Source organism: Delphinus delphis, chromosome 13 (assembly GCF_949987515.2).
Source record: "Delphinus delphis chromosome 13, mDelDel1.2, whole genome shotgun sequence".
NCBI lineage: Eukaryota > Metazoa > Chordata > Mammalia > Artiodactyla > Delphinidae > Delphinus > Delphinus delphis.
Genome location: NC_082695.1, coordinates 88,023,042 through 88,093,979, shown reverse-complemented (window position 1 = coordinate 88,093,979; position 70,938 = coordinate 88,023,042). Strand labels below are relative to the sequence as shown.

Below are 70,938 nucleotides of genomic sequence, written 5' to 3'. Positions count from 1 at the left end.
ACATGTCTGGACTTTCTGTTCTGCTGTCTGAGACCACACCGTGTGGTCAGCCAAGCTTTGTAACATGTCTTGAAATCCAGTAACAAGTCTCCAAACTTTGTTCTTCTTCAAGGTCATCTTGGCTGTTCTTGGCCCTTTACTCTTGCGTCTCAATTTTATTTTTTTATTTTTTTAAACTGATTGATTGATTGATTGATTTTTGGCTGCTTTGGGTCTTCGTTGCTGCGCGTGGGCTTTCTCTAGTTGCAGTGAGCAGGGGCTACTCTTTGTTGTGGTGCGCAGGCTTCTCATTGCGGTGGCTTCTCTTGTTGCAGAGCACGGGCTCTAGGCACATGGTCTTCAGTAGTTGTGGCACGCGGGCTTCAGTAGTTGTGACGCACGGGTTTAGTTGCTCCGCGGCATGTGGGATCTTCCGGGACCAGGGCTCGAACCCAGGTCCCCTGCATTGGCAGGCATATTCTTAAATATTGCGCCACCAGGGAAGTCCCTCTCTCGTCTCCATTTTAGAATCTGTTCACCAACTTCTATAAAATAGTGCTGGATTTTGATTGGGTTTGTCCTGAATCTACAGATCGATTTTGAGAGAAATGGGCATCTTTGCCGTCCACTAACATGGAACATCCCTCCATTTACTGAGATCTTTCACTTTGGAATTCAAGATTTTTTGGATTTGAGAAAAGTAACACATGCACTACCTACACCTCCAGTGGCATCTAGGGAGGTAAGAGTCCTACAGCCAGTCAGTCATACACGTCTGCAGTGAGACATGAACATGCACAACCAGAGAATATGCAGAGCCACATACACATGTGTACAACACACACACACACACACACACACACACACACACACACCCCTCCTGTAAATGACTTCACTTTAGTTCGGGTCAGGGTCACCATCCATTAAATAATAGAACCACTCCTGGTTTTCAGAGCATTTCAGATTTCCCGACCTGCATTGGGAGGGGCCTGCACTTTGCACCTACGGGGACATGTCTCCGTAACTGTCACTCCGTCACAGCAGACCCCCTTCCTCTGGCGGTCTGTGAGCGTGTCAGTGTGATTCACTTGTCCACACCCTTCCAGGCAGGCTGGGACACAGACCCAGGTTTCACGGCATTTCCCACTGAACGATGATCATTTTACACAAAAAAAGAAAGCAGCATAATTTGCAGATAACCCCCAATGGGAAACTCGGCGACTTAATTAAAAGCAACTCTTGAGACCTTAAGTATTTTATTTTTCATAGAGACAACTCTGGAACCCAACAGCCCGTACCAAGGGAGAGGCAGGCAGCCGGTTAATCCTTAGCAGGACTTTTCTGGGAACACACGAAAGTTGGGCCGGATAATTTGGCTTCCACCAATAACCCCAGGAGCTGTTAAGGGAGAAATCCGTAGAAACACTGACCCTATAGACTGAGCTTCCTGTCCAGATCCCCCCTCACTGACGTCTCATTGTGCTTCCCTGGCTTCATCCCGGTACCTGTGCTTCCCACATCGTTTGTTTGTTTCTGTCCTTGGCCACAGAGAGAATATTCCTAAGCTAATGGTTCTTTATATCTTTTGTAATTTTAAGCTTGTTCAAGCTTCTTGTTAGTAAACTACTGAATGATATTTAGGTTTAGATTAAGTCCAAACTCATATTCAAGGACCACATCCTAAAGATAATTTTTGGAGACATCAGGACATGAGATTTTTCTAGATTCTCCGAGTGTTTTGGCGTCCGTATCTACTTCCCGGCTTAATGGTGTGTCTTAGCCTGGAATCCCCGTCAGAGCCTGGGCCAGCAGCTTCCTTATGCAGAGCGTCTTGACGATTTAGATCCAAACTGTTACTACCCGCTGTTCTCGACTCCAGAATCCATCTTTAGGTGGCTCTGGGTCTCAGGTTTTCAAAGAACGGTCCACCTTTGCCAGATTGCCTGGAACCATACTTAAGATGAGGGTTCCACACACAGACCCCCCAGGTACCAACTGGGGACCTTTGGGGGGACAGGTCAGAACAACTGAGTGTAGCTGGATTGTCCTCGCAGGCGGGCAGTTCTAGAATCTCTTTACAGGAGGACAGTTATGTAGCTGGAGGAGAAGGCAGGGGCCTGTCAACGGCGCTCTTGGCAAGCGCTCCTGTTACTCAGATCCTGTAGATCTGGGGTGGCCCAAGCCCCGGCGCACTCCTGCTGCAAGCTCTGGCTCAAGAGATGACAAAGGTAGCCCTCCAGGCCTCCTTAGGGAGCCTTGGTGAGGGGAGGGCCCCAGACCCAGGACTCTGACGCCTTTTCCCAGGGCTGTGTCTGAGCCTGATGTGAATCAGGGCTGCCGGTGCCAGACAGGGGCGGGATGGCATGCTAAGCTTGAGTCCAGTTGTGAAGGTGGAGCCCAAGCTGGTGAGGGGACAGCAGACCTCCTACCGTGAGGAACCGCCATGCTCATCCCTGGTGGGGGGGGAGCCCATGTGTGTTACTCTGACTGCACAGTGACACCATCTGGGGACACTCCACGGGTTGGTGACTTCTCTCTGTGAAGTTATTTTCCTCCCTCCGTTTACAAAGATCTTCATATGCTGCAGGGAGTTTGTGGAAAATGGAAATGCCATCCAGGGCGTCAGGTACGTCTGTGTTTAAGAACTTTCCGGTGGGCGCAGCAGGAAGTGGCATCGTGCTCCTGGGAAGTGACCACACCTCGCGCTGCTGGGGTGAGTGGACCACTGGTGCCTTGGTTTCCTGTAACGTCTCTCGACGACCCTTTCATTCAGAGTCAGACAAGGTGGCAGCACTCATGTCGACCTTTGGTTTTGAATATAGAGCGGCTTTCTTTGGACGACGTGGGTAAATCAGTCTTTTGATGGTCAACAGGTACTTAAAGATCCCAAGGTTGTGGTGTTTGCCGTTATAACAACGTCTTTGTCACAATCAGGGAAGTGTCTGTTTATAGAGCGGGTTAAATTGTGAGAAGAGATAATGGCTGCCGCGCAGACACAGGGCACAGCTCTGCCCCAGGGCGCTTCCTTTGCAAGTGGTTCACGGTCTGTGTCTGGAACTAGTGCGATTTTATGTCATGCGCTCTGCTTACGGAGTTTTGCGAAGTGGTATCTTCTACTCTTATGAATAATGTATGTATCAATGTGTATATTTAAAACGTCACGATGCACACATACAGGTGGTTTAAAATAGTCCTGTAGAGTCACGTGATTATGGGTGTCTGTTGTAATTTCCATCTGTAGTTTTATTAGAGACGCTTGCAGGTCATAAGAAGCGAGTGGACTAATATATCATGTCCATGTTTTCTAAAAACAGGAATGAGTTTACGTAAGAAGAAAGATTTTTTGATGTAAATATATATTTAAAGCACCATTAAGAACAGCAGCCGGAGGATAATAGGCCTTTTAGACAATCAATCCCATTCAGCTGGTTCCGGAAGACTCTGAAAACATTCCCAGGAGACGGGATCAGAGGCCGCTCTTTTTGAAATTTTAATGTACTTGTCATCCAGTAGAGACGTTGCAGGTAGCGTCCTCCAACGCAAGGTCAGTTGTAGAAATTAACCACAGGTGACCTGGAAGCAGCTGATGGTTTTTAACCAGAGGTTTCGAGCAACCGGCTTGGATGGTTTTCTAGCTGAACGGGCTGGTTCCTGGGCCCCGTGTGGACACACATGTGGGTGCTATCCCCTATGACAGAATTCTGTGAAAGCCACTCGGGCTCTGGAAACGGGATGCAGAGCACGTCCCAGCTCTGCTTATATCTCGCTGCTGTCTGGCGTCCCGAGGCCCACCTACTGCCTCCTGTTTCCTGTTCATGCAGGAAAGGGTTTGTGACCTGAGGTTATGCAACGCCTCCGCCAACAAATAGCCATAGTCTTCCGCGTGTGCATCTCTTCCGCGTGTGCATCGTGCCCTTATTTCTGATCCATAGTCCTCCGCGTGTGCATCGTGTCCGTATTTCTGAGAGAGATTCAACACCTTTTGTCACGACCCATAACGTCGGACATGACTCAGTTCAGTCCATTCTTTTAATTGGTTTATTTTTAGTTTTATTTATTTATTTTTTGTTTTGCGGTACGCGGGCCTCTCACTGTTGTGGCCTCTCCCGTGGCGGAGCACAGGCTCCAGACGCGCAGGCTCAGCGGCCATGGCTCACGGGCCCAGCCGCTCCGTGGTATGTGGGATCTTCCCGGACCGGGGCATGAACCCGTGTCCCCTCCATCGGCAGGCGGACTCTCAACCACTGCGCCACCAGGGAAGCCCCTTAATTGGTTTATTTTTAGATAAAGGTTTATTTTAGAACAGTTTTAGATTTATAGAAAAATTGCAAAGATAGTACAAGCAATCCCCATACATCCCACATCCAGTTTCCTTTATTAGTAACACTCTGTATTGGTTTGACACACGTGTTGCAATTAATGAGCCAATACTGATACCATTGATATGAACTGAAGTGCATGCTTTATATTTTAGTTTTCCTCTGAGGTCCTTTTCCTGCTCGGGACCCCACATTACACTTAGTCATCAGGCAGGTTAGAGCCTTTTCCTTTGTTCCAGGATTCAGAGTACCAGCATCTTAAGATCATGTCTATGTCTCAAGCATCTACTGACGGGGGCTCGATTAGAGAAGGCAGACTAGACCACGAGGCAGCAAAAGAGGCAAATGCCAGGATTCACAGTGCGTTACTGTTTGTGTTTATTTCATCATCCCTCAGACGGTGAGCTCAGGGAGTCAGAGACTTCTCAGGGTCCCCAGGATGCCCAGCAAGGGACCGTCTGGCTTCATTCTTTCATTATGCTCATTAGAGACAGGTGTCTCCCACTCAGTTTCTTTATAACAGAGAATCCTCCTCTGTTCCCGTCTTACAAAAGGATGATGTGCAAATCTGTGTACTGGGGCCCAAGTTCAAATCCTGCTTCTCCCTGGCCTCCCCATGCCCGGCCTCCTTGCTGAGGATGCAGGTGTGACTGGTGTGGGCACGCTAGGGAGCTCTGAGGGCTGGGGCTGCACTGCCTTTCCCGTGCGCCCAGCATGCTGGGGTTCACAGAGCCTCGTTCAGAAGTTGGCTTAAAATCAGAAAGTTTAATCATAGAAACTTGTGTTTAACAGCAAAACCATATAATTATTATTACAATTATTAGTTATTTAATAATTAATAACCACTTAGTTACCTATATACAATGGAATATTACTCAGCCATAGAAAGGAACGGAATTGGGTCATCTGTAGAGACGTGGATGGATCTAGAGACTGTCTTACAGAGTGAAGTAAGTCAGAAAGAGAAAAACAAATACCGTATGTTAACGCATACATGTGGAACCTAGAAAAATGGTACGGATGAACCGGTTTGCAGGGCAGAAATAGAGACACAGATGCAGAGAACAAACGTACAGACACCAAGGGGGGAAAGTGGTGGTGGGGGTGATGGTGGGATGAATTGGGAGATTGGGATTGACATGTAGACACTGATGTGTATAAAGCTGATGACTAATAAGGACCTGCTGTATAAAAATAAAATAAAATAAAATTCAAAAAAATAATTAATGACCACTCAGTGATTTCATTTGGTGGGACTGTGCTAGGTAGGTGATTAGGGGTAACCACAGGTTGAAGGCACCCTTGAAGCAAGCGTGGCACCTTTGCCTTTGCCTTCAGGGCAGCTCCTGAGGCTGGGCTGAGGCTCCCTCTGGGCAGCGGGAGGCGGGGCTGGAGCAGCCGGACCGGACGCCTCCCTGGGCCCAAGCCCTGGCAGCGCTGAGGGGCCGCAAGCCTGTGGGCACTCTGGATGCGGCAGCAAGTCCAGCTGGTCTCTCCTATGATTTGTTCAGGCAGCATAACTCCCGAAGAAATGCATCTTGGGCAGAAATGTTTCTTAATAATAGGAATGAGCGCAACAGGGAGAAACATTTTCTACACAGTCACACTGTTGGAAATGCTTCCCTGCTTCATCCAGCTATCGAATTTCATTTCTGTTTCTTACAACCAAGTGGATTCAGCATAAAAAGTCATCCATTTGAAAGGAATTTTCCCTCAATGTCATTCTGGGCAGGTGAATCAGGCAATGACAATTGTGAGAAATACTCTTAATGTCGTCATTGTATCAGTTTTAGCCAATCTCGCCACAAGATTGAGGTGACTGCATTGCTTTTGTTTTGCTTTATTTTCTACGTTATGTTTCATGACAGAAAATCAAAAGGAGAAAATGGGTCTGAAGACCGTATTTGGTTCACCTACTAGGGAAGAGGCGTCATACATCTGGGCGTTTCTTCAGATTTTTAGGCATAAGGCCAACACCTCTCTCTCTAATAAGAGTCAGAATCTGGATACCTATAAACCATCTGACAGTGTTGGAAATGCTGTGCAAACACCCATTTTTAGCAGGGGCTCGCGTCTCTCCCTGAGATGAAGCCATCCACGGACCAGGCTGAGTTAGTGCTGGGAGACAGTTCTCAGTGGATTTCTCCTGTTTCCACCCATCCTGTGGGTGGAGTGCTGGGTGCCCTGTGCTCTAGACCAGCTTTTCAAGAATGTCTGCAGCCTGGGCGTGAAGGGCGTCCACCCCGGGGAAGGGGCAGGCCGGCTCCCTGCCCGTCCTAAGAGACTCGGGTGCCCTAGCTCAGGGTACCTCTCCTGTGTGTGCAGGTGTCGCCTGTGGGGATGGGGCTTGGAGACCTGGGGCCAAAGGCTGGGCCTCTGGCCATTGGTGCAAATGATGAGCTGTTCTCCATCTCTGACCGGGGAGCACGTGTCTCCTACCGGCGCCCTGAACCCTGGAGCCTGTCCCGGGCAGCGTGCGAGCTTGTGGGCGTGTGGACGCCTCGATGCGTCAGAGCTCGTGACAGGACCTACCAAGTTCTAGGCACAAACGTCATGCATTTAAACTACAAAACACCCCGATGCTGTTTACAATGTGTACAACCTCAGTGGTCTTCCCCCTTCGTCCAGATGGGAAACCTGGTTCAGCAAGGTCGGCGACGGCCCAAAGGCCACAGCAGGTGGCCTCCCTCACCCTCTCTGTCCTGTGACGAGCTCCCAGGAGACGCAGAGGGAATGTGAAATGAAGGGGGGACACGAAGGACACAGCTCAGGGTGGACGGAGGTGAGGGCGTCCAGCTCAGGCTGAGGAGACATTACTGAGTGGCCACAGGACAGTGGGGATGAGAAGGGGTTGTGTGCGGGCCGGGTGGGTCCCCGGGCAGTTCCCTCTGGCCTGGATCTGCCTGGGAACTCACACAACACGCGTCCCTGTGCCCTCCTGACCAGGGCAGGTGGTTCTGCTGTTTCCAGCGGCCCTTGTCACCAGACAGACCCTGCTGACTCAGGGGCCCCGCGCTCTGGTTTCTGGGGAGTCGCATGCTCTGGGGATGCCCCGGTGCTGAGGGTCGCCCGCCTTCCAGCCTGGAAGCCCAGCCCTTCCAAGCCCACTTGGGTTGGGCAGATTTCTCTGCTGTTGGTGACCACAAGATAAGCATGGAAATCAAAGCAGAGAACCAAGGTCGAGGTGAATGCTTTGATGTTAACATGGCTGCTGCCAGGACAGATGTTGGGATGAGCGGTGCCAGGACACACACCCCTCCCCCATGCGGGTGACCCTCAGACGTGGCCTCAGACCACAGGTCACACCGTGAGGCCCGGGCAGCTCCCAGACTCTGGCCCAGAGAGCTGGGAGCTCGGTCGCGGGGCTTCCGTGGATGTGAGACTCGTGCAGTGGGAAGTGGAGCCACCCGAGCCACGGACACACCAGTGACTGGGCCATGGTGCCCTGCAACAGGGTGCCCTTGACACACACGTCTACACAGCAGGCAGGGACAGGAACAGGCCAGCCACCAGAGCCTGGCGGAGACAAAGGATCCCCCTGGGAGCCTGGCCCTGCAACGCCTTACTGCTGTGTGAGAGAATGAGTTTCTGTCATTTTTAGCCAGTTTTGGGTCCTTTGTTTTCCGGCCCTAGGATCCCATCCGGGGTGGTGGGACTGCGGCCTGGCCTACAGACCGGGGCTTGCGAACGAAGCACAAATGAGGTGATGAGAGGAGAAGAGGAACTGGAAGCCCTGGGGCAGATCTGACCCATTGCAAGTGTCTGGAGTATTTTGGCTGGTGAGTTTGGGGGATGGGCGTCCACATTAGGACATGGCGGTTGTCGCCAGAGCCGTGGTGTGGAGTTCAGGGTTTCCTAAACTCGGTTCTGTGGTCCACATCGGCGAATCACACAGACTACACTCCTCTCCAGGAGAGGCACGAGGCTCCTTAGCTCATTCAAGGCTCTGACAAGTCCTGCAGCGCAGAAACGCAGCTGAACTTCCCCAAGTGTTCCCCTAAATAATTCCCAGGCCCACGCCCTTGCCTGTGCTTCCTTCTCTACTTGATCAACACATTCTTTCTAGATGTGAATTACCCGGGGGAGCAATCAGAGCAAGAACTTAAGCTGGAGGGTGTTTCACCTGGAGATTATGACTATGGGTCAAAACAAACTAAAAATTAAATGGTCCAACACTGAAATTCAAAGTTGGCCAAGGATTGCTTTGGGAAATACCACTCTGTTGATTTTGCCCTCGAATTTAAGGAATATCTAATACAAAGTCATCTAGGCTCTGACCGTGGACCGCAGCAACCCAGCTACGGTTTAGACTGAAATCCGGGTGTAAGGAGGAGTCGGTACCAAGACAAAGCTCTTTTCAAAGCAGCCTTGGCACTGAAAGTGGTACCAGCAACCACTCGGAAGGCACAGATCTTTCACCCTGAAACCAAAAGATGAGGAGATGTAGTTGTTTCTTGAATGCAAAGATCTGATGGTTCGGAACAATTTGAAAAGTAGAAACTGGGGAACTATGATGTACCCTCTGACACAGCATGCTTGGTTCGGAGGGGGATCCAAACCACATCAGCGACAATCCCTTTCTAAAGAGACCTCTGAGCAAAAGACCCCTGAAATGGTACCTGTCACTCACATCCACCCCAGGAGGGAGCTCTCTGGATAACGCAGGGTTTGGCAAACGCTGTCCTGGTGCTTCTTTGAATCTTTACTTCCAGTATAAAGACCCTTCTGTGTGGCTACCTAGGAAATGCACTCCTTTTCGTCTAAACTCTTTTTCCTCGGTGCAGTTTCATATTCCTGCAGCGGGTCCCACAGGCTGGGAAGATTCATCTTTGCTGTTGGGACCACATCAGTTTACTTCAGAATTTAAAACAAACTTTACCTGTGTGAAGAGGATTTTGCTTCTGTTATTTCTGTAGTCCAGAACATGTCTAAATGCTTCAATGATGCAAACATAATATATTTTTCTCAACAAAACTCACAATATGTTTTTCTCCACAACTTGTAGGGCGCGGTCAGCTAACTGCTACGCGGCAGGAAGCTGAAATAAGCTGAGTCATCCTTCCTGTGGCCACTGCGCTTGCGCTAAGTATACTAATGAGGTTTTAAAGTAGCGACCTATCCGATGCTGGCTCACAAATCGCACCATCGGCGAAAGCCAATCACAGAGCGACACATGTTCTTAATCCCTATATAAGCAGACTGCTATAGGATTGCGGGGTCTTCCTTCCATCTTTCTTCAACCAAGCTGTGCTCCAATAAAGTGTGATACGAGAAGAATCTTGCGTGTGGCGGCTCGTTATTCTGCCGGTCAGAAACGGCTCGCCGCAAGTGGTGCCGAAACCCGGGAACTTCGCGCCCTGCATGGAGGACCGATTCAGAACTCGACACACGGAGTGAACCGTCGGATCAAGATCCGATCTGGGTGCCATCAAGACTGACGAGAATTGTTGAAGAAAACTTCAGAGAAGATGCTGAGCTGGATGTTCCTGATGATTCTTAATCGAAGTCTTTGTATTAGTTGGAATTCCACAAAGGATTATTCAGATTGTGCAACTGAGTGCTGCCGGGCTGGAGCCCGTTGCCTTTGGAGATTTTGCCTCTTGGCTCTCTTCTGCCTTTTCCTTCTTTGGGGAGTGGGCGGGGGTAGGAATCTTTGGAGTCTGCTGTGTATTTGGGATTATGCTGTGTCTCTGGTTGGTCTGTCGTGTGCGCATTAGGGCACATCGAGATAGGGTCCTGCTCACTCAGGCACTTCTGGCTATTAATGAAGGAGATTCTCCCGCAGCCTGGCTCTCCGCCCTGAATAATTCGAAATGATTGCCCTTGCACAGAGAGGCCTTGTTGCCATTGCACCTCTATAGGGAGTCATTCATTGTCCTGATTGCCCTTGCACAGAGAGGCCTTGTTGCCATTGCACCTCTGTAGGGAGTCATCCATTGTCCTGATTGCCCTTGCACAGAGAGGCCTTGTCGCCATCGCACCTCTATAGGGAATCAGCCATTATTCTGAGGCAGCCCTTGCACCCTGCGGCCCTTGTTGGCATTGCACGCAGGAGGGTGCCTCAGACATGCCAACAGAAAACTGCCCTCGAACAGTGAGCACATCATGAGGTGAACACTTGTACGGGCTACATTCTGCTTGGTGTTCTAATAAATAAAAAAGGGGGAGATGTAGGGCGCGGTCAGCTAACTGCTACGCGGCAGGAAGCTGAAATAAGCTGAGTCATCCTTCCTGTGGCCACTGCGCTTGCGCTAAGTATACTAATGAGGTTTTAAAGTAGCGACCTATCCGATGCTGGCTCACAAATCGCACCATCGGCGAAAGCCAATCACAGAGCGACACATGTTCTTAATCCCTATATAAGCAGACTGCTATAGGATTGCGGGGTCTTCCTTCCATCTTTCTTCAACCAAGCTGTGCTCCAATAAAGTGTGATACGAGAAGAATCTTGCGTGTGGCGGCTCGTTATTCTGCCGGTCAGAAACGGCTCGCCGCAACAACTGATTGTGCCCATTTTGCTGAAGATATTGGATTGCTTTTTAGGCTACTTTTCCACCGTTGGGTTAGATTTACGGCACCAAAGGAAAGAGAGCTTTGGGTGGAAAATTCCACTTGTATAGCAGTGAGCACACACATTCTTTCTAATTCACAAAAAGTTAATGTTTCTCTTAGATTGTCAGGAAAATAGAAAGTATGTATTTTCCAAGACAATTGTTTGGTTCGGGGCCAAGCTTTGTATAGTTAAGGTCATTAATCAATTTTATATCTCCTTCTGAGTTTTATTTTCATAATTCTTTGGTCACCAGATTATGCTACCTTCCTTCTTTCATGTCTAGAAAAGCGTAATTTCAGAAGTCAGAGGAGTCATTTATCAGGATGGAATCCTTGCCTATTAGTACCAAATACAGTCTTCCCAGGATCTGCTTTGGGTAAAGCTATAAAGTTAAGATTCTGATGGTTTTTATTTACTGAAAGTTTAAACATTTTTGCAGGACAGAACTACTATAAGTAAAAATCCTCTCTTTTATTTTAACTTTCTTAAAATCTGTGATTTATTTCTGAATCTTGTACCAGCTCTGGTTGGACAGTTATATCTTGTCTTTCCATTTCTTTGGTATAGCTAGACCCACTCTTCTTAATTTCCTGTATGAATTACAAATAATCTTCCAAAAACTTCAAGAAAAGATCCTAGTTTTCATTCTTAAGTGTATCTTGCCTTAAAAATTGTTGCATTTCATCATTTTGTTACCAGGTAGCTAATGACCTTTCCCATGTATATTCATAATCCAAAACCAATGTCATTAAAATCCTTCACCATTATGCCAGTAACGCATGCCTTCAGTGACTGCTTCCCATAACTGAAAACCTCATTACATTTATTTCAATATATTTAAATTCAGATAGGAATTACTCATTTTAATATCTAATAAAGTTCCTGTCTCAGGAAATGCAAAAGATTTAAGTAATATAAAAAAAATTCTAGTATAAAGGGATACGTATCACCATCTAGAAATGTTGAAATAATAATATACAAGGATGTAGCATGTGGAAAACTAGTAACAATGAAAAAAGCTACTTTGTGAATATTAGAGCAAAAGACTGCACTCAAGAGTTGGCAATAGCTCTAGCTAATGCTTATGTGGTACTCACCATATGCCAAGCACTGGTCTAAGCTCTTTACAAAGACGTGTATGAACTCGCATAACTTTATAATGAGCCTATGAAACAGGTGCTATTTTTATGCCCATTTTACAGTTGAGGAAACAGGCATAAAGGTATGTAACTTGCCTGCAATTACATAGAGAGTAAATGATGGAGCCTGAATGTGAAACTTGACAGACTTCAGGTTTTATAGCCTTACACTTTAATCCTTATTAAGTGAACAATGATGAAAGAAAGAAAGGAAGGAAGGGAGGGAGGGAGGGAGGGAGGGAGGGAGGAAAGGAACAGAGAAAAAGGAAAAGATGTATCCATACGGCAATGATTTTTGAATGTTTTGATCGTGACCACTTCCCGTGGCGAGCCTGTCTACACACATATATGGGTATAAATTGGGACTCGCCATTTCAACTTGCTGTGCCACGCAGTCTAACGCTTTCTATTATTTTCTTTCATTAAAAAAAAATGCTGGTTTAGAGCCACTAAATTGATTTCATGACCCACAAATGGGTGAAGACTCACACTTGGAAGACTACAGCACTCAGGCCGAAGCTCTTAAACCGCTTTTAACACAATGGTAACGGAATGCACACGCAGTTTCAGTTTGCAAAGGAGGGACGTCTGTATAAAGCGCTTCTCCTGAAGATGACAGGTAAAAATGTCAGAATCCACTATTCTAGCATTCGAGTCAGTATGAAATGACAGAATGCATTAAACTTAAATTCTGAAAGATTCATGAGAACAAAATGCCTATGTTATATTTTTTACCTGGGCAACAAATAAACAAACAAACCCGCACAACTTAGAATTTATAATTATCTCTCAAATTATGGTCACTACAATAACTGTGAGCAACTTAGTTTTTGATGTATCTGTATTACATCTGAGACACTTCTGGGCAACAGAGATAAAATATTTCACAGATAACTTTTTCTTTTTTCAAAAGACAAAATAATCTCAGATGATCTGCTTAGGAAGAAAATGATGTTTAAGGACGTTTAGCATTTTCCTCACATTCAACTACATGTTACATAATAGAAGCACATAAATGCAAAGTAAAATACAATCTCTCAACCGATGAATGGGGGTAATTTCCCAGGGCATCAAATTAACAACATTGAGGCAAACTGTATTTAAGCCAATTGACAGCGGTATCAGATGAAACAGTTGATAACTGTAATAAAAATAAAGGTTACTTGTGCAGTTCAAAGTGTATGAGAGGCTCACCCCTTACAGCAAGACTTTTGGATTCAAATATATAAATGTGACTCTTTTTAGGTCCATAACCGTTTTCAGGGATGAATGTAATTCAAATTTGACACTAAGACTTAAGCCCAAGAATCAAATTCAAGGTTTTAACCACTGGGTTATAAACATTTTTAACCAACAATTTCAGAATTATGGTGCATTTACCTCAAAATTTAATTTTAGGCTTATGTGAAAATGTCCCAGGACCCCACAGTATATTTTTAAAAATTCAGTGGGAAGGTGCCTAGAATTCACTTCTTTTTGACAGCTGAGCCAGTGATGGTTACAAAGTACTTGCATTTGGACTCAATAAAGCAAGTGCTCTGAACACATCAACTGCAATAAAAATAATACATAGGTTATAATGGAAGCGAGAGACAATGTAACCTTAATAAATGGAAACACACCATCTACTTTGGCTGTTTATTTATTCCAGGACTAAAACAGCTACAAAATTTCTGAGTTTCTAATTTAGAAAATCTAAATAGGGAGAGAACAGTTTGGACAAGCTTGGCTAACAGTTTTCAAAAACTCATTAGTCCTGTAAAATTTCCATTTATCCTCTCACATTTGCAAGATTTCCAGCACATTTACCAATAATACCCTTTTCTTTTCAAGTTATCCTCACCTCCATCCGCAGTTCCCATATCATTAAGCTGAACACAGAGACATGACCGCAGAAAAGCCATTCAGCATTGCCTGTCAATAATCACTGCTGAGACACAGGGAAGGGGAGATGCAGAAAATATTAAAGTTCTTTGGCAGATTTGCTTTCCTCCTGGTTCACCCAAACTTCGTCAAAGTTCTGAGGATTTTCTGCACGTATAACGCTGACTTCAGTGCACCAACACGTATTTATTGGGCTAGGACTACGTGCAGGACTTTGAGCTCGGCCATGAAGGTGACAGCCAGAATCGGGAATGTGCCTCTCGTGAATGTGAGATTACGTCTGCGGTTACCATCACCCACAGAACCACCCGCTACACACAGGGCGAGTGCCTTCATGTCTGCTCACAGTGTGGCTCTGGCACTCAGCAGGTGCCAGGGTGGGTGACTGGCTGCGGGCCATGAGAAGGCCTCTGACGTGGACGCCACACGTGCCGACACAGATGAGCGTGCGAGCGTGAATGCGATACCTGGAGCAGCAGCAGCCATCTTGTGGTCATGAGGGAGCAGCACGAGGACAAACCAACGCATTAGTGCCTCTGGGAGCACCAATGGGCGAGCGAATCATCCCCTGCAACTGCCCAGTTCTGGCCTTTGGGTTCTATGAGAAGAGTAAACCTCTACTGAAGCTGTTAGATGGGGTGTCTGTTATTTGTGGCCAAATGCAAACTTAACTGATAGAAAGTTCTCAGGAAAAAGAAGAGCACATGGACTCTGGGTGCCCAGGTGGTGCTGAACTTCCGCCTTTAAGCAGCATTCAAAACTTCTTTTTCCTCTGTCGTTGCTGAGCGTGGTCTCAGGACCAGCAGCAGCCGCCTCCCCTGGGATGCTGGCAGAAATGCAGCATCCCAGGCCCCACCCCAGACACATCAAGTCAGGATCTGCATTTTAACAAGATTCCCCAGGTGGGCTGGGTGTTATCCTTTTGCAAAGCCTGGGGCCGTTTTGAATCCTGGGCTTTACCCTCGCTGGTTCCGATTCACTCGGTCAGGAGAGAGGCTGGCTGGGTTTGGAAATCTCCACGGTGACTCTGATGAGCGGCTAGGGCTGAGAGCCCTGCTCTGGTGACTACATCAGCGGTTTCACGAGGTGTGGTCCCTGGACCTGCAGCACCCACATCACCTGGGAACCCATTAGAAACGCAACATCTCCACGCTCATACCAGACCTGGTGAATCAGAGCCTCCGGGGTGGGCGCAGGGATCTGCGGAGTAACCAGCTCCCAGGTGATTCCGACGCGCACCCCAGCTCCAGGGCCACTGCTGAGCTTGACAGAACACTCACTGAAAAGAGGGGGAGGTGTGAAAGGTTGAGGGTGAAATAACACGGCGCGGGGGGCGGGCATCAGCGTGGTCTGAGCAGGGGGTGTCTCTTGCCTAAATGCCGCTTCTGGAGGGCAGGAAGTGAATTTCATTCATCTTCTACTCCTTCCAACAGTACAGGAAACAGCCATCGTCCATCTGTCCATCAACTGTCCCTCCGTCCAGCATCCATCTGCCATCATCTATCCATCTACCATCCATCCATCCATCCACCTACCTACCTATTACCTACTTCTCATCTCCTGAATGCAGTCAGGACTGTTACAGGCTTGAACAGATGTTGGTTGTATTTACCACCCTTATGTGTCCCAGGCACAGACTTTTCTTGCTCGAGTCCCGCCCTCTACGCTGTGCGTACGTGTATTATAATTTGCCCTTATTTTGTAGGTTAATCCTGTTCAGTGACCAGAGCTAACTAGTGTGGCTCATTAGTGAGCAGACGCCAGATCAGGAAGAGGGAAGAGGAAGCACTGCCGGTTCCCACTTCGTAAAGGACACCCCGGGGAAGCCCCCTGCCCTGTGGGCTGGGGGTGGGCAGAGCAGACCGTGGACCTTCGGGAATCTCAGCGTGCAGGCGGCAGAGCCGCCCCGCCGAGGTCTCACCGTGTCCACGGCGCATTCCACGATCTCAGCCTGGACACGGCCAGGCCTGCGGGGCCCCCGGGACCCCCCAGCCCGCAGAGGCCTCACCGAGCCCACGCCGTCCCCGCACGCTCACCGGTGGGCTTTGTGGCAGGATCTCCGTAGGCCAGGAGACGGGAAACTGCCCAAGAGATGGGCTGAGGTCACCCCTGCGGAGACAGAGGCCCCTGCCCGAGACGGCGGGGCTCCCAGGCGGCCAGGGAGCACCCTCCTACCCGCGGGACGCCACTGGGCAGCAGCCCTGGGAGGCGGCGGCGCCGGCCCGGCACCTGCGGGAGGACACCCTGCGGGCGACGTGGAGCCTGCGGCTCCTGGGCCGCCGCTGGGGCCGCCCGACCTTGGGCCCCGAGTCGCTTCCGGGCAGCTGGTGAGTGTGCGGCTTCCTGCGCGTTCAGGGCCGCCCTGCCCACCACCCTCGGCTGTCCCGAGTTCTAACGCGCCGTGCGCACCCGGGGACGGGCGCTGAGGGCGCCCCGAATGCCCACACAAGGCAAGTCTGTGCGACCCCGCAGCTGGGGACGCTCGGGCTGCCTGGGCTCTTCCCGCAGGGGCGGGCCCGGCCCGTCCACAGGGGCCGACGCCCGACGACGACACAGCGCTTTGGGGGCAGAACCCGGGGCGCGGGGGATTCTTGGAGGAGCCGTGAGGATGGTCTCCCCCGGCCAGGACCGTGGCACGGGAGTGCGGGGCAGAGCGGAGCCGCCGGAAGCCAGGAGGGCACCCGCGCTCCAGCTCCATCCCTGCAGGGTCAGGTACCCGGGGGCATCCTTGCGTCCAAGGGCCAGAGGACTTGTGTTGCATCCCATTTTATTGTTAATTTTGGAAAGCGTTGTACTTTATATGTTTAGAAAGGTTGCAGTGTTTCAAGATTGGTTTCACTTTTCTAAAGGAAACAGACTCTACCTTAAAGATCCCGGGCTACAGTAAGCGCACGGATGGAAAGTAACCCCCAGCAGCTCCTAGAGAAGCAGCAGGTGGGGACGTGATGTCACTGCTGGGGAAAAAGAAGGTTCCTACACGTCTGTGTAACAGGGCCTCGTCTGGAAGCAAGAGGAGGCTGTATTCACACCCAACGCCCTGCTAACGTAATTCCCACGCACCCGAAGAAAAGCTCCCATCTCTTTAATTACAAAAGCAGGGTAAATACAAATCATACCGAATATGCGATTTCTTTAATTTTTATTTTTTTGCGGTACGCGGGCCTCTCACTGTTGCGGCCTCTCCCGTTGCGGAGCACAGGCTCCGGACGCGCAGGCTCAGCGGCCATGACTCACGGGCCCAGCCGCTCCGCGGCATGTGGGATCCTCCCGGACCGGGGCACGAACCCGTGTCCCCCGCATCGGCAGGCGGACTCAACCACTGCGCCACCAGGGAAGCCCCGAATACGCAATTTTAAAGTGCATGTGAGACACAATATTTTCCAACATAACAACCAAGCTGCCCTTGCAAACATACGCCGACTGTTTTCTCTGCCCACGAAGTTTAGAGAAACTCGCGTTCCCTCACCTCAGGGAGTGTGCAGCAATAAAATAATTAAGCTCAGCTTTATTTTCTGCTCAAAAAGCTCAACTTGTTATTCTGGACAAACAGGTATTTGCTAAGCAGAATTAAGTGCATGTCCTTAGAAAGTAGATTCTTAAAGGGCTGCTTTCTCAGGCACATACAGATTATCAATAAAGTAGAAATTTCTACAAAATAGTGAAGATCAAAACAACTTAAATTAGTCCTTATCACTGACTGAGATGAACATCGGGGTTTAAGAATATTTTAAAAAGTGAGCTTTATCAAGGGCCAGGCAATGCCATTTTTCTTCAAGATCTTGTACTTACGTTCTCTTTGTAGTTCATTCACTAAGGCTTGATTTGGCGTATAGCGGTACTTTTTTTCCTGCGATTACAAGTACTATTTTAATGCACGTATAATTTTAAATAGCCTACACTTATTCCCTGCATGCACCCAAAGCGAATCAAGTGGGATACCATCAACCACACAAGAAAGGCAAAATGAACTACTGGGTCACGGTTCACTGTCGTCTTCAGGATCATATCAGTCCTGGGGGAGCAAGAGGCTGGGTCTCCAGGCAGCAGACGCATGGGCCCTGCGGCGCACGGGCCTCTGTCTATCTCTCACCCCCTCCCTGCAGAGACGTGCAGACGCATTTCTCAGCTGGCTCCACGGGGCTCACCAGGTTAAGTCCTCAGCACCACAGAGGATGCTTTGTTTGAGCCAAAGTGAAGCCCGCAGACAAGGGAGGGTGTCAGGACGCTAACTCATCTCCGAGTTTCCCTTTTCAGGACTTGGGAGGAAACTTTGAATTTGTCTTCAGTTAATAACCAAGTCCAGCCACGATTTTCATGTCTTCGAAGACAGAGTCTATATTTCTAAAACTGAGTAACTCAGCCCAGTGGAAGAGAAAGATGACCGGGCTCAGAGCTTAGCCTCAGGGACCAGCCTTGAAAATAACCAAGTTATGATTTTTATTTTCATTTTTATTTAGTTTTTGGCCGCACTGCGTGGCTTGTGGGATCTCAGTTCCCCGACCAGGGATTGAACCCGGGCCACGGCAGTGTAAGTGCTGAATCCTAACCATTGGACCACCAGGGAACTCCCCCGAATTATGATTTTTAATTTATAACTTGATCTCCTACTGTTTCCCAGCAAAACAGTTGACAAAAGTGGCACAATCAAGGTTAAAACATAAATTGAAAAAACAGGAACAAGAAACCAGGAGATAAACTCTGGATAAGGGACGGCAATGCAAAGGGAGAAACATGAAGGAAGGGTCTCTCAGCGGATGAGGAAGTAGTTCATTGTAACAAATGAGTTGGGAGACTCATTACCTTAAACAATACGCCAGGATTTGTTCAAGTCCTATAAAATGTCCTGAGGTTATGAAAAATGTGCAGTTGTCCTCAGGAAAAGCTAATCATTTACCAATATTTATTGATCAACTTCATTTTCCTAAATCGCCTATAGCTCTTGATTGAAAATCTATGAGGTTAATGCAGCTATAAAACTCTCGGAGATGTTGGTGAGTGTTATATTCTTTATGTCTCTGTTAGTGTTTTTTTCCACTGCTGGTACAGTTTCAAGACTGGCTTCTTTTATAAGTTGGTGGTCTTTTCTCCATATGTAGTAAATAAAGAGCTATAGTCATTTTGGGGTGCAATTATCCACTGGCTGGGTGACTTATTCAGCCCAAGTGTCTGCAGACGATGGCACGTAAGAGAATTGTTCACCTTTAGAAGAGAATGCCTTCACAGCACCTACCTCTTTTCAATTACCTACAATTTTTTAAAGTCCCAAATAGGAAACATCTGGGCTCCAAAACCCTTTTCTCAGTGACCCCAAAGCCCTACCCGTACCGCCTCTGCATTTAGGGGCAGCACCTAAAGCTCTGTTACTAAACATCAGAAACAGAGCAGAACAAACAGCCCCAAACAAGAAACCAAATAAAGGATGGAAATGCCGAAAGACAAAACCTAAAGGAGGTGTTCGTGCTTCTTGCTCTCAAGCACAGTCATTACCCCAAGAACTGCTCCTAGACCAGCCGATTTCCTAGGGGGAAAAAACCCAAACAACTCTAGGCTTATTAGTCAAGGAAAACGAATTCAAAAATCTAACTTACCTCTCAATTATTTGAATGCGCGGGGAAGTTTCTATATGCTTTTCCTACTGCGTATCCCTAAAACTTTCACCATCCGAAGGGTGGAAAATAGTTTTTCTAAGCCTGCCTGTTTTTCCTCGGCGGTGGTGTTTGTGGGCAGGTGTGACATATTTCTTCCTCTGGGTAAGTTTAGGTCATAACGAGAGCTCTTCCTAAGCTGTCCTTGACACCGTAAATAGAAAAAGTAAAATGAAACAGAAATGCTTTATAACATGTATATAATCAAGAGATACGCCAGTTATAAAAGAAATGTGACAACTTTGGTCATTTAAATATTTGTGTCTCTACTTGTAAAAAGTTATGAAAATTCAGGTGTCCTGGAGGTTAAGCCAGAAAGAAAATTAATAAATGGAATCAGAGAGCACTGAAAGTACCAGATGGAACGTGAAGGAACTCACACTTCTGCAACTTTCCTAATTTATAGATAATACTGTGATTTAAAAATATGCACAACAGACCAGCTTAGAAAGTGTTTGGGGGAATTTGCAAAATTCCCGTGTTCACAAATAAGCACATTTGGGACTACGGTAGTCAGACGTTTATTTCCACGTTTGAATCAGATACAGTGAGTGATTCACATGGATACGCACAGATCCCTTTACTTCAGGGCGGGCTTACGAATCATGTTTTCCATTTAGTGGCGTAGAGAACCTTTGATAGAACAGAACACGAATGTACTCTTACATCGATGACACCCCTTTCCTCTCTTTCCTGCCTTGCCAACTTTCTGGTCATCTCCCACTGGCTTGGGTGCGGCGCTCAGTGCAACCCTGAAGTCAGCCATAAGGGGGTGAGGTAGAGGCCCCCAAGTACAATCTCTAAGGCTTCCAAAGAAGTCAGACCACAGACCGCCGATGCGGTTATAAATCAGGGCAGCACACCCGATGTTAATAGTTAGGTTCTCAATCTTTCGCTAAAAGAACGAGAGACAACACCTGCTTTTAACTGCATCCTCTTTTGAATATATTGATGTATAGATAGACGTATATTAATTACCTCAATGAGGCGCTGCACGTGAGGTGTACAGTGCACAGGACAAAAACCAAACCATTAAAAAAAGTCTCTTTTCTGATAGAAAGTGCAGTCAGCATAATGTTCACAGAGATTGACTTTATTTTACCTTAAATATAGTTGCATTTTAAAAAGCTTCAATAAATTTAATGATAAAAAAAATCAAAGATACCAACACATTTTTCATGGTCCAAATATGATTCCACATATTTTCTTTAGCAAAGTCATTTGTAATAGATTTTTCAATATTTATATTCTTAGGTAATCATTTGTATTTTCTCTCTGTACAAATACCGTCAATTAGTCTGTCTAGTGAATTTTGGCGGGGGGGGGGAAGAAAGATGTACATTAGTAGTAGTTCTTTCAAAAAAAAAAAAAACAACGGCTCTTAGAAGAGGAAATTTTAAGGATCAAATTCTCCCCCGTTGTTACAGATCAGGAAGCAGAGTGAGGAGGGAAGGCTGCAGCTTTCACAGGGCACAGCCAGGCAAGGGGGCAGCCTGGCCCTGTCCCCACCTGTCCCCTGCCCGAGCCTCACTGCGGAGCAGCCAACCTGGGCCACTCGGGGCGATGCCCACACGCTCACGCCTGGTGACTTGGCACAAAACTGTGGACAGGAGAACGGCAGGACAATGTTTCTATGGTGATTTCATTTTAAAGTTTTCCCTTCATAAAAAATGCTGAAACAATACGCAGTATTTCCCACTTAAGTGCAAAAGAAAAGGGGGACTTAATTTTTTTCCTAGTTTTGTATTGAATATCTTGTAGATGAATTCTTCCTGTAGCTAAAAATCGGCCAAGAGACCTGCTGCTGATAGAAACGTTTCACAGCCTCTGTTTTTCAAAGAAGCACTGTGTCCCTAAAAAACTTCTTGAAGGAATGAACGAGTGCCTCAGTGCCGGTAATTAGCAAATGAGCACAGGATTTTAAACACAAAGACTGAGCTCCGAGGCCCACAGGTTGGCAGGCATGCTCGCAAGGTGACAGGCAGGACACAGAATTACACGTATGTGACATTATTATCCACTGCAAGCATGCACCAGAGGAAAGAAATGAGGGGTTTGGACTTGCGCGGTTTAGACAGACGGCCAAAATAAATACAGTGAGTTGAAGGCGGTTGGGCTGGAAACGTCCGTGCAGCCCGGTAATAAAGAAACACCCCTGATGTTTGCTGCAGCTCCTTAAAGCCGAAGCAGGAGCTGGGCGCTGTCTGCCAAGCACAGAGGAAAGGCAGGCAGGGAACCCAGGCTGCCTTCAAGCTTCCACGGGGACAAAATTAAACAGTGAGCGTTTAAAAACAATTGCTTCTTAGCCCTTAAGCGATCCTTTTTAATTAGTCTGAAATGTCAATGGTTCCTGTAATGAACTCAGAATAGATATATATTTAAACAAGTAATTTTTAGGGGTTGTTGGCGTTTATGATTCTTTGACATACGGTCTGAGCAGCCAGAACTGATGTCAGAAAGACATCGTGAAGCCCGAACACCTCTGCTTTTATGTTGGAAACGTTTTTGAAATAAGAAGTAAATCTCTTTTGTTTTCCCTTGCATCTTAACTTATATTAATTACTTTAAATGATTGTAGAAATCTTCGCTATTTCCTTACCATATGTAAAAAAAAGTCACTTTACTATCTGAGGTTTGTATCTCATGATTTCTCTCTAGCTCGGCAATCAACAGGGTTTAATTCCTAAGGCTTATGATTATACGATACCTGCCGGGAGGCTGGGCAGTTAGTTTAGTGGTTAGTACCTTATCGCGCCTTCAAAATCACCCAGCATTTCCCAGGTGAAGTTTCCTGTGGCTTCCAGGTATCAGTAGCTATTTTTTAAAAAGAAGAAATGGATTGTATATCTTGTAATCCAGGAGCTATTAAATGATTTAAAGTTTTAAGTCTTCTCAAATGTTATCGGCAAGGTAAAGCTTCTTTTCAAGTGAAGGGCGTCCTCCATCTGGAACTCACAGGCGCAGGGTGCCGACAGCGGCCACACTGTGCTCCCTGCACCTCCCTCCCAAATTGTCACTAGAGGCACAGCGATTTAGTTTTCAAGGGACCTGAAGAGCCGTTATTTTCCCTCAATGCCGACAAGGGGATGGTAATTCAGAGTGTAGTCGTTTTTGGACACGGCCAATAGTCTCGAATAATTAAGCATTTTCTATTACATCTTCTTCCATCAAAGACGTAAATTAAAAAAAAAAATCCACAGTTAGGAGGCTGCACTTTTATTTTAGAAAAAGGTGAAACATGAAAATTTCGAGACCAATCAAGACACGCTTAGATATGGCTTAATAGATCTAAGCTCTCAGAACCCAGTGACTTTCCTTGGAGAAACACCACGAATATACGTCCACCATCAATGACCGTAACCTCAAATTCCACTTTCTCCATTAGAATAATCAAGGAACGCCATTCAGAAATAATATTACATCCTGCATTTTATTCAATTCCGTATGACAAAAATAGGAACCTAGACTAAGACATCCATTTCAATCAGTAGATGTGTCAAGCCACAGATTTCATCATAAAAAATATTGGATCTGGGTAACAATTCTCCACTGGTTCAGGGAGGCCCCTGGCCCTACACGGTGTTGCAATAGAAAAATAGTGTCTCTTCACCATGCGGAGAGGGACAGCCTCGCCCTGAGCACAGGGTGGGGACAGTCTCACTGTCCCGTCATGGGCCATCTTATTTACAGCACTTTACATTTCTCTTTTCTTACGTTATATACACACCCTTTTGCGAGGAGAGAACACTACATGGTACCAAATACTAACCAAAAAGGAAAAAAAAAAAAATCACAGCAAAAAGGACACATAAATAATAAGAACATTCACTGCTGAAACACAGCGACACCAAGCACCTGTTTTCTCTTCCCGACGCTGGGACCCCCCGACCCATCCCGTGAGAGGAGAGGGTACCCCGGGCACACGCCATCCCACCTGCGTGGGAAACAGAGCTGGAGAGTTCAGGGTTCGTTTCCGACAGAGATCACGGCTAGGTCTGCTTATCTGTGAGTCTTTGAAACTCTGTTCAGTGACACGATGTGACTTGTTGCTGTGGCTGTGTTGGAAAGATGGTCCTATGTCTCGGTTTCAACTGAGAAGGCTCGACTGCTTCCTCGGGGACTCAGCCCCTCGCACTGTCACCCGGCCACCCACGACGACCTAGGACAGCACTGCCAGAGGAAGTTCACGGTCTCAGACTCCAGCATGCTTGCAACGCACAAAATGAGGTAGAGCACACAACACTTCTGTGTGGGCCTGGCTCAGCCCCGCCGCCCGGCACCTGCCCAGGGCCCTTTCCTGACACGGGGCAATGGGCAGAATCACCAGCACGAGACTGTGCTTTGATCAGATGACAGTGTGCTTTGTTTTCATCTGAGAAGATAATAAATAAATCAGGAACTCAGAAAAACGTCCCAGTTATGACTGATTATACTGCCTGACACCCGACACCTCTCTGCAGTTTATTGAGCACAAAAGCAGGCCTCGCAGGCAGTCAAACTCTCGTTCGGGGGGCGTGCGAGAAAGAGCGCGGAGGCTACAGCAGCGTCATACCTATGCAGTGCTCTCTGGCTTACTTCCTGGCGTGTACTGGTGTCACGGTCCTAAGATGAATTCATCCAAGTTTTCTTAGGGTGGTCAAGTTTTTAAATGGGCTTCGTAGAAAAGTTAAATCATTTAATTTAAGAAACAGCAGGCCCTAGTTTATTGAGGAACTGACAAGTCTTGGAGGCTTTTCCGGTTAAGGAGCACAGATTTCTCATACCGTCTGACCTAAGACTGTAACAGCTTTTTTTTTTTTTTTCTCTTCATTTTCCTTCAATCAAAGTACTATTTATAAAATACTTTACATCTTTTAAAATTTTCCAATTATAGACAAACCTCCCTAATACAAAATACTAAAAGTGCAAGAGTATAAATTAAGAGTTTTCAACCACATTATACAAACATTACCTTTTTATTGTACAGGTTTGATAATGCGAGATATGTACTCACAACTGCTATAACGTTGTGAATAATTCACGGTGGTGTCTGTCTGTAACTTGTTCCCAACTGCTGGGCTACACACCACACTAGAGAACACTATATCCACATAGCAGCTACAAACATTTAAATTAAAAAAAAAAAAAAAAAAAAAAAAAGGCTTGTTACTGACAGGTGCTTGCACACGAAAAGCATGCTCTTTCCTAACAGAACTTCACAATTTTGCCTGCATGGAAATAACCCACTTATTTATAGTAAAACAAATCTTGCTTTAAAAAACAAAAATCACACAGCCAGATGTATTCTGCAGTACAGAAGCTTCCGTTAAAGTTGGGCTGTATTGTCTGTTACCCGCATCATCTTAACATCATAAATACCACAGACGAAGGTACTGCCATGCTACACGGCGCCGGGAGCACTAGACCACGTCTTCGAGATAAGAGTTCTAAGGACAGAGTTCAAGTTTCTAACTAATTCGAACAAAACCACTGAACGAGTTTCCTGGAATAGGGCGGGGAGCCCCCTCTGGGCACTGCTGGGCTTTGGAGGGACGGAATGGATGTGCTCTGAGCCCCTTCTGTTCCCAAGGTGGCTCTCCGAGGATGTCTCTTTTTGACTTAAATCTATTTCAAAGGTTGCCGAGTTCTCGAGGACGGTCAAGCTCACGGCGAAAGGCGCACCGGGCAGCGGGTGAGGCCACCTCGGGCAGCCACCCGGTGACGTCTTTCCTGCTCTGGGTGAATGGGGAAGGGGACCCACAGGGCAGGGACGTGGCTAGTTAATCCCGATCTCCTTGTTATCCTCAATGAACCGCGTGAACGGCCGGCCGGCTCCCGCGTCCGACTTGGCTTTGTCCAGCCCTGCGATGGGCGGGCTGCTGCCAGGCCGCGCCTTGTCCAGCCCGGCAGCCAGGGAGCCCAGGGAGGGGAGCGCGCTTCCCCCGAGACTTACTGGGAGCTGGGGGAGGCCTCCGTTCTGGATGACGGAGATCTCATTGTTCTTCATGGCCAGCCCGTTGGTGATGGCTGCGGCGTACTGGTTCCAAAAGCTGGGGTCCACGTTCATGGCCCGTGCAGCCAGATCCTTCTGGAACATCTCGGAGAACTTCAGGGCGTCACCACCCAGCAGGGCCATGGGGTTCTCCACCGACAGGCGGCGGCCGCGCCTGGCAGGGGCGTTGTTCCACATGTGGGTGCCCATGTGCACCTGCGGGGGACACGAGACACACCTGGGCGTGAGTGCACCCAGCCCTGGGGTCACAGAGACGCCCGGGGACCTGGGGACTCCCTCCAGCTCCTTTCCTTGCCCTCTTCCCCAGCCTAAGCATTCCTTTGGGACAACAAACTTGTTAGGTGAGCTTTCCTGAGCATCTTATATTTGAACCTGCAACGTTTCCTTCTGTCAAGTACACAGAGCTGCACAGCTGGATGGAATCATTTCCCCCCTAAGGCGTCAGACCCACGGGCCACCCGGAGGGTCCCGAAGCTCCTGCCCTGCCCCCCAGAACCCCTGGCTTCACTGTGCCCATGCCTGGTTTTCTCTCATCTGGGCACCTGTGGTCAGCAGAGCCCTCAGGCGGCTTTCACGCTACCAGCAAGAGGAGGCCACAGGTCCCCGAGGGCTCACTGAGACCCACGCAGGTGCCTGACGTGGGCTGCAAAGCGGCACACTCCCCTGAGGGTGTGGGCACGGCCCTGGACGGGTCCTCGGTGCCCGGCCACACACTCCACACCTCCGGGGAAAACGGGCGGCGTGGCCGTACCTCAGACGCAAACGTGACGTCGTGACGTCGCTGTACTGTCCTCCCCTCCCCCGGCCCTCAGGCTGGGAAGCTTCTCCCAGGTGCCCGCTGGGCCCTCGTGGCAGCCAAGTGGCCAGAACCACAGATCTGACCCCTGGCCTCGGGGCGGGACTTGCATCACTGGCGTCACCTGCGAGCATCTACAGGCCCGGTTCTCTTGGTGTCAGCGTCCCACTGGCCTCCGGGCAGCGCCGGCCCTGGGCCTGCCCTGTCAGCCAGCAAGCGTCACCCCGACGCCCTGCAGCCACGCAGGCAGCACCAGCCCTCAAGGGGAGGCCGGGCCCGCGTGGAAGGCAAGCTCCTCGCTGCCACCGGACACGCGTGGGAGCACCGCAGGCAACGCGCACACGCAGGCACACACACGGTGCAGACTCACCCATGACACACAAGCGCGCTCACACCACACGCCACGCAGGCACACGCCGCGCTGTCTCTCGGGGGCTCGGCAGCAGCCGTGCCCCTGGCCAGGACCACGGGAGGTGGACGCAGGGGCTTCCCGGGCGGCCCTCACCTTGAGGTTGCCCTTGGTGGTGAACGCTCTCCCGCAGATGGTGCAGCCGAAGGGCTTCTCCCCGGTGTGGGTGCGCTCGTGGATCTGCAGGGCGCTGGCCGAGGAGAAGGTCTTCCCGCACGACTGGCAGTTGTGCTGCTTGGGCGTCCGGCGCGGCGGGGGGGCCAGCATGGGCGCGAGGCCGGGGCTCATCACCGTCGGGGGCCCCGCAGGCACCTGGATGGGAGCCGGGAGCGGCGGGCCCTCGGCCAAGGGGCCGGCCTTGCTGTGCCCGTTCACTTCCGTTTTGATCGTGGCGGGCGCGGAGCCGGGACCCAGGCTCGGGGTGCCCTGGCCGGGACCTAGAGCAAAGCTGGGGTCAAGCAACTGGGGAAGCGGCTCGCGCAACCTGTGGGTCAGCAAGTGCTGCTTTAAGTTACCCAGGGTGGAGCAGCCGCGCCCGCAGGCCGCGCAGACGAACGGCCGCTCCTTGGTGTGCCTGCGGAGGTGGATCTGCAGCGCGCTCCTGCAAGCAAAAGGCTTCGCACAGACACGACACGCGGTGCTCGCACACTTACCCCGATCTCGGCTCAGGAACAGCAGGCTACAGGGCGCCTCCTCCTTGATGGCCGGCCGGCCGGGGTGGGGGGCCGTCAGGTCCAGCGCCCCTCCGTTCTCGGGCCCGGGGGGCGGGCTGTCCTGCCTCTCCGTCTTCAGCGGCGGCTCCGGCGGCTCCTCCTGGGTGCCGAGGCCCGGGGACTTAGAAGGCAGGCTCTCGCTGTTACTGTTCCCGGGCGACAGGGCCTGCAAGGAGGATGACTCGGACAGGGCCGGGCTGCCCGCGCTCCGGCTCTCCAGGTCGCCCACAGCTGACGAGGAGTCGTTGCTCAGACGGTCGCTCTCCCCGGACCCGTTCTCCAGGGACTTGAGGGCGGTCATCTGGGGGCAGCTCATGACCGAGTCCATCATCTTCATCTGGTTCTCCAGGGCGGCGATGCTGGAGATGACGGACGGCGGGGAGGGCGGGCAGGAGCTTGAGAAGGCCAGCAGCGGCTTGGATGGGTCGCCAGCCGTGTCCTTCAGCTCGGCGTCCTCCTCCAGGGAGTTCTCGTCCATGTCATCGTCGTAGCCGCTCAGGGCGTCCGTGGCCTTCTCGTCGTAGGGCAGCTCGGCGTCCATGGCGTCCTGGAAGCCCTCGGGCAGTGGCGTGTTGGGGATCTGCCCCCCCATGTGCATGCGAATGTGCTGCTGCAGGACCACGGCGTTGGTGAACTTCTTCTGGCAGATGGGGCAGGAGTGCTGCACGCGCAGTGGCGGCTTGGCGCGGTGGACCCCGAAGTGCGTCTTCAGGTTGCCCTTGGTGGTGAAGGCGCGCCCGCAGATCTTGCACTTGAAGGGCCGCTCGCCCGTGTGCGTCCGGTAGTGCATCTTCAGGGCGCTCTGGCAGCTCAGCACGCGGTGGCAGATGGCGCACTGGTTGGGGTCCGTCACCTTCTTGTCGATGTTCTCCACCAGCTGCTGCAGCTTGGAGGTTTCGGACGTTTGCATAGAGTCAAGCAGCCCTCCGAAGGGAAACTTGGCCTTGAACTGCTCGGCGCCGGCCGGGAGGACCGGGCTGCAGAGGCCGGGGGACAGGCTGCTGTCCGCGAGGGCGGACGTGGCAGACACCTGCCCAGTGGCGGGGACGTCCCCCGCCCTGGCGTTTGTGCAAGGCAGGCTCATGGGCTCGGTCTTGGGCAGGGAAGACCCGCCGGGTGCCGGCTGCGGGGACTCGGCGGTCACCACCTCGGAGCTGGTCAGGCCTGGGGACAGAGAGGGGCACTCGCTGGACGCCGGCGAGGGCCGCTGCGGGGAGCGGCTGGCGGGGGTGAGGCTGGGGGAGTCGGCATAGCTGCCGAGGCTGACGCCGGGGAGGGTGGGCGGGAGCTGCATCCCGACCGACGTGGGCACCGTGGGCAGCACGGGCTTGCTGTCCAGCCAGGTGGTGGCCGGCTTCTCCGGGGGCAGTGACATCCCGTAGGGGATCCCGGAGCAGGTGGGCACGCTGTCCAGGTACTCGGGGACGGGGTAGGGGTTCATCTGGATGTGGGGGTACTTCTCCTTGTGCCTCTGGAAGTGGACCTTCAGGTTGCCCTTGGTGGAGAAGCGGTTGCCGCAGATGTTGCACTTGAAGGGCCGCTCACCCGTGTGGGAGCGCAGGTGGATCTGCAGGGCGCTGTCGCTCCCAAACACCTTGGCACAGAACCTGCACTTGTGCTTGAAGAAGGGGTCCTCGGCGTTGGCCTTGGGCTCGAACACCGACACATTGGGGGGCTTGCCCTTGCGGTGCTTCATGAGGGCCGACAGGGGGTCCAGCGCGCTGGCCGTGGCTGCGATGCTGACCAGCGGGTTGGGGAAGATGACACTGCCGGCGGAGGTCTGAGGTAGAAGTGGGCTTGGCAGGCTGGGCGCCGAGCTGAGGAGGGGCCCGGGCCCCAGGGCGGGGGGCGTGGAAGCGTTCTGCGGCCGGCAGGGGGCGCCGGAGGCGCTGACCGCCGGGGCCGGGGCAGTGGAGGCCGGGGCCGCGCCGGAGGACGCCGGGGCGCCGGGCTCGGGGCCGGAGGGGCCCCCGCCCGGGACGTGCGGAGTGCTGGCTCCGGACGCCGGCTGGGCCAGGTGTTGGGGGCCCTCGTAGGCGGCCGGCTGGGTGGCAGGGCCGGGTGCCGTGGGGACGGGGGCGGCCCCGGCTGAGAGCTGCAGGGCCGAGTGCGCGGCCAGCCCCGGGAGCTGGGCGGAGGTGGGCAGCGGGGCGCTCTGGGCCCCCGTGGCCGCTCTGGGGTTCAGCGGTGGCCGCGGCGGCTGGTGGTTCATCATGGCCACCTGGCTGCGGATCTGCTCGATGAGCTGCAGCTGGTGGATCTGCTGTTGCTGCAGGGCCATGAGCTGCTCCAGGATCACGGGGATGGCCACGGCCGCCACCCCGCCGCTGGATCCCACGGCTCCTGCAGCCCTCGTGTTCTGGGAGAACTGTGCCACGGCCACCTTGGTGCTCAGGAGGGTCTCCAGCGTCACGTTGGTGTTTGGCATGCTGTAGGCGGCCACGGGGGCCGGTTCAGGGACCTGAGGTAGAGGCGGCTTCCCTGCGTGCGTGGGGCCCGGGCTCTGGAAGCTCTTGTCCACGGAGGGGCCCACTTCCATGGGCTCGTCCTCCTTCTCGGGGGCCCTCACCTCCCCGCCCTCCCCGCCCTCTGTGGGGGCCGTCTCCTCGGCAGCCTCACTCTCCGTGTGCTCGCTGGGAGAGCTGGCCGGAGAAGGTTCTGGAAACTCTTCAGAGGGCGGGGCCGGCTCATCTTCGCTGACGATCAGCACCAGGGGGTTCTTGGTGCAGGCCTTCCTGTGCTCCAGGAGGTCCGTCCACTTGAAGAACTCGGCGCAGCACTTACCACAGACGTGCGTCTCCTCGCTTCCACTCCGGCTCTCGTTCCCGCTGTCCCCGTCCTCGGCGCCCTCCCCGGGGGCCGCTGGAAAAGCAAGACATTACATCAGCCAGGGCCTTGCGAGACAGCCTGCCCTCCATCTCAAAATTCTGCACATAAGTAAAATCAATATTTTTTATTTTGTACAAATTACCCCACTTCAACATTTCTGACGTCCCGGCACGCGTATCCTATGACTCTTTCTAGCTAGCTAATCATTTTCTTAGCACCATCCATCGAATTATGAGGCTCTATCAATTGTGGATACCGCTTCTTAATGAAATTCCATAGACGCCATTGATTTCCAATATTTTCATACAATCTGCAACCACCCTGTCTGCTGGGTACAAAGCCAGCTTTCGATGGGCTCATTAGGACTCCCCCGACCACTGGGCTTCCTCATTTCCAGCAAAATTAGAGATGCCTTTGCCAGTTCACTTAACATTGCTAAACTAATCTGTAACCTTTCAAACTCACGTCAGCACCTGACAGGAGAGCTGGCCGCTGCCACTCTCCCGGGCTTGGACCACGAAGATTTATTATCTTTATGCCACGCCGAGACATTAGAGATTTAATGTAATTCTGCAGAAGCTTTCAGATCAATGGGCATTTATTTCATGGAGGAAATTTCAGCTAAATACTTGCATTTGTAAATATAACAAAGAATATATAAGCACTTCTTACATCTCTGCTCAGAAAAACAATCTCTCCAACTTGTAGTTTGATCAACAGATCAATCCTGTATCTTTTCGGCCATCGTACTTTCCTCCAGAGAGGGTACATTTCTACATTTCAGGATTTGCCAAATGAATACCATCAATATAGTCTGGGCCTAAAATTAATCACGTTTAATACAATTAATTGGCTCTGTCAGATGCAATATTTCTTGGCTAAATGAGCCAAAATTACATGTTATTGTTACTGGTCAATCGTGTTCTGCAGATTGCTAACAAACTAGAAATTATATATTTAAAGTTCATTTATGCTGACATGTTTAACATGAGAATGTTGTAGTCACACTTTTTGTACCTATTTTCATCTATTCTCATAGAAAGACATAGCAAATTATATACTTGTGCCATAGTGGAAACCCTCTAATTGGTTACACATGTTTAATTACTGTTGTAGGCAGCGACTTCCTGACTCCTATACCCTCTTCTGCCGAATAACAGCCCTGTTTAATCAACAATTCTCATTCACACCTGATGAAATAAATAGCTATACGGGAACAAGAAATCAACATCTGATGACATTCCCAGCTCCTATTTTTTGGGGACGTTGGGGTGACAGGCAGCGTTCAACGATTCCTCAGGCTCCACATGCCGGCCTGGGTAGCACTGCCTTGCGACTGCTTTTTGTCAACTTGTGGATGGAGTGACAGCAACAAATCAGCTTGAACGGAGACAAATGACAGCTGCAAATCGGCCCTTTGCTGTCGTGCATAGTTGAGCGTGAGAGCCACACATCCTCAAGTTTGCGTCCCCGGAAATCGTTTACTATTGAAACATCGACAAATGGATTTGCTAAGAAGGCTCCAGGTTTTCTCTTTTAGAGTTTTAGGAGAAGGATTCGGCACTGATCTCAGTAGAGAAATCTGATTTGTAAAAAAACATCCTGTAAGAATATGTAGTCCCTCTACTGGAAAAGAAGGTCAAACTATTCTTTGAGGCTAGCAGGCTGCTCTCCATGAGGTTGCTATTTCCAGGTAATTTATACTTGCCTTTAAAAAATGATTAGCAGTGTTCAATTAGCATTTTCTTAACTGGCTCAACCATTTGAAGGGGAAAAGAAGTTAGAGCTTGCAGCCCATAAGGACCTGCTAGACTTTTAAACTGAATTCGGTGCTGAAGCTCAGACTGCAAGAAGTCTCATTACCCTATGAGGGAGGAATGTAATAGGTGTCTGTAATGAGGTTGAGTGTAGCTGGAAGCAAAGACACAGCTGATTGATACTGCAGATAGGAGCGTTAACAAAATAAATACTCGGAGTACTTAACTTTGTTCAATGTATGCAAAAACTCATCTGAAACCTGCAAAGGTTATGGAACAGGGCAGGAAAAACCCCTCAACTCTTCAGGTAAATAATTTCTTAATGACTGATAAGAAAACAGGGGCTATCTCAAATTTTAGTTATGTAGTTTAAACATTATCACACAGTGCAAAGAATCTCTACTTTTAAATTTCTTTACAATAGTGGAATGTTCTCCTGTAGACCCACATATTAAAAACGTAAGTGGCCCTTAAAAAAAAGTTCCTCTGCACCAAGCCATCAAGTTGGAAGCCGTGTTACGGTACATCATGAACTAGTGTAATTATTAATCATAACTGAACACTACCACTTTAAAGCTATGATACAGAAGGCCTGCCGTACTCTTCACAGAGCTTTTTAATTTTAATACTTTTTAAAAAGAAAAACACCAAGAAATTAAATATTGCTAATTTCTTGAAATGTTTTTTACATTTATTCCTTAGAGAAGAAAAATGTATAACTTACATGGTATACAAAAGCATTCACATGGTACATACATTTAAAATTTTACACAAACACAGTGTAGACTGTGTCCAAATAATTCTTTTTCCTAAAAATTATTATTGAAGTACAGTTGATTTACAATGTTGTGTTAGTTTCAGGTATATAGCAAAATGATTCAGTTAATTTATATATATATATATTTGTTTTATATATATATTCTTTTTCAGATCCTTTTCCATTATAGATTATTACAAGATATTGCATATAGTTCCCTGTGCTATAGAAAAATACTTTTTTTTCCACATGGAATATGTGCTTAGGGACGATTCACTGAGAAAATGCTTAAAAATTAGGCTGATTTCTGGTAAAGTGCGTTGACTGTTGGAAGAATTAACTAATTATAAATAAATTATATCTTTACAGAGGAACATTTCCCAGATTTTCTTTGTAACAACTGTGGCGTGTGAAATAGAGAAACAGGACTTTTATTTTACACTGTACTTTTCTCACAGGTCTTAAGCAGCCCAAAGAAATCTCTATTTACTTTAAAGATAAATTTTTACATTTCTATTGGTTTTTTCCATGTGTTAAGTATTTTGGGTTCACCTCCAAACTCATGGAAGTTGGGAAGGTAATTTTCTTCTTCTCCCATTGGCAGGTTAGCAAAATTACAATTATTTCTCCATTGTAGAAACTGTGCATAGAATAATATTTAAGTACTATTTACCAAATAATAAGCCATTTTGTTTAACGCAAATTGATAGTTACCTAAACACAGTGAAGATATTCTTGTCAAAGTAATATAAGCCTCCACTGTATTCCTCTAAAATTGAAGAAGGAAAGCAAAACCGAAGGGAGGAAATTGGGTGAAAATGGCATTTGGGACCTGTTAGTTCGTTATGTTAGTGAACCTAACAAAACAAATAATTGTTGGATTTTATAACCCAAGTTTCATAATAAATTTGCCTTTTAACAAAAACATATTTTAAAAACTACAATAAGCGAGGGAAAACATTCTTCAATACAATTCAGATTTTTTATTGGGGGCAAATAATTTAGAATCTCCACCTGTAATTTTTCTTACTGGGGTCTGTATGAAGTACCATAACGCGATCACTTCAACTGTTATTTCCACTTGTTTCACGATCAAAATCTCAGTAGGATTAGCATTCCATAAAAGTTACAGAGAAGCACAAATTTCACAAGACAGTCTTGAATACAATGAATGCAAATGAAAAGCCTCTAATACGTCATGTGTGCAATTGAAATTTTGGGTGCATATTTTAAGAATGTTTTCAAACAACAACAAGCACTTCAACTGAATTGGTTGGTAGGGGAGAACCAAAACGAGCCTGTTTCACTAGGGACACAGCTCTTCAGAAGCAGCAAGACTGCAGTTGAGTCCAGAGTGAAAGCAGCGGCCTTCCGCCACATTCAGGAGAGCGAGATGCAAAGTAAGTTGTTGTAACTTGCTTCGATGGCAGTTCCGTTACAGTGATTACGTGCATCGTGTTACAGTTTAGATGTGCTCATCTGGAAGCAGTTATCTTTAAAAAAATGCTGTCTATATAACTAGAAAACCCATATAGGAGAGATCTGACAGCAGCTCCAAATTTTATCATGCAACTTCCAAAGCCCATAATCCTGCCATTGTTTTAAGCCAGTATTAGGTCGGATTCGAATGTATCCAACTACCTTTCAATTAAATTTACATGTGTAACTGGCTTTTCATTCTAAAAATAGAAGTTATTATATCCATTTGTTGACATGGCTCAAAAAAGTTTGTTTCAAGGTGAAACCACGTCAAAGCCACTGCAACAACAGCACAAGGTTTGAGAAATTTACTTCCAATGCAATGGGAAAATTCTTTCTTCCTTTAAGGGGGAACTGAAAAACAAGCACTGTTAACATTATCATTAATGTCGAAATAATTTACTTTTTGCATACTGGCTCCTCAACAACTAAGAGACTTCAAACTGTAAATAGGCAGGGGCCTTACAGTGCACCAGGGTTCTCTTAGAACTAGTGAAGAAAAACGCCAACCAATGCGCCCAGGAACAGAACTTAGCCAAGAGTCTTCCCTTCTTGGTTAACGGGAATATTTGGTTGAGGTTACTTTCTGAAAGTACCACCCAGTTTTGCTGTATCCGCGGGCTACCAATGCGAGGAAGAAGACGTATTGGAAAGAGCTCTCTACTTTGCTAACACCAAGGATGTACCAGCCATGGCTGTGAGCCGGGTGTCTGCACGTAACGCCGAGTCTGTCTTCCTGAACGCAGTCAGGAGGAGCGAAAAGCACGGAGGCTAGAAGAGGAAGCTGTTTCAGGTGGAGAGGAAACGTGCAATTAGTTTCTACAGCTAGCCCCACGCTTGCTATTTATGCCTGAGATTTCCAGCGTTTCTAAGCCTCACCGTTCAAACGTTCTTGAGTAAGCGTGCCGCCTCTGGGGGCTGCAGGAGGGGGAAAGGGTGCCACCGCCTTTCAGAGAGGCCTCCAACCAAAAAACAGCTCCAACAGCAGTCTTAAAATGACATGATTTTTTTCCTTCTCACTGATAAAAAATGCAGAAAACGTTTAGCAAAAATGTCCCTTATTCTTAGGACAACTCTGGGTGTGAAAGGATCCCCTTCCCATTGCTCTCTCAGCTCCGATTCCTGGTCTGCTATACAATACACAAGGATCACGTTATACAAGGATCATGTCTTCGCTGCCTGCAAAAGCATATGCGGCCTTCCAAATAAAAACGACGTGGCAGAAGATGGACAGAATGTTTACACTCACGATGATCTTTTAAAGCCACGAGTTAAAAGCGTGCCTGTAACATAGATAAGAATATTTGAGACCAGATGCTTTCTTTAAAAAATTCAAACTGCAGTTCTCAGCAAGGCTTTCTTATTCTCTCCTTCCAGGAGGCTGGGCCTTGCAAATCAGTAACCGAATTACAAAGGGCAGTAAACAGGTGTTTGATAATTCTGCTGATCAGGCCCAAACTCTCACCTTCATTCTGCCACCCTTTTGCTACGCATTTTAAATCCCTTACAATTAACGAAAAGAGAAGCAAACGTTCCTTACCGGGAAAAGGAATGTTAACTTCTCCACTTTCATCAGTAACTTGAAAATGCCACGTGGGTCTCTAGGAAAGGAAACCTTACTTTCTCCTGTGCCTTTTCCATCCCTTAAAAATCTAGGAAGCATTTTTCAAGTTTTCCCAAATTGTTAGGAGACACTATTTTCTTGCAAATTAATTCTTTTTAACTCCTTATGATAGCTTTGAATCCCATAAAGAAAGATGAATTATCACATACTGAGCCCAAGCTGTGAAGCAGGAGGAGACAAATAGAGACCCCTACCGTGTTTAACAATGTAGAAGAAATTCCAGACGCAACAGAAAAACTTTGTCCTTTTCCTAGACCTCCAAGCGTGTGAGCTCGGAGCGGAACAGCGGAGGGCGCTCGTGCCTCGCCCAAGCCGCACTGACCCGCAGGCCGCTTCCGCCGACTCAGCGGCCCACGCCTCAAATTTGTTAAGTAAGGACCACCTGTGGCACAGGCGCCAAACGTCTTCTGTTTAAAACATTTGAGGTTTTTCATCTGTGGGGTGATGCACCAGGGAGGGGAAACACTGTTTCCTTTATGGACACACGCAGATGGAAAGCGGCCACAACGTTCACTTGTGTTAACTATCTGCTGCATCAAATAATAAGATGTTTGTTACACTTTAAGGTTGCACAATAGTTCTTTCACTCACATGTTACGCTGTAATCTTGCTTACGATGAATACACGGGTATCACTCTGCCTCACCGAGAACGCCCAAACCTGGAATACGGCGGCAAATGCAAACAATTTCCATCAAAGCTCGGGGAGGGGGAAAAACAAGGTCTGTGCAGGGTCACCTTCGGTTCAGAGGCGGAGGTTTAACCTCACACATGAAATTAAACGTGCTGCTCTACGACACCCCTCTGCGGAAGCGCCTACGGGCCTCGACACGTTACTTTTCAAATCCACCGCGCATAAAAACACATAAATAAGCAAAGCCACTTAGACGTATAAACACCTGGGTCTAAACAGCCCCAGAGCAGCAGGAACTACACGGTGTCCGGGAACAAGGCGCCGATCAACTGTAACCCTCGGACTGCTTGCACTCGGGGTTAGGTCATTAAATCATTTCCATGATTTGTCATCACCTCACCGCACTGTTCCATTTCTACGGGCGAAGTTTACACACATGCGAAAAATCATCCAGGAAAAGCCCTGCCCTGGGGGGTTGAAGCTAGCGGCTCTGCAGTGCAGAGCCCTAACTCAATTACCAAACGGTGCTGTGAAGAGGGCACTCTGGAAAAGAGGACCGAGAACGCCGGCGAATGAAGACCAAGCGCCACGGCACCTGCAGGGTTAATTAAACAGTTCAAGATGTAACAGCCACACAAAAGAAAACGGTTCTCTCTCCCTCTTTGAGCACTATAAACACTTGTGCTGCACTAGATGGGCATTTGATAAACCGAGCAGCACAGAGCAAACTCGTGGGTCCCCAGTCCGCACTCGGAGCCAGTGTTAACACTTAACTGAACACTGGTGAGTCCTGTTGCCAAGGTCAACAGCACAGATGCACTCATTGTATTATGAGCTTGACATCTAGTGGCCACCCCCGGCAGGGCAAAGCAGGCAAAGGTTAAGTCAGCAGGTCTGTCGCAGCAGCACCCTGAACCACCCACCTTCGCGGAGATGGGTGGGAAGCTGCCAGCCCTCTGCACGCCCTCCTGCCCACAGACCCCAGGCCACCAAGGCTGGACGCTGTGTGGGCCCCAAGGCTTCCCGGGAATTAGGAGGGGAGGGGTCCCCGATGGTTAGCATAACGAATCTGGGATGACCGGAAAAGACAGGCCCACGGAGGGCACCGCGGAGTTGGACGCCACCCTGGCAGCCTCAGGTCTCTTTGGTGGGCAATGGTTCAGCCCAGAGAACTCTTGCCTTCAACAAACAGATCAAATCCTAACCTCTAACATAAATAGAGCCCATTACATTATTTTATTATTTCAATTAATATCTCACTTTCTGCGATATGACTCGCCTTATTTGCTTGGGAATCACACAGTTAACTGCACTTTAGGTCATAAAGGTGTTCAACTTAACAAGAGAAAAAAATCTAAGGACCGGGCTCTTTTTTTCAAATGTAAAAGTTTATGTAAGGTAATAGTAAAACATTCAATTTCTACACAGACTTTACTTATGCCTGATTTTATATGAAGTGTGTGGCAACTTCACATATGCTGTAACTACAAACCTGTCCCACCAGTGGTAGAATTAGCCCTCATCTTCACAAGACTAAGATATGCTGTTCGTATCCTAGCAACTGGTCAAGAAATCATGAAGGAAAATGAAAACTAACAAAACCTCTTCCTATTATAAGTATTATTTAAAAATTATCCTTCTTGAAACTATATGTAGCATTGAAGGATGGGGCATGACCTCATTGACAGTTAAGAAGGTTTTTATTTCATGTAAATAAAATACTTACATTTAAGAATGCTAAATTCTAACTGGTGGTCAGTACACAGAACGGAAACCTTGGTTGTACCTTTACTGAATTCCCCCCAAAAGAAAACGTTCTTGGAGCTATCTCGGGGTGAATGGCAAAGCCTCTTAGAGATTGTACTTGAAAATGAAATCTGACCCACTTTGGCCTCCTTTTGCCATCATCTTGTACACAAAACATAATCAGCTTGGTAAGTAATTCCTGCTGTTGGTCCATACCTTCTTCATTTTCTGGCTCTAAACAGATCAAAAAATATTGCATTATGAGTAGACTGTGGAAGTTTAAATGGTGCCTAAAAAAAACCAACCCCTTAACTGTAACATAATCAGCTCTTTCTCTGTAAGGTGAGAATTAACTGGCATGCTTTTTATTGGCCACCAAATTATGCATTTTTAAATAGGTTAAGATTTTAAATGTCATTTAAAAAATAAACGTTCGCAAATTCTTCTTTTCCTTTCCCTCCCTGCTTAACTTACTCCTTACCTTTCATGTTTCAGAGAAAACAGTCTGCCTAGGGATGTCAGAAAGTGGCTTCTGTATTGTTTCCTTTTGGAATGCTGAATTGTAAGTGTGTGAGTGAGTGCCCAGAGCTCTGAAGGCAAAGCATGCACAGACAGATAAAAGAGAAAAGATCTCTTCACCCAGGGCTGGGGGCCTTCTTCCCCTTAATTCAAACACGGTCTATGAACACCACTGGTAAAGTCTTAAATCACAGGATCATTTAAAAGGATTTTTAAGATAGCCATGTAACTCTGAGTTGGCAGAAAATAAAAACAAACAAAATACAGGATGGCAAACTGCTCTAAATTATAATATCCTTTTGTTTCTCCTTAAATACATACTTTCCTTCTAAGGGCAGTAAAATGTATCTATCCTAAGCTGTATTTTATCCAGTGAAGGACAGCAACAAACACCTTTTAAAGCTCTTAGTAGGAGTGTAAGTGCTGTTCCATCATTAGAAGTTTTAATTAATTTTTCTTAGAACAAAAATATTCGGCTGGCTCAAAAGATTTCATTATTGTGGCATACATTTAATTAACTTAATCCTAAAGCTGCATCCCACTTATTTCTAAATTTTCGGAAACAGGAATGAAACAATTTGCAATTTTAAAAGATAGTACCTAGTGGGAATGTAAGTTTAGTCCCAGTCATCCTTAAAACACATTTTTACAACAGGATAACTTTAGAACTTTAACGTAAATCTTTATCACTTTTTCTCATTCTACATATGTCATCATATTTCATTCCTGCAATAAGGTTTGGAGAGCACTGAAGCATTTTTGGACAGCTATCTTTTCACTGCCTAAAAACCAAAGCCTGAAAGATAATAGTCAGATTTCTTTTTTTTTAAAGAAATAAAGTCTTCTACTGTAAATTAATGTGACTGCCTCCCCCCACATTATACTAAAATTTTTGCATAGAATATTTGTGTTTCATATCATTATCAAGAACCTTCCATTTTATTGCGGGCATCTACTGCTTTAATTAACATGTAACATCCAAAGGAATACAAAGGAATTATTTACTTCGTTTCTAAAACACTGTAACCTAACTTAGGTCGCTTATAACTTCATGCATAGTCTGTTGATTTCCACTGCATTTAACAGAATATAATTTGGAGAATATCTGATTCACGTTGGAGTAATTTAGTTTTCACAACCATTTAGCTTTAAAAAAAATATTTTACTTAGTTCTCCTCCTGATGACGGTCAGTACAACAGAGCAATCTATACGTGAACGTGCCTTAAGTGAAGAGAGAACAGACTATCTTTTATGCTCCATGAACAATCAGCTTCAGAATAATTAAATCAGAAAGAACTATTTTTTAAACAGTTCGCCCAAACAATCGAGGGAACACACTACTTGACTAAGGCTCAGCCCCAGACAGGCTATTTCTGGCCTGTTGCAAAATACGATCAGGAACTGTGGCAATATCTTGATTACAACCCTGAATGATTGTGAAAAACACAGGCTGACAGAAACTTTAATCCCACGGTGGGTAAAAAAAACCTGAATGTGTTTCACCCCTAAATAAATTCAGTAACAACAAGGGGAATTCAAAAGAGAACTTGTGAATAATTTACTCCATCTTAGGTTTTCAAATAAGGGCTCTGGACCCCTCCACACGCTTACACTAGGAGGTTCACCACGCTCTCATTTCTGAAGTGAAATTAAAAATGAATAGCAGTGCCTCAGCTTGTTAATTGTTAAATACAAGGGGTTTTACTCTATTAATTAAAATATGCTTTAATAAAAGGAGACATTGCACATTTTGATAACGACCCTACAAAGCTCAGAAGTATTTACATTGTTGCATTTTGGGGCGGCTGTGAAAGCCGATTTTAAGCTATTCAGGAGCCACAATAATAAAGCTTTAAAATTCCTCACTGGGATGCAATGTAGTTCTTTTGAAGGAAAGACTGTCTTTCTCATTCGGCAGAAATAAATCCATTCATTTGATCATGTAGTCATTGAGGGCAATAGAAAACAAACCAAGTGTGAGAAATTCTATGTGATGAAGTAAACAAAACAAAAAAAAAACCATTTCCATGACAAAAAGATTCTTTGTCCTTAATCTACCCACCATATGCAAGCGTTTCTTTTTAGCATATCTCCCGTTCTAATCTTGGGTGACCAGGCGACACAGATAAGACTCCCTTACCTCCGCTGCGACAAAAAGACCCTCACGAGTTCTCAAATTTTGTTTAATTCCTGAATTCCCAGCCGCGTAAGAAGTCTTTACTCCCGTTCTCCATTCCGATGCGGACGTATACCGGCTTTTGCAAACTTTACGACACCGCACGCTAAACTCAACTTTTTATTTTCTGCACGCTAATTCTCAAAGCGAAAAGACGCGTATCTGCTCTAAACCACTTAGAATAGGTTAATCTAAAAAGTTGGCCGGCCTATTTTGTAGGGAACAAACTACTCGATGCCCGGGCTCCGGGGCAGTGAAGGGTCTCCCTGCGTCCCGCGATCGCGCCGCGGCCGCCCCTCCCGCCCCCTGGGGATCCGCGGGCAGCGGGAGGCCGGAGCGGCCGGGGCCCTAACTTCCCGGGCTGGGGCGCGGCCACGGCCAGCCGGCTCCTCGCCGAGCGCTAACTTTCGTGGCTCCTACCTTCCCTCCTGGATGGGCAGGAAGTTTCCTACCCGCCAGCTGGCTGCAGAGTTGCCCGCGGCGCCTCCAAAAGAACAGGAAGAGGCCCCAGAAAACCGAGAGGCACCAGAAACGTGCCGGGGTCCTACCGCGTGCAAGGACCACCCCCCCCCTCCCCCGCGCCGCTGCGCAGCTCACCCCGGGGTTAATTCCCAAGGCGGCCATTAGGAAAGGCCAGGCGACACCGACTTCCTACTGTCCTCGGAATGGGATCACTGGTTTGTCGGCTCGCCCGGAACCGCGGGCTCCGCGGCCCTCGGGCACACAGGGCGGCCGCTGGCCAGCCGGGGTCAGGGCGGCGGACCCGCTCCGAGCGCGCACCGGCCAGGGCGCCGGGCGCCTAACAAAGCTGTCCCGGCAGCGGCCTCCCCGGCCCGCGTCCGGTGGTGGGTGAGCCCCGGACGCGTCCCCGCCGCCGCGACCGCCCTGGGGACGCCGCGATCGCCGAGGCCGGCCCCAGCGTCCGGGCGCGGGGAGCCCGAGGGGCGGCGCGGAGGCGGCGGCGCGGCCCCTCCCGCCAGCGCCCGGCTCGGCCCGCCGGCCTCCGCCGGGCAGCGCGGACTCCGAGCGGTCCCAGAGCCGTGGCGCCTCCGTGCGCAGCTCAACTCCGGGCGGCCGAGCCAAGTTTACTTCTCCCGCACTCCCGCGCCGCGCGCTCCGGTGGAGGACCGGGTCCCCGGGCAGGCCCGCCCGGGCCGAGCGCCGCGCGGCAGACACTGGCTCGCAGGAGCCGGGGAACTTCCCCGGTGCGCGGCGCCCGCCGCCCGCGCTCCCCCCAGGCCCCCGGGCGCCGCCGCGGTCCGCGGGCCCTCACCGTGCTCGGGAGCCCCGTCCGGCGGCGGCAGCTCCTCGTCCGACTTGAGGTGCTGGGGCTTGGCCTGCTTGCGCCGAGACATGCTGCTAGCGGCGCGCGGGCCCCGCGCGGGGAAGCGGCATCAGCGGGGCGGCCAGCGGGGACGGCGCGGGGCGGCCGGGCGGGCGCGGGGCGCGGGGCGCGGGCGGCGGCGGCGGCGGTTGCGCGGGCCGCGCATGGGGCTGAGCAATTAGGCTGGTGAATAATGCATGGCCATTAGCGGAGGGCCGCGCCGATTGGCCGGACTCCAGCGGACTCGGGCGGCCTATGCAAATGAGGCCGCGCTCGCAATTAGCGGCCGCGCGGCGAGGAGGGGCCGGCGCCTGCGGGACCCGGGCGCGCGGCCGGCGCCGCCTCACATCGCGGGCTCCGCTCTCCTCGGCGCCCGGTGCGGCCCGGCGGGCCGGGAGCGGCGCGGGCCGCGGCGGCCGCCTGGCCCCGGGCACAGGCAGCAAACTTTGGCGGCGTCCGCGCGGCGCCTCTCCGCCGGCGCGCCGGGCTCGCCCCTTTATAGAGTGTCTGCGCCGCCGCCCGCGCCCCGCGCCGCGCCCCCCCCGCCACCGCCCGCCGCCCCTCCCGGAGCGGGCGGCCGCGGGCAGGGCTCCGGCCGGCGCCTTTGTCTCGCCGGGCTGCTCGGGCGCCGAGCCTCCTGCGCTCCGGGCGCGGAGGGCCGGCTGGTCGCCTCCACTCGTCCGCGGCGGCTCTCGGCGCGCCGGCCCCGCTCAGGCTCTGGTGTCCCCTCTCTCCGGACCTTCTCTCCGGGCTCGTGTCCCCTCCGCGGGCTCCCCCGGCGGCCGGCCCGGCCCGGAGGCTCGCGGCCGGAGCGGAGCGGAGTGCGCACGCCGGGGTGGCGGGACTTCGGCAAGACCAACTTTCCGGTTCGGAAGCTGCGCGGGCCGAGCGGCTCCTCCCCTCCCCTCCCCTCGTCCTCCCTCCCCTCCGCTCCCACCCCCGTCTCCCCGCCCCCCCACCCCCGGGCCCCTTGACTCCTGAGCGCCCGCCCCGCCCGCCGCCGCCACCGGGGCCGCCTCAGCCCTTCGCCCGCCCGCCGGGCCTCCCCGCCGCCAGCGGCTCCTTAAATCCAGGGGAAGGGAGGGGATGACAGGGCTCCGGTGTCCCCCCCACCAGTTCCCTTGCCCGATGGGTGCAGTCCTGGGGCGCCTGTGGCGTGGGCAGGGGGCGCAGGGTGCCCCGAGACCGCGTTACTGAAAGTTCCAAGTCCACAAAAGTCCTGCGCGCGGCCCCCCGTGTTCTAGGACTGTCGGGGGCGACGTGGGGGGAGGGCAGGTGAGGGGGAGCGCACATTCGGACCGGCCCAGCATCCCCGGGCAGCCGGCGCCGCGCGCTTCCCGCACGCGCACCCAACCTTCGCGGGTTGTCAGGCACGCGCCCTCGCCCCCGCGCGCGCAACCCACCGCAGACGTGCACACGCGCCGTCGCCCACTCCCGCGCGCTCATTCCCGCGCGTGTCCTCCATCGCGAGCGGCTGCTGGGATGTGCTCCAGGCCCCGTCGCCGCAGAGCCTGCGCCTGTGCCCTCGCCCCAGCGTGTCTTTTTTCATTTCCTAAATTTATAATATTTGTCCTCACAAGTGGCCCTGTCTGGTACGAAGCTTTGGCACAGATGGCCTCCCGGCGCTTCCCCCAGGGTCGCGTGCTGGCGGGGAACAGCCGGCGAGCACACAGCCCCGGGCGCCCAGAGGGCTGCGATCTCCCTGCGTGGCTGGGCGCGGGGCTCTGACTAGTGGGGATCCCCCGCCCCGGCTGGACCCCGGCACCGCGCCGCTCGCCCGGCTCTCCAAGGGCTGCTTTTCCGTTCTAGAATCTTCCCGCTACCCAGCCGCGGTTCTCCCGCGCGCCTCTAATTGTGTAAGTTTCACGAAGCAACAGCTTTGGGCTCCAGGAAAAGCGCAGGAAAATCATACAGAGGAAGGAAGTGCACAGGTTGGAATCATCTCCAAAGAGACCCCGCCGCCACTTTTGCCACCCTCCTCCCAACCAATCCCTGAAGGTCGGTTTTGCTTTGCTGTTTGGTGGCAGGCGTATTCATTTAGGAAATTTTGTTTTTGAAAAGAAAAAAATGACATCTGAAAGATGTTCGAAATCTAGAGTTACCCCCCCACACACACACACACCACGGTAGGGCTTTTATAGTTAAGCTGTGGGGAGAAAGGTCTGTATCGCTAGTGCGCTGTCAACTTTGGCAAATGCTGCAAGCATTTTGGGGACGCTCTCGCATCCGGCGCAGAGGCGCTCGGCAGTGAAAAGTTCGCAGCCAGGGTTTTGGGGCGAGCGGGCCAGGACTCTCCTGGCAAAAGAGTGGCAAAGAGAGGAGGAGGGAAGAGGAAGGGACGTGTGTTGGTGGGGGAGGGCGGTGGTAGAGAGTGGAAGTTTCTTGCAGAATTTACAGGACGGACCAGAGTTTGGGGAAGTTGCAGCGCCGCAGCAGAGAGGTAGATGTCTGCTTCCCGGCAGAGAAAGAACACAAAACGATCGTCGGTGGGTCGGGTTAAAGGTGCACTGCCTGCTTAATTCTCTCTTTTTTCCCTCTTTTTACAAAAATCGACACTTTGGGGAAAAGAAGCAAACGTAGGTTCCCGCGGCGTCCGAAGTCCCTCAGAGGAAGCCCGAGCCCGGCTCCCCGGCAGCCTCCTGGCCCGGTGTCACCGACTCCTCCTCTTTGGGCCGCTTTGCACGCACCGGCCCCACCTTTTTTGTTCCTAAAGCCATTCGTCCGCCCCTCCCAGGCCCCCACTCTCTCTCCGACACACTGGCACGATTTCCTTAGGGCTTTCCCGGACTCCTGAACGACACTGCTTAATTCCGTCGACTTGCTCTGCATTTTCTACGGTGTGCGGCCGTGGGGAGGATCTTAAGTCCCTCCAGCGAAGGCGAAAGTGAGACCCCGGCCCTTTATCTGTAAGAAGCGAGCTGTCAGATTGCAGAGGTGTCGCGCCCGCCCGCGCTGCGCGTTGTAAGTGCGGAGACACAGCAGGCTGGGCTCGGCGCTGCGGTGAACGCAGTGGTTCCCCCAAAGTGAGCGGCCGCGGAGCAGGACACGGAGCTCGCGGTCTGACCGGCCCGGCGTGGGGTGCGGTCCCCGCCCAGGGCGCGCGCGGTGGGGTCGCCTGGCCGAAGGTGCGGGCTCCACCTCGGCCCCCGCGCTCTCCACGCTGGGATTTCGTTGAGAAGATGGAGCAAAGACTTGGACGAAAGAGCCGGGGAGGCTGTGAAAGGGGCACCTACACAAATTCCCCGCCACTGCCAGAATGGTGCGGATCAGTAAATTGTGTGGCGCACCTTTTAAAAAATTGATTCGGGTGTTCAAGATCAATAAAATTTAAAAAAAAAAGTAGAGGCCGAAAATAAAAGGCGAGTTACCTTCTGAGTTAACCTGTTCTCCCTTCCTCGCCTCCCTCCACCGAGGTCTGAAACTTTTCTTTAATTGTTTTTATTTAGTGCAGCAAGTTTTAATGAAAGCACAGGCGTCTAAAGTTTGAGTTCCAGCAATAGGTTTATCGCCAGGCGACAACGTGTCAAGCAGAATATCTTCACAGATGAGGTACAGGATGTGTCCTCCAGTCACGCCCAGACTGGAGGACCCCCGGAGCTGTGCATCAGAGACGCAGACACCGAGTCGCGCTGGCGACACACAAGTCCCTACCGTCACATGACCACTGCCTATTAAAATATTGTGATACCTAAACACTCTTGCAAAAACAAAAGTTGCTTTTCTTCCCTATAATTAAATCTAATTTGTTAATTGTCTTTCCTCTTGCAATGTTGTTTTCATCTTAGGAGGTGACACGTTATTATTTTGTCTACTTAATAATATTATTTACAAATTAATACTGTACATTTTACATTTGTGGAACGTATAATTAGGTGTTTGATTAATTTGTATCATTTATTCAGATAAAACAGAAAGCCTATGTGCAAGATTGATTTGACAAGGGGATGTTGGAGACTTGCTTCTATTTTAATGTCCCAGTTTACTGAAGCTACTGGCTTTCCATCCACAAAAGACAGTTTTGCATAAGGTGCATTTGTTACTTTATTTACAATGTGCTTACTTCCCCAGCTACTTTATACAAAAAGAGTATTCAAATGTTAGGGCTTTATTTTCTCTTTTCATTCTTTTTTCCCCTCCCAAATCAAAGTCCCTTTCTTCTTCTCCCTGGCCTTCTCTCCCCTGTCTCTGGTTCCTCCCCCACCCCAACTTTTGTTTTAGGTCCTTACCATTAAATCCAGCATGATTTTGTGTCTTTAATGCTGTGACAAGTGACTGCTAATTGGTTCTCACTTGAGCAAAGATATTACCATACTAATATTATTATTGGTAAGAAGAGGTAATTGATAACACCACCTGCCACTCTGGGGCAATCATGATGATAAATGTTTCCATCAACAGGAAATCTGTGCTTGGCGTACCACAGCCCAACGCAAACAGCATGTCAAGTGCCAATTATAAAGATGTCGCTTTTCTATTGCATTTGGGCGGGGGGCTGGGCTAGAAAACGTGTAGCCAAAAATTATACGTATGTTTTTTTTTTTCTGACCGTCTTGCTCACCCATTTGAAAATCACTTTCCCTGTAAAAATAAAATGCTCTCCCTAAGTAACCCAACGTATAGCTAACTGCCGTGCCCACATTGCACACAACTCCTGCTGTCGCCCCCTCTGCTTTCAAAGCTGTTGAGATAAATATGTCTAAATATTGTTATAGATAGGTGCCACGTGTGTAATATCTAAACCCATCTAGGTCTGTGTGCTCCGAAGCTGTCCTGTATGTTCTTTCCAGGTCGGCTTGCAACCTCACATGTGGGCATCACAGGCAAACATTCCATGTCTTTTTCTGTCACACGCAGGGAAACATCAGCACGCAGCCATTCGTCTTCACACTTAGGGACGCAAAAAGCCATGTGAAAGTACTTCTCCTGTGACCACTGAGCCGCGTATGTGGGCTGCATGTGGGCCCGGCTGGGGCACTCCAGCATGTATGATTCCATAATGGCCAGCTAAAACTTTGACTCCCTTGCCCATAGGGAGGCTCAAACGATTATTATTAGCTTGCACTATTAGATGCAGGCCTCGAAAGGCGAAATCAGCTATTGATAATTGCAAGAAGTATACAGCAGCTACTGTATCGATCGGCTTGTCCCTATTCCCCTGGTATGGGAGAGATAAGAAGACTCACTCTTTAGTGCAATATAATTTCTTTTGACCTATCTGCTTGCTACAGACTTATGATGAATAGCCGGACTGGTTAAAGTCCTTTATCACGAAAGTTACCCCTTGATATAATATTGATTCTTTATAACTAGCTCCAAACACAAAAATCAAACTGTCCACTTGACCATCATCATCATCAATATCATCACAAAGCCTCCGGAATAGAGATCAGCACGAGCCTGAAAACGCTTTCTATAATCTTCCCGGCTAATCTTTATTTGCTGATGATGAAAAGAAGGGGGGAGGGCGGGGGGCCAGAGGGAGAGTGAGCGGAATGTCATTTGGACGAACACTATATTTATATGTGTACATACATTAGGCCGAGAGCAGGCGGTCTCTGCTCGTGAGCACGCGCGCGGGCATCGTGACCACCCTCCGCAGGGCTCGGCCTGCCCACCCGCCCTGGGGGAATCGGGGAGCCGGGAGGCCCAGGGGATTGGGGGTGGAGGGAAACAAAAAGGGCTCCGTGCGAGCTGCCTGACGGCAGGCACAGGATGAGACCCTCCGCCTCCTGCTCGCTCGAGATCAATGTCGCGCGTCCTTGGCTCTCGGGCCCGCTGCGCTCCCGGGAGCGCGGGCGGCGAGGGGCGCACGCCGGGTGGGCTCGCCGGCTTGGAGGGGCCGCGCCGCCCCGAGGAGCACATCAAAAGCCGTCCGTCCGGGCAATTCGTGTGCATTTCCCCTATTAACAGCATTTCCTGCGCCCGCCCCGCCCCCCGCGCCAGCAGGCTGCCCGGACGCGGGGACGAGCGGCTCGCGAGCGTGCCCGGCGGTGTGCGAGTGCGCGCGTGTCTGCGCGTGGGCGCCCGCGGGGGTCCCCGGGCCAGGGGGCGCCCTTGCACGCCAAGGCCCGGTCTAGGCCGAGTTTCGGGCGCGTGTTGGGAGGAGAGGGCCGTGGGGTGCGGCGGGGGACACAGGGAGGACGCGGGCGGAAGCCTCCTGGCACCTTCTCGGGCCCAGCGGCCGCGCCTACAGGCACTCAGTCTCCAGGGCGGCCGTCTTCGGGGCCTTCGCTTCAGTGGGATCCGAGGGACCCCTGCCCTCGACCCCTCCGCAAATCCTTCCCACCCGCGTTTCGGCAACCCTCAGACGTCGCGGACCAAGTCGGGGCGGGGATGTGAAAAGCGAGACCAGCCCACCGCATCCTCCCGGGCTCCTAATCCGCGCGGCGGCGGGGCCAGGGCACGGAGGGTCCCCCGTCGTCCGGACGCCACTCAGTTTGGAGGACGCGGCCCGCTGTCCCAGTCCGCCGTCGGGCCCACCCGAGGGGCGTCCGGGGCTCCGCGTGGGGTCCCTGCGGTCGCCTGGCACGCCGGGCTGGGGTCTCGCAAGGCGAAGCTGGAGTGCTTGGGCGTCAGGCGCCGCCCCACCCCGGCCCCTGCCCTGGGCCCGGGTGAGACCCCGCGAATTCGGCGCGGGCCGGTGGGGGAGGGGCGCGGGTTCCCGCGCGCGAACACGCGTGAGGCGCCTCGCTGGAAAGCACAGCCGCTCTCCGTAACGTGTTCAAAGACGTTTTAGGAAGGCGGGCACAACTTTGATGTGACCGTTCCCATCGGCCTTGGCTTCCTCATTATCACAAGTGTCGTTTGCTTTGGCTCCAATCTCTGCAAAAGCGCAGAGCTGAAATTCTGCAGAAGCCGGCCTTGCGGAGGGCTCCTCGAGGTCCCCGAAGCGCTGTGCTGGCGACAAAGACCACTCAGCCCCAGTGCGGGTCCGCTCCCGTTCCGGGTGGACGTCTGCGCTGTGATCGGACGCCCCGGGCCTTTCACTGAACGGACCCATTCAGGCTGTCCCTGAAGGTCAGGCCTGGGGGAGAGGAACAATTAGTCAGTCCACATCCTCCTGGAAACCATCAACAGCAAGAGAAAACCGACCTGGTAGCAGAACAAACAGTCTCCCACTCAAACCGTGCAGTCGGATTGATGAGCTAAATAAATGAATAGGTTTGTCCGGACACGTGGCCCCCTCCTCGCTAATGACTGTGCTTGGCCTGTGTGGATGCAGCCAAGGCACAGGGTGCTTCTCTCGGCCTTCCTGACCCGTGCTGGGAAAGGACCGACCTTCTGCTCTTACACGTGCCCGGGGAGCCCTCAGATCTGCACATCTCTGCTTCTCCCTCTGCACTGCTGGCCACTGCTGGCAAGTGTTGCCTAATGATGTATTCTTCATCTTGAGCTGTATATGTCTGATTTATCCAGACTTTTCTGTTTGAAGTCAGACATGGGAGGAGTGATGCAGAGGCCCCGCCATCACAGGGTGTGCTCCCTGCCCTTCCATGGAGGGAGACACTGTACCCCAAACACACTGATTCTCTTGGCATCAGAAAGTTAAGGAAAAAGGAATCTTTTATAAAAATTTGAATCAGTGTGCGGAAAGTGGATTTTCCCAAAGTCTGGGTGTGTTTGCATGCTGTGCGTGTGTGCTCTTTAAGAAAACCTACTGAATTAGAATTCATAAAATAGGAAGTTGGGGCTTCCCTGGTGGCGCAGTGGTTGAGAGTCCGCCTGCCGATGCGGGGGACACGGGTTCGTGCCCCGGTCCGGGAAGATCCCACATGCCGTGGAGCGGCTGGGCCCGTGAGCCATGGCCGCTGAGCCTGCGCATCTGGAGCCTGTGCTCCGCAATGGGAGAGGCCACAACAGTGAGAGGCCCGCGTACTGCAAAAGAAAAAAGAAAGTTGAAGGGGCCATTACTCACTCAACAAAGGGTTCTTCACTTTTCTGGGTGTGTAACTGCAGATTTCTCTAAAGTAGCCAGTGGGGCAGTATATGGTGAAGTAGCCAGTATGCACAGTAACATCAATTTCATAAAACTAGGCTCACCCACATCCCCGGCAGAAATGGAGTGGCTCTTCGGGACCGAGGACGTTTTCCTTTGATTCCTCCAGGGAGATGCTGCAGCCTGCAGTCTGTCCACTGCAGAAACCCACGAGGACTGGGCAGCTCTGCTCCCCACGCCCTCGGTCCCGGGCCGGCGGCAGGTCTGTCTTGGACCGTGATGACCTTGGGCCTGGTCAGAGCTGTTGAGATAAAAGCATCCTCAGAGGCTGAAAGAGAAAATGACCGGCTGGAAGAGGGGGTCTAGGCATGCGGGGAAAGCCAACAACAGTAAAGGCATGAATGACAGTTACGCCAAAGAAGGAACGCTTGTTTACATGTTGGAGCCACTATGACCGCAAAAGGAGAGTGGGAGAGAAACCCCAGAAACCAGGATGGGAGGGGCCGTGGCCCCGCCAGAGGAGGGTGGGGTAGGAGGGAGGCCGAGAGACCAGCGTGGATGAGGAAGAAGAGAGAGGGGGAGGAGGTGACGGAGCAGTGGCCCCGGGCCCCAGAGCCATGGCCTCGCCCAGAGAGCCTGAAGGGAGGGCACACATCAGCACCCTGTGCCCTGTACCGTGATGGGAGGACCACCCTTGTCTCCACCACCGACACGTCCACACCGCAGAGATGCTCTAGTGAGACCTGGTCTACGTCACCTGAGCTCAGCACCGACACCCCCGGCCCCAGCTTCTGTCTTTAGCCGAGTCCCACATCCTCTGTTAGAAAGAAGGTCCACAGAATTTGTGAAAGTGGCTCTGAAAGTGCTTGGTAAATAGAATGACTATGGGGGCCGTTTATTTGTTTTGGTGAATTTGAGCAAAGGAAATCATACTTGCTCTCATGTCCAGAGCACAGCTCTCACCTCGTTTTCTCCAGTTGTCTCTCTTCTATGAACCCTGAAGATTACAGTCCTTCCCATGCAATTTAACTCTGGTCAGACTTCTTCTTTTTTCTTTTTTGATGTGGGCCATTTTTAAGGTCTTTGTTGAATTTGTTACAATATTGCTTCTGTTTTATGTTTTGGTTTTTTGGCCACGAGGCGTGTGGGATCTTAGCTCCCCAGCCATGGATCAAACCCACACCCCCTGAAGTGGAAGGCTAAGTCTCACCCATGAGACCACCAGGGGAGTCCCCCAGACTTCATTTTAAATTATTCTCAAATTCATTTCACAGCCGGCTTTTGTGCGCCCAGACCAGAAGGCTCTCCATCTTCTCTAGGAGACCTCAGGGCCCTGAGTGCTCCGTTGAGCCCCCGTGGCGGGGGTTGCTTGGTGCCAGGGCAGCTGGGAGTGATCTAAGGGGAACAGACACACACACACGCCTTTGGTGAAATTTTACCCTGTCTCCTGTTGGGTTTCCTGGGCTAACTCAAAGGTGGTTCAGTCTGTCCTCTGTTCCCTCTAAACTTCTCTGTTCCTGGGGCATTTGTACTGACCACCTGTGCAGCCAGGCATCCTATAGGAGCGCTCACCTTTATTCTTGAATTTCCTTAATTTCTCCAACTGCTCTGCTTATTAACCCATTTTACAGATGCGTTGATGTAATAGATCCAGGGTGTTAATGACATGCCCAAGGTCACTTGTTAATTAGTAAAGGAGCCTGTGGTCACTTTGTCTATAATTGCAGACAGTCCTTAGAGAGTACTGACCATCCTAATTATGGTGCAGAGTTTCTGCTACTGCTAATGCATCCTCTCACTGGGCTGACGTTCAGAATTTCCCACATGGCACCAGAGTTTTCTTTTGCCTCCCTTGCAACAATGTCAGCCTTCCTAAGCGCGCCGTCTCCCGCCTCAGGGACTCGGAGAGTATTGCCCTCATCCTTCTGGTCACGGTTGCTGTTTGGTTGGGTTTCTGGGGCAAAGTATGTCTTCTTCTGCAGATGAATTTGCTCCAATGACCTGAGTTCCAGCCGTCCTGCCTTGACCCTCTGCCGCGTAAGCAGATTTTACTGTTGGTTCCCACTCACCTTCCCCTCTTTGAACATCTAATGCCCCTGAGATCAGCTCTGCTTGCTTTTTCTTGACTGATTTTTGGAATTAGACTTCTTTGATTGAGGAAGCATTCCACTTTATGGTTCCTCTTTTCTTCACGTATTTTGTGCAATCATGGACACAGTGAGTAACAAAAGAATATTACATTTTTTCATGAGTTATCCCAGACAGTTGTTAAGGAAGATATTAAGGATACCCTGCTCACCCCGCGACACCTGAACATCACTGCCATCTCACCTGGCCGGGTCCTGCTAGCTTCCTTCCCATCTGCTCAGATGCCGCAGTGGGCGGTGGCTGGCTGGCCGGCGCTCGGTTCCCGCGTGGCCTGTCTGCACTGGGCACACGTCTCCGCAGATAAGGTCGCTTACTCTTCGCCCGCCAGGTTCTGTGCCGGAGGCCTCACATCGTCCCATTTGACCCTCATACCCTACAGGTGCTCATTGCCGTCCTCATGTCGTGGATGAGGGCCCCGAAGCCACAGGTGTTGGTGTGACTGTCCAGGCCACACGGCTACAGCTCCGGGGCCTCTTCCAGCCACACTCAGGCCTCTCCAGACACGGGGCTCCTTTTCTTGTCCTGGACCCTTTCTGGGGTTGTGTTTTGAGAAAAGTGGCTCCACTTAAACAAATAAGAACTTTCCCCTGGTCATTAGAAGCGTTTATTTCTTTGCACTGAATCAGAGAAGATGAACGTCTCAAAGTAAGGGGTGGTGCAGGAGGCAGGAGCGTGGAGGTGGTGGATGTGGGGGACCCTTGGAAGCCGGTTCAAAGCTCGGGCCCGGGCCCAGGGTCAGGTGCTAAGTACCAGGGGGAGGACCCAGACACGGTCAACCCTCAGCTACCAGGCCCATCAGAGGCCCCCCGACGGCCTGGGTGGTGGGGATGGGCTGGGCTGGGCACACGCCACAGGGTCCAACATTTCCTCATGATCGATGCCTGCTTCGAAGTTATTTTCCTCCCTCCATTTACAAAGATCTTCATATGCTGCAGGGAGTTTGTGGAAAATGGAAATGCCATCCAGGGCGTCAGGTACGTCTGTGTTTAAGAACTTTCCGGTGGGCGCAGCAGGAAGTGGCATCGTGCTCCTGGGAAGTGACCACACCTCGCGGTGCTGGGGTGAGTGGACCACTGGTGCCTTGGTTTCCTGTAACGTCTCTCGACGACCCTTTCATTCAGAGTCAGACAAGGTGGCAGCACTCGTGTCGACCTTTGGTTTTGAATATAGAGCGGCTTTGGACGACGTGGGTAAATCAGTCTTTTGATGGTCAACAGGTACTTAAAGATCCCAAGGTTGTGGTGTTTGCCGTTATAACAACGTCTTTGTCACAATCAGGGAAGTGTCTGTTTATAGAGCGGGTTAAATTGTGAGAAGAGATAATGGCTGCCGCGCAGACACAGGGCACAGCTCTGCCCCAGGGCGCTTCCTTTGCAAGTGGTTCATGGCCTGTGTCTGGAACTAGTGCGATTTTATGTCATGCGCTCTGCTTACGGAGTTTTGCGAAGTGGTATCTTCTACTCTTATGAATAATGTATGTATCAATGTGTATATTTAAAACATCACGATGCACACATACAGATGGTTTAAAATAGTCCTATAGAGTCACGTGATTATTAAGGATGAATTTTGTTCTGATGTGTCACAAAGTTTTGAAGCTATTGAAAACTATAATGCTTCAGGAAAATGGGCACCATTTGAAAAATTAGTTTCAAGGAAGTGACTTAAAATGATCACAGAAAACTTAGAACAGCACAACTTTTATTAAAGGGGATTCTCTTGGTCACAAAGACTAGATCACACTTGTGTCTGAAACTCGTTTTAATGTTGAGGTAAATGGGGCTCAATCCAGCATTTCCTGGTTCAAAGAACACAAGGTACGACTCACAGGAGAGATTATTAAGGGGGTCATTGTATTTCAGAAGGCAGCTGTTTGATGGAGAGATGGGGCTTCAGTGACAGATGACAAGTTTATTGCCTAGTGGGCAGAGAGGTGTGTATGAGTGTGAGTATGTGAGTGTGCATGTGAGCATGTGTGTGTGTGTGTGTGCGTGTGTGTGTGTTAAATCTATCTGGTCTATTGTGTCATTTAAAGCTTGTGTTTCCTTATTAATTTTCTGTCTGGATGATCTGTCCATCAGTGTAAGTGAGGTGTTAATGTCCCCACTGTTATTGTGTTACTGTCGATTTCCTCTTTTAAAGCTCTTAGCATTTGCCTTATGTATTGAGGTGCTCCTATGTTGTGTGCATAAATATTTACAATTGCTATATCTTTTTCTTGGATTGATCCCTTGATCATTATGTAGTGTCATTCCTTGTCTCTTGTAACAGTCTTTCTTCTAAAGTCTATTTTATCTGATATGAGTATTGCTACTCCAGCTTTCTTTTGATTTCCATTTGCGTGGAATATCTTTTTCCATCTCCTCACCTTCAGTCTGTATGTGTCCCTAGGTCTGAAGTGGGTCTCTTATAGACAGCATATATATGGGTCTTGTTTTTTTTTTTTTTTTGCGCTACGTGGGCCTCTCACTGTTGTGGCCTCTCCCACTGTGGAGCACAGGCTCTGGACGTGCAGGCCCAGTGGCCATGTCTTACAGGCCCAGCTGCTCTGCAGCATGTGGGATCCTCCCGGACCGGGGCACGAACCCGTGTCCCCTGCATTGGCAGGCAGACTCTCAACCACTGTGCCACCAGGGAAGCCCATGGGTCTTGTTTTTGTATACATTCAGCAAGCCTGTGTCTTTTGGTTGGAGAATTTAATCCATTCACAGTTAAGGTAATTATTGATATGTATGTTCCTATTACCATTTTCTTAATTGTTTTGGGTTTGTTTTTGTAGGTCCTTTTCTTCTCTTGTGTCTCCCACTTAGAGAAGTTCCTTTAGCATTTGTTGTAGAGGTGATTTGGTTGTGCTGAATTCTCTTAGCTTTTGTTTTTCTGTAAAGCTTTTGATTTCTCTGTTGAATCTGAATGAGATCCTTGCTGGGTAGAGTAATCTTGGTTGTAGGTTCTTCCCTTTCATCACTTTAAGTATGTCATGCCACTCCCTTCTGGCTTGTAGAGTTTCTGCTGAGAAATCAGCTGTTAACCTTATGGGAGTTCCCTTGTATGTTATTTGTCGTTTTTCCCTTGTTGCTTTTAATAATTTTTCTTTGTCTTTAATTTTTGTCAACTTGATCTATGTGTCTTGGCGTGTTTCTCCTTGGGTTTATCTTGCCTGTGACTCTCTGTGCTTCCTGGAATTGGGTGGCTATTTCCTTTCCCATGTTGTTAGGGAAGTTTTTGACTGTAATCTCTTCAAATATTTTCTCGGGTCCTTTCTCTCTCTCTTCTCCTTCTGGGACCCCTATAATGTGAATGTTGTTGCATTTAATGTTGTCCCAGAGGTCTCTTAGGCTGTCTTCATTTCTTTTCATTCTTGTTTCTTTATTCTGTTCTGTGGCAGTGAACTCTACCATTCTGTCTTCCAGGTCACTTATCCGTTCTTCTGCCTCAGTTATTCTGCTATTGATTCCTTCTAGTGTAGTTTTCATTTCAGTTATTGTATTGTTCATCTCTGTTTGTTTGTTCTTTAATTCTTCTAGGTATTTGTTCTTTAATTCTTCTAGGTTTTTGTTAAACATTTCTTTATCTTCCCGATTTTTGCCTCCATTCTTTTTCTGAAGTCCTGAATCGTCTTCACTACCATTATTCTGAATTCTTTTTCTGGAAGGTTGCCTATCTCCACTTCATTTAGTTGTTTTTCTAGGGTTTTATCTTGTTCCTCTATCTGGTACATGGTCCTCTGCCTTTTCATTTTGTCTATCATTCTGTGAATGTGGTTTTCTTTCCACAGGCTGCAGGATTGTAGTTCTTGCTTCTGCTGTCTGCCCTCCGGTTGATGAGGGTATCTAAGAGGCTTGTGCAAGTTTCCTGATGGGAGGGACTGGTGGTGGGTAGAGCTGGGTGTTGCTCTGGTGGGCAGAGCTCAGTAAAACTTTAATCCACTTGTCTGCTGACGGGTAGGGGTGAGTTCCCTTGCTGTTGGCTGTTTGGCCTGAGGTGACCCAGCACCAGAACCCACAGGCTTTTTGGTGGGGCTAATGGCGGACTCCGGGAGGGCTCATGCCAAGGAGTACTTCCCAGAACTTCTGCTGCCAGTGTCCTTGTCCCTTGGTGAGCCACAGCTGCCCCCTGCCTCTGCAGGAGACCCTCCAACACTAGCAGGTGGGTCTGGTTCAGTCTCCTATGGGGTCACTGCTCCTTCCCCTGGGTCATTATGCACACACTACTTTGTGTGTGGCCTCCAAGAGTGGAGTCTCTGTTTCCCCCAGTCCTGTTGAAGTTCTGCAATCAAATCCCACTAGCTTTCAAAGTCTGACTCTCTTGGAATTCCTTCTCCCATTGCTGGACCCCCAGGTTGGGAAGCCTGACATGGGGCTCAGAACCTTCACTCCAGTGGGTGGACTTCTATGGTATAATTGTTCTCCAGTTTGTGAGTCACCCACCCAGAGGTTATGGGATTTGATTTTATTGTGATTGCTCCCCTCCTACTGTCTCATTTTGGCTTCTCCTTTGTCTTTGGATGTGGGGTATCTTTTTTGGTGAGTTCCAGTGTCTTCCTGTCAATGATTGTTCAGCAGTTAGTTGTGATTCTGGTGCTCTTGCGAGAGGGAGTGAGCATACGTCCTTCTACTCCGCCCTCTTGAACCAACTCTCTGATATATATATTTTTAAATGAGACCAATTTGCCATGTGATTATGAAAAGCAAATTTCATATACTAATATTTTCTGCAAAGTATAGACTTGTAATTCACTTTTTGGTTGATTTCTTTAGTCTTTAAATTTTTGAAAGGCAAGTGATTAGTCTTTTACACAAGGGAAGATACTGGACAAGGCAGATGAATGAATTGCTAATTCATTTATACCTCAGTTTACCTTAATCCCAACCCTTCCTTCCATAAGTAACACTATATATTTTTAAGAAATTAGATCATGGCTGTATGTGTAAAGTTAAGTGGAAATACAACTGTTTTTTTTGATTGAGGCACACATCCCATATTTATTTGAAAGTAAAAAAAAAAAGCAAAATTTATTTATAAAGTGAATTTTCCACTTTATTAACTTAATTTTTCTTTCATTTTGCTTATGCTGACTGCTTTTTTCTTCTCCTTTTTTATCAATCAGATTTCGGCTGAAAAGTGTCAATATTGAAAGCGTATTATAAAATACATTTAATGTAAATTACATAATAGATAAAGATGTTTTTTGGATGGTCTTTGCCTTTTTCGTTTAAGAGCTGAGCTATCAGAAAAAAGTGGCATATTTGGGTAATTGCTCTAAAAAGAATTAGAACGTGTACTGCTCGCTAGGGTGGATCTCGTTTTACATCGTTACCTGTTAATTGTGCGAACTGTGTGTATGTGGGGTGACCCAAACACACATTTGGAAACTCTAGTTTCTTGCTGAGAACTGTCATTATAATTCATATTGGAATTGGCTGGAATTGTTTTCCCTCTAGTCACTTGGTGCTTGAATTTTACAAAGACTTTATAAACACAAACATATTAACTACTCATATTCCATGTTAGACACACAGTTTAGTCTTATCAAAGCAGAGATAATTTAGCTGCTATTATTTTGTCACAATGCACCAATTTCAAAGAGAATTAAAATAATATCACATTGTGATTTCCAAAAAAATTGACGAAAACTTACGTGTTTGTGCTAACAATTAGCCAGTGCAGTTTTGAAATCTCTGTTGTTGCTTCTGCACTCGGATCACTGCCAGCTTTTCTCCAACTTCTTCTCTCATCTCAGTTCTCCACATGTTACTTTTAGGAAGTCGATGTTGTCAGCTGTCTTTGTATGTAATTTTAACGCGATCAGTGAATGGTCTTTGTGGTGCAGGCCGTCGGACGGCCTCACGTGGGACGGGGCTGGAGGCGTGATGATGTCCCAGTGTTCCCCTCACTGAACGATGCCGGACCCACTCCAGGCCATGGCATCTGCGTCTCTCCTGTCCCTGGATGGCAAAGCCGAGGGCTGGGTGGGAAGCGCGTGCCGTGCATTTCACACCACAAACCCCGTCCTGCAGCTGCAGGATCTCAGGCTGGAATTCTTCTACACGCCTCCCAGTCGGCTTTCTTCGGGAAAGAAACCCTTAAAAAATCCTGAAAGAAAGGCATCATTTGTGCGTGGAGGACTTTGCTTTCTGTTAAGTACATGCGGAAGAGTTTGGTTGCCCTGAGTAATATTTAAACGTAATTAGGTGTTTCAGTGATTGCCACAGAGCACCGTCCTTCCACCTGAGAAGTGGCCCGCGGTCTCCCATTCCCTGTGGGAGGTGAGCACAGCCCATGGAGTCACTGCCGCTGGGGACCCACGTGACTCAGGAACAGAATATCCCCTAATTCTTGAAAAATGGCAGCTACATGGTTTTGACCACAAATTATTGGTATATATGGAGAAAACTGTTTTATTCTATGCCTTTCTTTAGAGACCAACAGCACATTTGCTGTCGGCTGTCGTGAGGTTAGTGCAAGGGTAAATGTATTACTTTTGTGTTATCTGAAAAGGATTAACGTATGAGTGGCCAAATTTGACACAAGATGTTACTCAGTGAGAAAAATTGTGGTCCACCTTTAAAGGGGTTTCCTGCCATCAGACTTGCTGAGTGAACACCAGAAACTTGAGCCCAGGCCCCAGGGCTGTCCGGGTCTCTTCCTGCCCGGGAGGCACTCAAGTCCTGTGGCTCTGGTTCCCTTCCCCTCGGTCTGGGCCAGCCGGGTCTCCGGAGAAGGTGAGCAGTGGCCGGGTGGCTTCACGTCCTCCCAGGAGTAAGTTAACTCCGCACCTTCCTCCGCGGGTGTCTGCCGTCTGCTCTAGGGCTGCGCGAGCCTGAGTGTGGGCTTGGGGCTGCATCTCCCCTCGGTCCTCCACGTAGTAGGTCACCCCGGAGCTGGATTGGGGGCCGGGGTTTAGCTAGCGACGGGTGGGATCCCCTCGATTTACTCGGGGAGCAGAGGATCAGCGGTGACTGTGCCTGACCACCTGAAGGGAGCACTGACCTGTCTCAAGTCGCCCTGGTCCCAACCGCGTGGCTGCCGTGCCCGTGAGGGTGGACTGCGGCGTCTGGGGTCTGGGGTCCCCTTTTGTGGCACAGGCCCGGGCGGGCACCGTGGGAAGCCCCTGTGGTGGCTCGTTTTTGCGGCCGAGGCCCTTCATGGGCACACACATCCCTCCCGCGACCCCGTTCCAAGGGCGCCTACGTGCGGGCTGCACTTTGTAAGTTGGACTGCATGTCTAGTCCTGGTGGGGCCTGTGGTTTCGGCGTGGACCTGGGAAGTTCTCAGCAACTGGGAATGAGCTCCGGCTGCCGGCCCGCCCTGTGCCTCCCCACGCCCCAGCCAAGCGGGTGCCGGCCAGGCGAGGCTCAGGGCCGTCCTCTTGGTCTAGCGTCTGGGCTCCACCACACGGCGCCCATCACGGTCGGAGTCCTCACTGGGCAGACACCGCTCCCCAAGCCCGGCTGCCCTGGTCCCTTGTCGCGCTCTGTCCGGCGCACTACCAGCCTCTGGATTCGGAGGAAAGGGGGTGTTGCCCCCAGCGACGGTGGCCCTCCGAGGGCTGTGCTGCCCCTTCCGTGCCAGGGGCCCCAGGCCCAGGCCTCCACATCCAGGGCTCACCACACACCTGCATTTATTGCTGCTGCTCTTCGGTGCGGACACCAGGTGTGAGCCGGGAACACCTCCCCAGACACAGGCGGCTGACAGGTCAGATGTCCAAATGTCACCATCTTTGCAGTGAGGATGAAATTGCGGCTGCACAAGTGTGCAGTCAGGCGGCTGCAGCCCCGCGCCCACAGAGGCTGGGCAGCTCGTGTTTCACGGTGACCATCTCAGTAGCTGGTGCTTCCTGCTCCTGAGGAGACCAAAGGGCCTCTGATGGGCGCCCAGCCCCCAGGACCCTGCAGCGCGGCGCCAGGATGTGGGGCACGGCGGGGTCGGGGTCTAAATGTAACGAACTGAGTTGCAGCCAAGGAAGTGAGCTGCTTCTCACGCGCACGTCACATCCTGGGCCGCGCGCCCACTCAGGGCCGCTTTCCCGGTCAGCAAGGTGCCTTCGGTGTCCAGAGAGCTGGGCGCTGGTTTTCTCCTCTTGTCATAGTGTGGCTGGAATGGAGGGAATAATTACAAAATGCAGTTAGAGCGTGTTCTCAGGTCATCACAGAATTGGCTCACTGAACACATCATAAACGTCTGCTTGGCTTTGAATTAAACAGCTTTTCCGCGAGGTCTGCCGTCGTCGCTGGTTTGGGTGAGTGGGCAGCGCCGGGACTGGTCAGGTGCCCGTGGGGCTGAGAACCTCACGCGCCCACAGCCGAAAGGGAGGCCTAGGGCGTCGGCACCGCGGGGAAGCCACGCCCTCGTCCTGCTTAGCTCGTAGTTACAGCAACGGACGATGTCATAATTCTGGCGCAAGCGAAGCATCTCTTTCTAGGAGCCGGTAGTAAAATTTCTTCTTATGCTTCAAGAAAAATCTCCGTCCTTTGTACAGTCTGACCACGGAGAATCCATGGAGTCAGAAACAGCTACAGCTCTACGATGTTGCACAGTTAGTACCCATTTTAGGAGGAAATCCCCAAAAGGCAATTACGTTTTAAAAAAAACATATTTTCATTTCAAATGTTTCCTTTTCCCTATAAGCTTAAAAAGATGATGTATGTCCTATTATCTCCCTGGGTATACATTCCGGGCTGTGGAGAGACTGACTGATTATAACTGCTAATTATTGCTGCAGCTTAGACATCACTGTTTTGGTCCTGTCTTATCTTAGAATGGTAAAGATTTTTTTAAAGTAGAAAACCCACCATGTATGTGTTAGTAATTACTACCCGGTTACAAGAACTTCGACACGCCTTCCTTGCTAGCTGAGCTGCTCCGTGCTTTGAATAGCCAGGATTCCATGGCCGTGTGCTCTGCAGTGGGAAGTTAGGGATGACATGCTTCTGACGAAGGTGCGCAGACCCCGGAAGAGTGTCGGAGGAAGATTTAGATCGATGGGGAGGCCTGGCTCTCCTCACCCGTCCTGTGCCTTCTGCTGCAAGCCCGGAGTGCTGTGACGATTTATCTGGAAACCACAGTTTGGAACAATGAGAACGAGGATCCAGCAGGACTTTGACAGGCTGCGCAGGAAGATACGAGAAAGGGCAGAGATGTGCGTTTCTGCAGATGCGGCCACAACCAGGACCAGCTGGGCAGCGAGAGCTCCGCGGCTGCCCCTCAGTCCTTCCCCCGGGAGGCTGTTTGGGGTTTATGGGTCAGCACATTATAGCTTAGAGCTTTTTCTCACGTTAGCAGTTTTCAGAAATTTCCTATGTTTGTCAGTTTGTTCCTTAGTCACAAGGAAGCCATCTTCTTCTAGAAGAACATGATCTTGGTGGACAGACACCTGCTGATAGGGGTGCTCACGTTCTGTGCTCCTCTCGCCCTGTTTTCCTTCCTCGGGGTGGTTTCTCTCTGCAGGCACGAGTCCCCCTGATGGAGCCAGGGCTGGGAGCTGACGCCAGCAGAGCCGGCCTTCCCGCGGGATGGAGCGGAGCCCTGGCGGCCCCTTTCTGTTCACTGGCCTTTTGGCGCTGTTACTCGTGCCTGCTAGCAGTGGGCACTGGGCTGTGATGCCAGGCGGGGCGCCGAGGCTGGCAGCGGAGGTGTCTGTTGGCTCCTGTCTGGCCAGCGTCACAATAGTCCTGCCAGAGCAGAGCTTCCTTTTTTCAGGCTTAGAATCGGCTGGCCCTTCGGAGGGGAGTAGCATCAGGGTTCAAGTGAATAAGCCCATTTCCGTGGAAGGTCAAGGCTGCTTTTCCGTGACTTCTAATTGTTAGATATCCCAAAGAATACTGCGTTCGGTGACATAGAACTCTGGGAACAGACAGTCTGCAGCGGCAGGGGCTGCTCTGTTACGGGACTGCCCACGTGTAGCAGGTGCTACGGTTACCGGGAGGATGTCCTCGATCAGCCACGCTCTACAAATATGGAGACGGTGGCATGAGATGGCAACGTTAGGAAACGCTGAGGAAGTCAGGGCTGCCACCTGGCCGCCCACAGTAGCTTTATGATTTTGTGTGGAGGTAGTTTACTCTTAGCCATCACATCCACGGGACGTGTGGGTGTCACACGACTCAGATGTGATGGAAAATCCGTAATGGAGTTTGGACGCCCTGTGAAAATGTATGACGTTTATATTTATTCCAGGTAGTACCTGAGTTCTGCATTTGGCCGAGGGTAATTAACAGGAGAGCTCAGGAGACTTCTTAGGATGATGGCTTGGAGGCGTGGGGCTGAAGTCCCCCTGCAACGCTGTGGACTGTGGGTTGATGTGCTGTAGCTATTGATATACATGGAGAGGACCGGCCGGATAAATCACACTCCTCAACCTCAGAGGAACCAAAGGGAGGGATGAACGCCACGGCGATGAGCCTGTTCTCGTTAGAATTCTGCATCTCGCTGACTTTGGGATGCCCCTGGCCACAAAGAAGGCTGTGCCTTGGAATTGCGGGTACTCCCTTGGTGTCCCCCTTGGCGAGGGGCAAGAAAGGGGCTCGTGTCCCCCTTGGTGAGGGGCAAGAAAGAAACAGTGGGAAAGAGGTGCTGTCTACACACCAGACTCTTTTTTCTGAGTTAGAAACGTGCCCAGTTTCTTCAAAAACTCAGGGTAATTATGAAGTTTTGTCTTATACAGCAGCTGGTATTTAAAATACCGCCAGTGTGGGTATCAGCACTCACAGAGCGTGGTGCCAATCTACTCGAGATACTCATCACTGGGTTCTGCGCCACCTGGGACGCCAGCAGAAGGTGGGTCCAATCCACCCGGCTTCACAGGCCTGCGTCTTTCTTCTCTGAGGCTCTTCCACTCTGACCACCGGTTGGTCTGTACCTGCGTGGTTTTCACTAGGATCTGACTCACTGGATTTGGACTCCCACACCAAATTCAGAACTGATCACTTATTGGGCAGCTTTTAAGGTCCACAGATAATGAGGACCATCCTGGAGGGCATATAAGGCAGCCTCTTTACGTTGTGGACAAGGACAGCAATATGGAGAGATTAAGTGGCCTGTCTGGAGGCATATGTAGTAACCAGTGCTCTCGCTTACATGATGATGATGACAACGGTGATGAAAACGGTGATGGTGTTGGAGATGGAGATGGGGATGGGGATGGTGGTGGGAATGGAGATAGAGATGGAGATGGGGATGATGAGGGTGATGGTGGTGATGGTGATGGGGTTGTCATGGTATGGAGATGAGGATGATGAGGGTGATGGTGCTGATGGTGATGGGGTTGTCATGGTGATGGAGATGGGGATGATGAGGGTGATGGTGCTGATGGAGATGGTGATGATGGAGATGGGGATGTCATGGTGATGGGGATGTCATGGTGATGGAGATGGGCATGATGATGGGCATGGCCTTTGAAAATCTTTGCTCTGAGCTGACTCTTCAGTGGTGGGTGAGGTCCTTGTGGGAATGAGGAAGACCTTCTGTTTCTGGGGGCATCAGAGTTAGGTCTCACCCCTGGATCAGCTTCCTGTGGCCGCCACAGCACCCACACACCTGAAGGCTTAGCAGAAATCCACTCGCTCGCCCTGTGGGGGCCAGAAGCTCGCCATCCAGGTGTCCGTGGGCCGGGCTCTCCCGAAGGCTCTTGGGGAACCTGCTTTGGGCCCCGTCCCCGCTTCTGCAGGGCCAGCGGTCCTGCCTCATGCATGCATTACTCCAATCCTTGCCTCCATCTTCATGTGGGCTTTCCCTGAGTGTCCGTCTCCTCTTCGTGTAAGGATCCCAGTCAGAGTGGGTTAGGGACCTACCCTCCTGACCTCATCTGCAGAGACCCTCTTTCCCAATAAGATCACGTTCATGGGTGCCGGGGGTTAGGACTTTAATATATAGTTCAGGGGGACACAAGTCACCCCCAATACCCACCCCCTCCCCCAGGAAAAGAAAGAACATTACGCACATAATTACGTTTGTGAACAAGTGACTCAGTTTCTGATGAACAGAGGCCAGATGCAATGGGTGGAGCTGGGCTGCAGTTTAGAAACTCACGTGGGGAGAGCACGAGTCAGGTCCTGAAGAAGGTCACTAGGAAGATGGCTGCGTGTCAGCAGGTCGCCTGTGGTCATCAGTGTGTCTGTAGCACCCATCACAAGAGTGACTGCTGTCAGGCTGGGGGTCACATCCAAGCTCCAGGCTCCATGCTTCTTGCAGGACCACCCTCGGCCCTGCTGAGGCCGGTGACACCAGTCACCTGTGGCCAGTTAGCCAGTGTGCGGTGAGCGTGAAGGTGCCTGGGCCTTGGACCTGCTGGCCCAGGGCTGAGGAAGGACCTTCCTGTCAGTACCTCGGGCTTTGGGGAGGGAGCTCCGCCACCACGCTCCAGGCTCAGGCACAAAGCAGAGCACAGATTGGGAACGGGGTGGCGGGAGGGACTCAGGATGGAAGGAGCAGTGGACAGACACCAGCGAGGATGACCAGGTGCTGAGAGCACGGTGCGGGCGCCTGGACGCGCGGGCGGCAGGGCTGAGAGCCGCCTGGGTCTGGGGCCCTGACGGGGCTGCTGCTGCTCCTGCGTGAGATCTGGAGGGTGCTTCCTGTTCCTCCGCATCGCGTTCTGCACTGAACCGGTGTCAGCGGGACGAGGGGGTGTGATCAGGGCCGAGTGGCCCTGGTAGGCGTTACACTGCGGTAAATTCACATTTTTACAGAGTTGATTTTCCCAGAGTGATTTTATGGCAAGGGGGCTGGGTAAATACAATCTTTCAATGGGCCACACTAGGTAACATTACGAACGTGGTGAATACATCGTAAGAGCCAACTCTACCTCATCCCGCGGGGCCTGTGCCGTCCAAGGCCGGACCGTTATTCTGAAGAATCAGAGGGGATTTCTCTCCAGCCCTCCCGGCTGCAGGCGATGCAGCTTCCCTGGGATCAGCGCTGCTCCCCCCTAGGGCCCCCCGGTGCATATGCAGCACACGTTGGGATATTGGGTGCCTAGGTCCCATGACCCACAGGAGGAGAGCCAAGACCGGGTGTTTCCTCCTGTGACGCTGGACGGGCTGGTTAGACGTGTCCATCTGCATCAGACCGTCGTATTCCTCCTAGTTCCCGTCCTGCCCTCCTGAGTCCCGGGCCTTTGACCTGTCGTCGAGCAAGGTCAGCTCGTGTCCCCCAGTGTGACCCCCTCCTCTGGCGTCTGCATTTGGCTGCAGTGAGCTCTAGCCGGGGGACAGGCCAGAGCCTCTGTCCAGGATTCTCAGTAGCCCTCCTTCCAGAACAGGTGGGAAATCTAGGGCAAAACCAGGGCAGGTTTTTCCAGCGCACGGCTTTAGAGACTTCGATAATAGGCTTCTCACAACTATAAGGAGGAAGGCAAACGCAACTGTTTTCTCCACGTGAGGGACTGGCAACTGCGTTTCTTGTGAAGATGCTGTGCTTGGCTGGAGCGATGCAGCAGTGAGATTAAGCTGCTTTTCGGGTTGTTGTTCAGTACAAAGCAAAGCCCGGTAAAAGGAAGGATGAAGGGCGTCCTCCCTCCCACCCTCCACACTGTGCAAGTCTCTCGTCACGGGGCCTGTGTGCAGCTTGTGAGAATGATGGAGGAACCATGTAGTATTATTTTCTGTTTCATAATTCAATTCCACACGCCAAGAGTTTTTATAGGTACGACGGAGTTTAGTGTTTTTCCTATAAAATAATTTCCACAAATTTCGCTTCAGGCTCTCTACCCTGCCTGATATAGGAGACTGGATTCAGAATTCATTTTTGTGGATGCCCATAAAACACACACACTTCTCACGACGAGCGAAAGCTCCTGGCTGGTGAGGTCCCGGTGCTGCGTCCAGGACCGCTGCCCTTCCCGGGCCTCCCTGCTGGGCTGGCGGACCCCTCACCTCTGCTCTTCTCTACTCAGTTCAGGAGCTCTTTCCTGATGCACACGCCCAGCTTCTGTGGCTGTTAGATGCCGCCCGTCCACATCCCCACAGCAGGTGTGTGCGACTCGGGTTACCCACAGGGTGACCTTCCCAAGACCGTGGGTGGCTTCAGGGCGGGCGTTTGGTTCATCTCTGTGTCCTCCGACCTGGGCTTAGAGGGGTCCTGAGAGCCAGCCATGCTGAGCGTGCAGTGAGCATGCTCGTGTCCCCCGAAATAAACTTTATTGTGAGCAACAGTTCCCGTCCCTTCCCCCTCCCTCCCTCCCTCCCCCCCCCTTTCCTTCCCTCCTTCTCATGAAACCACTCTGAGGACAGACCCATAACAAGAGAAAGACACAAACTATAGGCACAACATTAGTGTATTTATATTTTTCCCCCAATGTGGTCTCTTCCCAATGTTACCTTTGATTCTATGTTTTAAATACACTTGCTAAATTTTTGAGAAATTAGAGAAAAAGGCCTCATATTTTAAATTTATTTCAATTTAACGATGATGGGATGGTCTAATTTCTTTTCCACAAAAAGCGTTCCTTTTTTCTTCCCAAACCTCCCCATGGCTCCTTGTCCAGCTCCCTTTGCGAACCTGGAACAAGCCTGCTGTTTGAATTTTTTGAGCGCGTGTGCAGGGCATCCTGATTTTCCTGAGAAGAGCAAGACAGCGATGAGGTGCAGGTAGGTTTGTTGGCGACAGTGGTTCCCTTAGAGCCAAGGGAGAGGGAGAGACCGTAAGTAAGGTGAGTGTCGAGGGAGGTTTCATGGCTGAAATTCCATGTAATTTAAGGATCGTTGACTACAGCCGAAAAATCACTACTATGAAGTGCAAGGCAATACCTTTGTTTTCTTTTATTTTTATTCCAAGGTCAGAAAAAAGTGATGAGCGGGAAGAACAATGAGTGGTTCTGGCATTCACTTAATACTAAAGTAATTTTATTCTCCCAAGATGAACACACAAGATAAATGAGAAGAAAATAAGATGCTAGGACTATTTAGACTCAATAATTCAAATGACAGAGTGAATATGTTTCTATGAATACTTTGATCTGGAAGTTGAAGTGCAGATGGCTGAGTCTGTGGGAAATTCTGTAAATGACTGGCATCTAAGCAGTTGGAAAGGCTTCTTTCCTTAAGAGCGCGTGTTGTTTGCGTATAAATTGCGTTTATAGCTGCAGGTGCAGCCCAGCACTGAGCTGTTTTGTGTAGTTGTGTGTCTCTGTTTTTCCTCATGGCTGGATTCTGTTGCTGCGCCGTGGCTTTTGCACCGAGAGAGAAGGTTCATCGGCTGATGGTGACACATAGGGCTGGCTGGCTGTTGTTCTGGGCTTTGCTTTAATTCTCATCGTCAAAGGAAAAAGACATCTTCTGCGACGGTGTTATTAATGCGATAAAAAGAAATACTTGTTAATAACTAGATAATTTTACGAACGTGGGTTCATCCATCTGTTAATCTTAGTTGTGATTAAGGAGGGAATCCTATTACCCATTATTCCTAATGACAAGACCAAGGAGGCTTAACGCCTCAGCCGTGCAGCCGCAGAGAAGAGACGATGAAGGTGTCGGCGATCTCGGCCGCAATTGAGGATTTGGCCTGACCGCCACACGACAAAAGTGATACAAAAGAATTACACCCTCACTAAAGCCTATTTCTCCGTATAATCACACAAAATGATTTTTCTTAAATATGATAATAAATCACAGCAAAAAATCGATGTGGCAGAGCCCGACTGCTGTGGCCTGATAACACATCAATCAATATTTAGTATTTAGATTTTAATTAATACATAGCCGTGCAGAGACTCTTTAAGGGAGAAATATTATCTCAGATGAAACATCCGGCACGGTTAGCATGCAAAAGTTGTTGCTCGTATCTGTCATTGATCAGTCTGCTGGGGTTGCGATTAAAAAGCCTTGGAAATATCAGACAAGAGGGCAAAACAGACTGAACCAAAGAGAACGTGGTCGGCGTCTCCGCCCGGGAAGCAGCCAGCGCAGGACGCCATGGGCCAGGGCAGAGTCCCCGCAGCTGCAGGTTCGAGCAGGTGGAATTCAGGGTCTTGAGAAAATACAGACCAGAATCAGAGCATTCCAAATGAACGTGCCTAATTGCTGCCGTCACTCCCCCTGATCCGATGAATTTTAGTTTTGGGTGAAAGTTTTCTCTTGATGATCAAGTATTTTAAAATAATTTTGACGTTTATTGAACACGCCACATCAGTTACAGTCACAGTTTTAATTCCCTCCGTTTCGCTTGCCGCGTGGACGATGTGGCCTGTTAAAGCTCAGGGTCCACGCAGGGGAGCCGGTGAGCGGGACGGGCTACTTCCAGATGCTGTTTACAAACTGCGTCCTCGGTCGCCACCCCCGGCCACCCCTGTCCATCACCTAACTTCCTACTTCCTGCAGCTGTTATTTGAACCATGAGTTTACAAAACCAATCCCTGCGGAAATGACTCTTCTCTAGCAGTTTATGCAAACACACGAAGACAAGCAGGGAAGACGCAGCATTTGTTTTTGAGGTTCCTTAGGTAGAGAATATAAGAGATGGTAACTTGCCCTTTGGGGAGGATCCAGTGGAGCTTTTCACAGTTCTCTTCTTTTTGGCTTTTTTCCCCCCATTTAACTTTTTTTTTAAAAATTGAAGTCTAGTTGATTTACAATGTTGTGTTAGTTTCAAGTGCACAGCAAAGTGATTCAGTTACACATACATATGTATGTATATATTTTTCTCAGATTCTTTTCCATATAGGTTATTACAAGATATTGATTAGAGCCCCCTGTGCTGTATAGTAGGCCCTTGTTCTTTACCTATTTTATATGCAGTAGTGTATATCTGTTCATCCCAAACTGCTTTCCCCTTTGGTAACCGTAAGTTTGTTTTCTATGTCTGTGAGTCTATTTCTGTTTTGCGTATAAGTTCATTTGTATCATTTTTTTTGGATTCCACGTATAATTACATTTTTCTTTTAAATCATTTCCCTCTCTGGTCTCCTTTCTCTGTCTTCCTCTGTTTATTTTCCCAATATGCTTCTTTCCCCCTCAAAGAGTGATGTGAACCTTTCTTAACTCAATATAAGAATAGCCACACCTTTCTTAATACAGCGTTCTCTGGACAGACCCCCTGGTGCACAGCGCCTAGGTCAGGGGCACTTTTGCCCATGTGGGCGGCCTCAGGAGGGTCTTAGAGAAGAGCCAGCCCTCCAGCCTGTCCCTCCCTCACGTGTCAACAAAGGCTGCCCCTGCTGGGGCTCGCTTTCCTCTTTTCTGTATCTCGAGTTACATGTGATTTTTCCATTGACTGTGGTACCAACCAAAGGCGCTGAGAGGCCCTGCGAGAGGCACTTAGAGGGTCTGCAGTGTCCACCTCGCGCTGCTGTCATGCTAAGGACAGAAGGAGCATAAGGGCAGTGGAGGGGGGACACGAGGCAGCCCTTGGTCGTGTGGTTCCCTAGCACGGAATTCTCACGTGAGGGTGTCAGCTGAGGATTTTAGAAAAATGAAGGCTCGTGAGATGGAGAAGGGCCTGATCTCCTCAGCTAAGAGCAGCATCTCCAAGCCGCAGGCTAACGTGGAGACAAGAATTAGACCAACAGACGCAAGAACATACGCTCGGGGACAGCTTGCTAGGATCCCGGGTGGTTTCTGATCATTAACCTTCGTTTTGGGAACCAAGAGGCACTACGTCGTCATGGTCAGTAGCCGTGAGGGGTGGCAACACATTAAATTTCAGAGACTAGAAGTTAACGGGATTCTCGTTGGGTGGAGAGTCTCGGGGAAACTGTGGGTTCAGGGGCTGCCAGCAGCTTCACCTCCTCAGGTGTCCTGCCCAAGTTCCACGTGGAATCTTCCAGCCTAGGGGCAGGAGGCCGGGGTGGGCACAGCCAGACCAGGGTCCCGGAGGAAGTAGCTCCGATGTCAGGCTTTACACTCACAGAAAAAACCTGGGTCATCTCGGAATTAGGGAAACGACTGAGTTTTCACTTATCAGAACCATACGGTATCAAAGGCTAGAACATTCCTGCACTTTGACCGAATAATTCTGCTTAAGGAATAAGCAGATAAGAGTAGATGTTTACACATCAGGCTCTTCCGCTGCAGTAAAGGGGCAGCAGAACCATCCATCCCCAGACAATAACAAAAAGTGCTAGGAGACACACTCAGAGGGTGCAAGTCCGTGTGTGACATGCAGTCCCCAGAGGCGGCCTGTGTTTAGGGGAACCTTTAGTGACATCAGGAAAGGTGACACCAATTCTGCTGAAAATGAAAGAATGGGAACACCCTGAAATTCTTCATCTAAACACCCTTTGGATGTGTCCCAACATTTGCCTGGAGGCAGAAGGGGAGAAACCAGTCTCGCAGGATGCGTCCCAAGGCTGAGTCCTGCTGTCTCTGAGCCCACCCCCGCCTCCACAGGAAGCGCCCAAACCAGTTCTCTTACTGGCATCAGATGGTCGCCATCCAATGTCCCCCTCCACCCCGTAAGATCTTTAGCGTCTGCTCTCCTCCAGTCCTACAAATCATGAGACAATGTTTTTGAAAAGTCCTGTCCTCAGACGAGTGCCATAAACCAGGCAGAGCCCACAGGTTGGAGCTGAACATACTAAACCTAAGAACAGTGTCCTGCAGCCCCGTCTTCAAGTAGTTACAGACTAACTTTTCTTACGCCAGGTGGG

At 50.1% G+C, this 70,938-nt stretch overlaps 1 protein-coding gene, 1 long non-coding RNA gene and 1 other non-coding gene across 3 annotated transcripts; 1 reads left to right on the top strand and 2 right to left on the bottom strand.

Annotated features, from left to right (window-relative positions):
* Positions 1-18,366: 18,366 nt before the first annotated feature.
* TRNAV-UAC (transfer RNA valine (anticodon UAC)) lies at positions 18,367-18,438 on the bottom strand. The gene has a single exon. It is a non-coding gene; the product is annotated as a tRNA-Val (tRNA).
* Positions 18,439-24,554: 6,116 nt separating this feature from the next.
* SALL3 (spalt like transcription factor 3) lies at positions 24,555-42,337 on the bottom strand. The gene is made up of 3 exons (XM_060029580.1): positions 42,224-42,337; positions 26,813-30,291; positions 24,555-25,706 (listed from the first exon to the last, which is right to left on the bottom strand). The coding sequence occupies exons 1-3, from the start codon at positions 42,303-42,305 to the stop codon at positions 25,275-25,277; spliced, it is 3,993 nt and encodes a 1,330-aa protein (XP_059885563.1). The 5' UTR covers positions 42,306-42,337; the 3' UTR covers positions 24,555-25,274.
* Positions 42,338-42,824: 487 nt separating this feature from the next.
* LOC132436676 (uncharacterized) lies at positions 42,825-46,717 on the top strand. The gene is made up of 3 exons (XR_009521835.1): positions 42,825-43,140; positions 44,084-44,272; positions 44,843-46,717. It is a non-coding gene; the product is annotated as an uncharacterized lncRNA (long non-coding RNA).
* The last annotated feature ends 24,221 nt before the right edge of the window (positions 46,718-70,938 follow it).

Coding starts and splice junctions, on each gene's coding strand:
- SALL3 (XM_060029580.1), bottom strand. CDS start 42,305: ATGTCTCGGCGCAAGCAGGCCAAGCCCCAGCACCTCAAGTCGGACGAG. Junction 30,292..42,223: donor GGACGGGGCTCCCGAGCACG/GTGAGGGCCCGC, acceptor TTGCTTTTCCAG/CGGCCCCCGGGGAGGGCGCC. Junction 25,707..26,812: donor CCACCAAGGGCAACCTCAAG/GTGAGGGCCGCC, acceptor TGTCCCCCGCAG/GTGCACATGGGCACCCACAT.